This window comes from Lontra canadensis, unplaced genomic scaffold (genome assembly GCF_010015895.1).
Source record: "Lontra canadensis isolate GAN:19392208 unplaced genomic scaffold, GSC_riverotter_1.0 scaffold26, whole genome shotgun sequence".
In the NCBI taxonomy this organism is placed as follows: Eukaryota; Metazoa; Chordata; class Mammalia; order Carnivora; family Mustelidae; genus Lontra; species Lontra canadensis.
The window spans coordinates 11,548,381-11,620,469 of NW_022631020.1; positions in this window are offsets into that span (position 1 = coordinate 11,548,381).

Sequence of the window (72,089 nt, forward strand, 5' to 3'; positions counted from 1 at the left end):
ATTCCAAACCTTTTTGTAGAACAGAGATGACCTCATAATTCGAGTTGATGACTTCTGGACAAATATCTGTGGCTGGGGAAAAATAGAAATTTTTTAAACGCATCCTTTTATTTTGAGACTGGCAGAGATATGTGGAAACTCTTTTCCTTTAACAGCAAATTCAAAGGATATTAGATGTCACGGGCACACGGCAGCACATATAGCTGTAAATATGATGTACCCTGATTTACAGATGATTATATTCTTTTCTTTTAAAAGTGTTGGGACATTACTTCACTTTTTGAGTGGATTCCAAATAATTCCCACTGAAGTGTATTTTCAAAATTAAATAAACTACAGAGCTTGCCACAAAAGTTCAGATCTATAGGGGTGCCTGGGTGGCTCCATCAGTTAAGCATCTGACTTCAGCTCAGGTTTGATGTAGGGATCCTGGGATTGGCCCTGCATCAGGCTTCCTGCTCAGTGGGTTGTCTGCTTGTCCCTCTCTTTCTGGCCCTCGGCACCCCCGCCGCCTCCCCCATTCATTCTCTCTCTCTCTCTCAAATAAATATATATGGGCTTTTAGGCAACAATCATTTATAAAAATCCTTCCAGATATGAGTGTCAAAATTCTTCTGACTATACAGACACACTCCTTACATGGCAGATATGGAGACCCAATCACACCCTATAAGTGTAGTGCATAAACAGCCTTATCTGCAGAAAACCGCAGTACAAACCAGTTGGAAAATACCACTTAGCTGTCACTGGAATTAAACTTGTAGATTAGTAATTTGCACCTCCATCTGACCTGAGGGATATTTTTTATTGATTTCACTACTAAATAATCTTAGAGCACTTCTTTACTTTGGCATTATCCCATTAAGTCAACCCTGATTTACCTTGATAAGAGTGTCTTTGTCTTTTCCTTTCAAGTAATCAAAACTCTAATTTATATTTGTAAATATAATGGTCACATGTGTATGTTTTCTTACAGAAAAGGCGGGTGTAGTATCTGTAAAAATTTGCTCTTGATTATCTGTCATTCCACTGTTATCAAACCAACTTTCATTTTAGTTACAAATAACTAATTTAGGGTTTTTATCATGTTAATATGGTTTATCTCATTAAATTAATGAAGATGTTAAATAGCTTAAATTCATTGTTTTCTTCTAATTATGTATCTTAATGATAAGCAAGTACTGGATGCATAATTGGAGCAGAGTAGTATTATTTGTAAGAAGATAACCCACTTTACAACCAATTGAGGAATTTTTAATGCTTCTAATCACAATTGATACTAATTTTACTAATTACTAAAATACTCCTTCCAAAATTAGTTTTAGATTACCAAAATTTAAAATATTGTCATATTATGGGTATGTTTTATCTTGAAGATTTATGGATTTTTGGTTTAAATATTATATTTTTGTAATTTTTCAGAGACATGTATTTTCATATTGAATTTCATAATTTAGAAAAGAAGATATGATTCTTACATCAAAATACTCAACATGCTTTTAATGTTAGCAGACTTTCTTTTAAAATATTTTCACATTTTCTGAGTAGAAAATGATTGAAAATTTAGCTTTATTAATTGGGGCATCTGTGTGGTCAGTCACTTAAGCGACAGACTTGGTTTCGGCTCAGGAGTGACCTCAGGGTCCTGAGATAGAGCCCTGTGCCAGGCTCTGTGCTCAGTGGGGAGTCTGCTTGAGATTCTCTCTTTCTCCCCCTTTGCCCCACCCCCTCAATTAACAAACAAACAAATAAATAAATCTTAAAAAATATTTTAACTTTCTTTTAATTATATGAAATGTTTTAATATTCACCAACAAATTATTTTGAAGATCATGAGATTCTTTCAAATAGGTTCTCATATAGTCCACACTGGTTTTCTATCTCCATAGTTATTTTCTTAAAGTATCTTTAAATTCTTAAGGAATAATTGCAGGTTTCAAGGACAACTTTGAAGGCATATCTATTACAAATTTAATTCTGAGTAATGGAATTATGTCAAAGAAAAAATAGAATTATGTCAAAGCAATCAAAATTAGAGTACATTTGAGTTTAGTAAATATATGTGCAAAGGACACTAGACTCTACCTGTGCTTTTAAAAGCCATTTGGTTGCATTTTTGTTTGCTCTCTTGATCCTTGAAGTTGAGAAAATAATGGACAAATGGATGATTAATACACTGATCTCAAATGTTTAAAATGACTTATTTAGGGGAGGCTGGGTGGCTCAGTGGGTTAACGCCTCTGCCTTTGGCTCAGGTCATGATCCCAGAGTCCTGGGATCGAGTCCCACGTTGGGCTCTCTGCCTTCCCTCTCTCTCTCTGCCTGCCTCTCTGCCTACTTGTGATCTGTCTCTCTGTCAAATAAATAAATAAAATCTTAAAAAAAAATAACTTATTTAACTAATAAAATCAATTTTGCACAGAAAATGCTAAGGTTCCTTGAAAATTTACTCCCACAAAATTGAACTCCAGGATACCAGCAGACTAAGGGTTTTATTCAAATACCTTAACTCATAAATATATGTTTTTATTGTAAATATACCCATATTGTTGGAAGAAAATACATAAAATATTCTAAGGTTACTTTCTTATGTTCTTTTCATTTATGTACTTGTAAAATTTAATGGTGTTAGAAATATTATATGTGTATAATATTTACATTTAACATTATGTGTGTTGTTTACTACATAATAAATCCATTAAAATAATGACCTATTTTTTTCTTACTTATATAGAGCAGTACCTACCATATTATATTTTTGAATACATATTAAAATTAATTAATGAAGACACCTTTCATTGTGACTTAAATATAAAATAATATAAAATGTATTTATATATATATATAATGCTTTTAATGAATACATAAGTAATTGAGAGTTAATTCGAATTTTATTTTATTTTTTTATTCTTTTTAAAGATTTTATTTATTTATTTGACACAGAGAGAGAGAGAGGTCACAAGTAGGCAGAGAGGCAGGCAGAGAGAGAGGGGGAAGCAGGCTCCCCACTAAGCAAAGAGCCTGATATGGGGCTCGATCCCAGGACCCTGGGATCATGACCTGAGCCGTGGGCAGAGGCTTTAACCCACTGAACCACCCAGGCACCCCAAGAGAGTTAATTAGAATTTTAATTCCATGCAACCACACATAGATAGATGGTTTATTTAATAGTTCTGTAAATATGTTAAGTTAGTAAAATGTGTAAAGATATTTGATCAATTTAACAGAATTTTAAAAATAATCTATGCATTTATTTTTCATACATTATATGCCGATATCATTTGGACCCTGGGGATGAAATATAAAGAGATTCTATTTTCTATATCAGTTGGAGGCAGTTAAGACAGACATGTCCCTAATTTCAGTGACTTTCAGTCTTCTAGTATGTATTAGTGTACTTTACCAGAAACTTTGCATATGAGCCATGATTCAATGGATCATAGGGTAACAAAAGACTACTACCAATCTGCATTAATCTATATAAATTTCATTAATGAAACTGTACACATTTTGATCAACTATAGTATTGAATTGTGAGATTATTAGTATATTTAGTTGCTTTAGATACATTCCTTGGTCATAGGTAGAAGAACCAAGTTAGTTATAGTTACATAGCAAAGTTTATTTAGCATATTGTACTCAAAGATATGTAGAAAAAATGTTTCTCTAAATTAATAAGCTGTGTGATGGTCTTAAAAGACTATTGCATTTTTAACATATAAACAAATTGCATACAAAGTCAATATCAGAGTAGGATCACATAAAACTGTGAATCAATTAGGTAAATTGTACTTATTTGCTGTATATCAAAATTTTGCAAATGCACAAGGCAATTAATTGGAAAACACAGTAAGATGTATTTTATGTCTTGTTTACATGAAGTAAACTATATAAATCTTAAGTACACACTCAATAAATTATTATATCTATATAGACACAAAACCAGTCAAAATAGAATATTTCTACCACTTTAGTCAGGTTCTATCTCACTCAAGCCCTTCCCAAAGATGTAAGCGAAAGTAAAAACTCTATTAGTTTGTATCAGTTTAAGTATTTTTGAATTTCATATAAATTCCAGTTAGTTAACATACAGTGTAATATTATTGTTAGGTGTACAATTTAGTGATCCAACATTTCCAAATAACACCAAGTGCTCGTCACAAGTACCTTCTTTAATTCCTATCACCCATTCCCCCTACCCACGTCCTCTCTGAGATGATACGGATTTTACAAACTTGGCATTGATAACTATGGAATAATAGGAGGAAATACTATTTCTATAATTTTGGAGAGAAATATATTACACTTCACTAACTAAATCACAGATGAGACAAATTTCTTCTCCTCCTCTCCTATCCTCTTTTCTCCTCTTATGTATTTTATGTCTTTCTGGCTTTTCTCTTCCTTCCTCTCTCTTTCTTTCTTTCTTTCTTTCTTTCTTTCTTTCTTTCTTTCTTTCTTTCTTTCTTTCTTTCTTTCTTCTTTCTTTCTTTCTTTCTTCTTCCCTCCTATGTTTTCTTCTAAATCAGTTTTTAATCAAGTGAAACTCACTTTCTTGTTTGGATCAGATTTACATGCTGTCTTTCTCCTGCTAATTTAAACTTGTCCCAGCACTGATTATTTTCCAGGGCAGCTGTTTTTTGGTTTAAGATTACAATTCTAGATTCCACCATCTTCCTGTTCATTTGCCTACACTCTTTACTACAGGAATATTAGAGGATGTTTGCTATGTTTAATTCAATGTTTTAGGTGTTTTGATTGAGGAAGAGTTTTCATTTTATTGAGCAGAGGGAAATTTCCATATCTATAAGGAAAATACATTTTTAGTGTTATAATTTCAGGCATTTGAATTGTCATTGAGGGGGATATTTTTATGCAAAATCATGTTGAATGTGAAAATCTTCTATAAAGCTAAAGTCTAGCAGTGTAATTTTTTCATAGTTTGATAAGGAAAGAAAAATTATTTCTAACCTATTTTTTTGCTCTGGTTGGCATTTTATTGAATTCTTAATGCCCTGTGGAGGACAGCTTATGTTGGTGAGACATTATTCATATGTAAAATAGCATTTCTCACGTGTTGGAAAAGAAGAATTAGATATATTACCCCTTTAAATTCTCTAGCACTTGCTTTTACCATTGTATAGACTGAGAACTCTGGCTAGGTTAAGTAGCTTCCATGGAATTTAAACTCAAGCATTTTAAAAGAGCTGACAAGATTTCCATCACTTTGTGCCCTCTGTCCCTTAGTTTCTTCTTCATTGGAAATTTAAAATTTATTTTACCACTTCTGCATAATAGTGGCACCTGTACCTTATAAATTAAGAAATAGAGTCAAAAAGAAGTTAATTGCCTTGCTCAGGGACACACAGTAAATCAATGGTAGAATCAGTAATAAATGGATTCCTTGGTCACAAATAACCACTCTTTCCTACAAGAACATAAAGCTAATGTAAATTAAACTTTAGTCAGCCTAAATAATAAAAAAGCTCTCAAATCCAATGTGTTTTAAAACAGCTGAGCCAAGTAGAAGAGGCTATTGAAACAAAAATATATTCTCTCTTTTATATTTTATTCCAGGAATATCCACAGCATTATTTCTCTGGAAAGCACTCCATTTCATTGTAGAAAATAGGAGACAAGAAGTACATCCATTCTACTTGCTTACCAGGGCTAAAATTTAACTGATTTTAATAATTCTGTGTAGTTTAAAAAATGTATCTTAATTTAAAAAAATGCTTCTAACCAAATTTAGTCAAGTATTGTCTTAAATTCTACACTGTGATATTTAAAATAAATAATTTTAAAATAAATTAAAACAAATATTATGTAATTATTTTTAAGTATTTGTTTATCCTAGAATTATTTAAAATTATATTACTGTGTTTCCAATAGAAATGGATGCAGAAAGTACTACAACTCCAAACTGGGAGCAGAAATACTGGGTAGATATATCAAGTTTATCAACCAATTACTTAGTCTATATGAAGGAGACATGCCAAGAAAGACCCTTTCTCTTGTTCTACATATTTGGTTTTAAATCTCCATGTAACCAGCCTTTGTGGGTGGCGTGGGTTAAGCCTTATTGGAATGGTAATGACTCTATTTAGGTCACTGAAGTTAGAACTTAATTAGGGATTTGTCAATTGCTTATATTATAAAGGGTGTATATAGTAAGAATGCTTCTCTCAGAAGCCAAAGGAGAGGCCCAACTATTTATCAGGTGAATTGTTACCTACAATGATCTACAAAAGATTAGAGGGTATAGTCGTTTCCATGAAGAGAAAGCCGCACCAAATGCTCCACAGGAAAAACTTCTTATTTCGTGCTACCCTTAACTACTACAGTCTTATTCTGGAAAGATTTATCAATATCTGCACTATGCTAAAAGGTGGGTCTCAGGGGTATAGATTCCTTCTCAGCTTTTGAGATAGCTGCTAATGGGCAGGTGCATCCCAATAAAATTTCTGTAAATGCTTTCTATAACTAGATGGAAGAAAAGGCTGGGTTTCCAAGAGAACCTGGAGATTTCCATGAGCCATAAGAGACAAGGAAAATGTGGTTTTTCGTTTATCCCACTTGTTAATTGGTCCTTTTGTGAATAATTCATTTTCACCTTTATTATTTTTTCCGACCTGGGCCGGTTCACCCCTCCTTAGGCAACCTGGTGGTCCCCCGCTCCCGGGAGTTCACCATATTGATGCCGAACTTAGTGCGGACACCCTATCGGCATAGCGCACTACAGCCCAGAACTCCTGGGCTCAAGCGATCCTCCTGCCTCAGCCTCCCAAGTAGCTGGGACTACAGGCGCGCGCCACCGCGCCCGGCACACCTTTATTATTTTTAAAATACAACTGGCTTATGCAGATATATTATAACCATTTAAAGATACCTGAAAATTCAGCCTTTAAAATTGGTGCAAAGTTTCTAGTCCATTATTATTACATCTCTGAGTATGGGAGAAATATAACTTTCTCTTTGTTAATGATTCTCTCAGATATAATATCCTGGATAAGTTTGCATCCCTGAGTCTTTCTCCTTTAAACTTCTTCATGTCAAATTTGCCATAAATTGTTTTCTATACCACATTTTTAAAATTAATACCAGTGTTAATCCAGGTATTTTAAACATTGGAACTCTAATGTTTTAGTTATCTGAAGCATAATCTTATCTCTACTCTTTTTTACTTTTCAAAAGTAACAAAAATAACAAGAATGATTTTCCTGAAGTAGTATTTTTATTCTGTCAAACTATTCACTTCTCTGAACTCTCTCATGGTCTTTAATTGCTCTTACATGAAATCACAACTTTTAATCAAAGACAAAAAATGTCCCTTTGTCTCTTTATTTATTAAAATATTTGTATTTGTATTTGTTGCTGGCCACATTTCTTTCTCTCTCTCTTTTTAAATATTTAAATTCAATTAGCTACCACATAGTACATCATTAGTTTCAGATGTAGTGCTCAAAAATTCATCAATTGCATATATCACCCAGTGCTCACATAACATCACTGGCCATATTTCTAATTCCATCTCATAAATAGTTCATTATTTAAGCACATTTTGTTTTTCTTACTAGATATTCACAATGTTCAACTCTCTATTGAACATTTTCAAAATGTTATTTAAATTTTACTTTATACAAGAAACTTAAATCCTAACACAATCTTCCCGAAAGCATGCCTCTGGTCCAATAATGTCCTACTTGTCTTTTGTCAGTGAAACTAATTTATCTGAAATTGTAACTTTTCTCAATTCAGACACATAACATCTAGTTAATATTTTATTATAAGTAGCATTTTATTTTATTCTCAAGTTCTCAATGTGTTTCAAGAGACAATGTGTTCAATTAGGGAACTCAAAGCGCTCTTACCAGTGACAACCTAGAATGAGAAAACACAACGTCATTTATTCCTGGCAAGCCTATTTGCCTTTTTATTTTTACTTCTTAGTTTCAGTTGTCTGTAGTATAAATATGCTAACCAATTTTTCTATATATTGTTGGCCATGTATCATGGTCAAAGTGGCAATTCATGTTGCCTATGTGTCATTTATTCCTTCTTTGCCTTTAGTTTATTCCATCTTTCATTCATCTAAAATACAATCTGTGCTCAATCTTTGATTTCATAATGAAAATTTATTAAATGTTGCAAAGTAGAACTTTTTATTATTCCTGAATATTTGTGACGGCAGTGGGTAGAGATGAATTTAGAATTGTTGATAGAATTGGGAGATGAAATTATAGTGTTCTTTTACTACTCAGATCCTCAGAAATTGATGGAGGATAGAGAATGTGAAGAGGGGCAATTACCAGAGCAGGAATGCAAACCCATGTAAGACCTCAAGTTTTAATCACAGATATTGGTTTATTATCTCATTATATCTGAGTCTGTGGTTTTAGAATACACTGACAGTTTTTAATGGTACTGTATCCCCACCAAATAACTGAAATTTGCTAATATGTAGTGTGACACCATTTAGAGTATACTAAACAAGAAGATAACATATTCTTTCAGCTAACATATGCCACAGAGAAGTAAGTTAATACCTGGAATGTTTTTGAAAACAAGGAAATCACTGAGTAAATTGAAATTTCAGTTAACTACATAGATTAATACATATAAAATGGATCATACTAGCTATATTGCCTTACACAGTGGGAAGAGGATAGTCTATGCAATAAAAGATGTTGGGAACACTGGAGGCCCCGTGCAAAAAAAAAAAAAAAAAAAGAACCTGGACTCTTTACTTACAGTCTCCATATAAATCAACTGAAAGTCAATTAAAGAATTAAATGTAAGACTGGGAAACATAGAACTCCTTGAAGAAAACGTAGAGAAAAATCTTGACATTCGCCTTGACAATGATTTCTTGGATATGACACTTAAAACAAGACAAAAAAAGCAAGGGAGTTAAATAGGTATTTTTCCAAAAAGATACACAAATAGCCAGCAGATATATGAAAAGCTGCTCAACATCACAACCATAAGGAAATGCAACTCAAAACCATAATAAGATACCACCTCACACATGTTAGAATGACTGGTCTCAAAAAATAAAAGAAAAAAACAAGATAAGTGTCTTTCAGGATATGGAGAAAAGGGGACCCTTGTGTACTGTTGGGAATGTACATTAGCATAGCCATTGCGAAAAATATGGAAGTTCTTAAAAAAAAAAAAAAGACACTACCATATCATCTAGTATCCCCATTTTTGAGCATATATCCAAAGAAATTGAAATCAGGATCTTTCACTACTGTGTTTGTGCATTCCTGTGCTCACTGCAGCATTATTGACAATAATCAGGACATGGAAGCAACCTAAATATCCATTGATGGATGATGAATGAATTTATAAACAAAATATATATATAGTTCATATATATTATATATAATATATATTATATGTTTTATATAAATAAAATTTGTATGAAATATATAATAAATTTTATTTATATACATATATAATATATTATATATTATAAACTCTCTCTCTACACACACACACACACACACAAATACGCACACACACACATAACATACTTGATTTAGTCTTACAATAAAGGAAACATCACCATTTGCAACAACATTGATGAAGCTAGAGGATATTAAGTTAAGATAAATATGCCAGAACAGAAAGACAAATATTACATGTTACTTCTTAAATGAGTATTTTAAAATTGACAAATTCATAAAAGATCCTGGTTGTCAGGGACTGGGGGAACAGGGAAACAAAAAATACTAGTCAAAGGGTATGTGTGTATGTATGTATATATATGTATATATATATATACACTAAAGGTGTACTTGTGATGTTTTGATATATCTATACATTGTGAAATGATTACCATTACCGTTAATAATCAAACTAATTACATGTCCATCACCTCAGGTAGTTAACTGTGTGTGTGTGTGTGTGCGTGTGTGTGTGGTGACACTTGAAATTTATATATTCTTAGCAAATTTCTAAATACTAAAGCATACTAAAGCACAGTCACTTTTACAAACATAATTGTACCAAAAGCTGGGAAAATAGCCATCATAGAAAAAATAAATTTCAGCATCTGTGATATAAAACATATACCATTAGATTAGTCATTTTAACAAATCTGGCGGATATAAATGAATGTAGAAACTATAGTTGGCAATTACACAAAGTATTTACATTTTGAAAATTTCAATAATATTTATTTTTATGTTATATAAAATTTATTATGGTTGTCAAAAGATAAAAACTTCTAGTTATAAAATAATTAAGTTATGGGAATGCAATATAATCCGTGGTGATTATAGTTAATAATAGAATATTACACATTTGAAATTTGCTAAGAGTAATAGTAAAATTCTGTATCACAAAAATTTTTGGTATCTGTATGGAGATGGATGTTAATTAAAATTATTGTGGTAATCATTTCATAATATATACAAATATTAAATCATGCTCCATACATGAAACTAAGATAACATATTCCAATATATCTCAACAAAACAAATAACAAAAATTATTTTGTTTTGAAGTAGTAATACTTTGAGATTTCAATATCTAGTTGGCTCTAGCATAGATTTCTTTAAATGTACACAAGTATAGCATCCTAAAGAAAATAGAAAAATACTTGAAAAATACTCCTCTAACAAGATCTGAAATGACAGCTCAGTTTAAGACAATGTGTTTTTTTCCAGTTTATTTTTTTTAAACTTTCCATAATCAGTGATTATTATTATTTAATCAGGGATCTGCAAACTTTATCAATACAAATAGCAAATAATTTAGATTTGGGGGGACATAGATTTTCTATCACAACATTCAACTATAATGCCATTATGGGGAAGCAGCCATAGATAATACATAAACAAATAAAGTGGATATAGTCCAATAATATTTTATTTATAAAAACAGGTGGTGGACCAGATTTGACTCCTGGGCTATTGCTTATAAATGCCTGATTTAGATTATAAACTGTATATTATATTTTTATACAACCAATGGTTAAATTTCAGGAATTATTTATAATCCCTCTTTTAGAAACATGCAGTATTAAGAATGTTTCCATTAAAGCTTTTTACAATAATTTAGGAATGAACTACAAATGATTAAATAAATAAAATTATTTGTATGAGTGGACATTGTCCAAGAGAATAAAATTATATTGAAAACAATGAAGAAAAAAATGAACTGAGGAATGTTATTAAATTTAAAAAAAAGCATTCTTATTTTTAGAGAGAGAGAGTGAGCAGATGGGGAGCGGCAGAGGGAGAAGGAGAAATAGAATCTTGAGCAGACTCCATGCCCAGCACGGAGCCTGATGTGAGGCTCAATCTCATGTCCTTGAGATAATGACCTGAGCTGAAATCAAGAGTCAGACAGAACCAACTGAGCCACCCAGGTGCCCCCAAAACAAAGTATTTTTCCATCATAAACTAATTAATTTACAAACAATAATTGTAAAGTATATATTATGAAACAGGAGGATTTTTTTAATAGGAAACAAAATAAACATAGTCATATGGGACTTCCAATTTCCATTCTGACAGATAAAGAGCTTGGAAACCTTCACTCTTGTCCTTACAACACGAAAAAAAAAGCACAAGAAAAAAAATTTCACATAAGTGGAAAATTAACAACTTTTCTTAAATCCATCAAGTAATTAAGGTCACAGGGCAAACTGGTGCCCTGAAAACTGGAGAGACAGACAGAGACAGGGAATCAGTTTCCCTGGAGCAGAAGCTAGAGCTATTATGACAGGAACACTTGAAGCTGTAATTGTTGAATTATCAAAAGTTCAGTGTAGACTAGTTTGAAAGTTAAAAACTCAGCTTTGTGAATTTTACTCCTGGGTGCCATACCAGGTTTTCAGGGTGAACACTGGAGATCTAAGCCAAATGGGAGCAAGTTACTTTGTGGATATCAATATACTTATTCTAACATTTATATGAAAGATGAGACAAGAATAGCCATCATAATTCTAAATAGTCACCAAAATAGTCATCTAAAAATAGTCATCAAAATTCTAAAAAAAAAAAAATTTGAGGACTGACACAACCTCAAGTTACAGTAATGTAGGCAGAGTTGTATGAGGAGAAAAACAGACATATGAGTGGAACAGAAGAAATAGTCAGAAATAGACATATAGAAATATAATAAATTGAGCTTTGAGAAAGGAGCAAAGGCAATCCAATGGAGAAAAAAACAGTCTTTTCATCAAACAGTCCTAGAACAATTGGGCAAAGGCAAAAAAATAAATCTGATGCAAACTGTACCTGTTTCATAAAATTTCCCATCAATTTTTAAAGCACGAAACTATAAAAACAGTAGAATATACCACTGGAGAAAATCTAGATGAGTTTGGATATGATGGTGACTCTTTAGATAAAACATCAAAGATATGATCTATGAAAGAAAAAAATTAGTAAGTTGAATTTCACTAAAATGAATTTTTTAAAAAATCTTCCAACAGATATAGTTCAGAGAATAAAACAAAAATTGCAGTCTGGTAGAAAAAACTTGACAAACTCATATCTGATAAAGGACGGTTCTCAAAATACATAAAAAAAACTCTTACAACTTGACAGTAAGAAGAGAAACAAACCAATTTAAAGGTGGGCAGAATATCTGAATGTCACAAGAAAGATAAATAGATTGCATATAAGCACATGAAAAGATGTTCAATATCTTACGCTATTAAGGAATCACAAATTAAAATGAGGCACCTGTATACATCTAACAAAATGGGTGAAGTTCAAAACACTAACACCAAATACTGATGAGGGTATGGAGAACAGGGACTCTGATAGATTGCTGGTGGGAACAAATGGTACAGCCACTTTGGAAGACTGTTTAACCATTTCTTACAGAGCTGAATGTAACTCACACAATATGATCCAGGAATCATGTTCCTGGGTATTTACACAAATGAGTGTAAAACTTAGGTGTATACCAGTCTCAGCAAGACTGTTTTTAGCATCTTCGTTTATAATTGCTAACTGGAAAACAGTAAGGAAAAAGTAAATATCTTAATAATTTATTGGCCAAAGAGTAAATTTCAGTGAAATCAAATGATGTGAAACTGAATGAAAATAAATATAAAAATATCAAAGTTTATGTGTTACAGCTAAAGCACTGTTGAGAGGGAAATTTATGTCATTAAATGCTTACATTAGAAAAAAATAATAAATCAACAATCTAAATTCCCACTGAGGAAACGAGGGGGCAAAAGAAAAAAAAAATAGATGCAAAACATGTAGAAGGAAGAAAATAATAAAGACAAAAGCAGAAATAAATGAAGTTGTTAAGAGAAAAAAAAAAAAACAGAAAGAAGGAAACAGGAAGTTGGTTCTCTGGGGTGCATGGGTAGCTCAGTTGATTAGGTGTCTGACTCTTGGTTTTGGCTCAGGTCATGATCCTGGGCTTATGAGATTGAGCTCTTTGTCCAGCTCCAGGCTCATTGAGGAGTCAAGATTCTCACCCTCTGCCCCGCCCCCACTTGTGCGCATGCACACGCTCACCCAATCACCCACACACGCAGTCTCTCTAGCTTGCTCTCTCAAATAAATAAATAAATAAATAAATAAAAAGAAAGCTGGTTCTCTGAAAAAGTAAAAAAAGTTGACAAACATCTAAGAAAGGTAACAAAGAAAAAGAAGAAAAAATGCTCATATGAGAAATAAAATAGGGGCTATCATTATGAACCATAAAGACATGAACAGAGTAATAAGCTAATGTTACAAACATCTCTATACACAAAATAGACTTGACAATTAAGTTAAAAAGCATTAATTTGAGGATAGGTAAATACTGTAAGTCTTTCAGTATGAAATATCTATTTGGAAAAACCCTGTAACTATTAGGGAAAGTAAATTTGTGATTAAAAATATCCCCCAAAATATTATCTTCAGAAACAAAGAACTCTACTGAATGTTTGAAGTAACACCAAATGCAAGTGATGGAAGGAAAATGAAGCCATTTTTAATAAAACTGATGGCAGGGCGCCTGGGTGGCTCAGTAGGTTAACCTCTGCCTTCGGCTCAGGTCATGATCCCAGACTCCTGGGATCGAGTCCCGCATCGGACTCTCTGCTCAGCAGGGAAGCTGCTTCCTCCTTTCTCTCTGCCTGCCTCTCTGCCTACTTGTGATCTCTCTCTCTCTGTCAAGGAATAAATAAAATCTTTAAAAAAAAAAAATGATGGCATATACTGGGGCATATATGTTAAAATACAAAAAAAAATTAAAGGTATTTAAAAACCAAAATAATAAAAAGCCTGCAAAAAAAAAAAAATCCTTGTGCACGCATGTACAATCTTGGGGGGTATACATTCTTAACTGAAAAATATATATAATTGACTTTAAAATGCAGACTTATACTAAACAAAAAAAAATGATAATAGCTAAAATGAATACAATTAACAAAAATATAATTAAAGAAAAGCATTTGCAATACAAAGACAAAGTGTGTTACAAGAACAGGACAGAATCCCTAACAGAAATATAAGCAGGAATATGAAAATACAAGTCACAATGCAACAAATTCAAATGACCAGCATTCATAAGAGAAGTTGCTGGGATGCACTGCTAGAAGAAGAAAGGAAGGTGGAAGTAAGCATGAGATATCACATTACACATAGCAGACTGACAAGATTAAAATGAGTGATAACATCTATTCTCAGCCGGAATGAAGGCAAAAAGTAGCTCTCCTACATTGCTGGTAAAATGCAAATTGTTAAAAAAAAAAAAAATCTTAGAAAGCCATCTGGCAATCTCTACAAAAATTAAAAATACACTTCCACTTTGTTCCAACAATTCCGTTTCTATGAATCCATTCCTTAGTGTAAAAAAACACACTGGTGCATAAGAAGTTCAAAGGTGTTTATTGCCCCATACTTTGCAATGGCAAATAAATAAATAAACCACTGGTTAATGTTCCTACAAAACCATTGAAAAGAATTGGACTGATATCAATTTATTAAAAAAATAAACCTAGCTTTGAGTGATAAATTTAGAAAAATGTGCACAAGCACTGTATAAGTTTTAATAAGGCTAATTTTGACAAACAGTTCCATATATATGATTAGACAAAAGAAAAATGAAGAGAAAGAACAAAAGCCACCTTAGTTAACATGTGTTAAGAGGATATTTGGTGCATTGATGTGCATGGATGCGGGAGTAAAGAAAGACCTAAGTAATAAATAAATAGCAAAAATTAATAAATATGTATGCCTACTAAAAAAATTAAAGAAAACAACAAATTACATGTAGCTTATAAAAGGCACTGGTTTATAGCTGAAAGAAACTATTTATTTTAGTAGACAACGTGTCTGCTAACAACAGTCTGGCAGTAAACACATCATAGAGCAGCTTTCTTTTAGTGCCAGAGTTTGGGTTCCCTTGGTGACTATAGCCTTTAAATAGAAAGTAACTCAAGCAGAAGCTCAAGTCTTTGGAAAAAGATTTAGTGAATTTTCACAAAAGTTTCTAAAGCTGAATCTTTCAGTCTATATCTGCTCATTTTATTGTTGTTTCTATGATCTCTTCCCTAATCACTATGTTATTATATCCACAAGAATTGCAGCTTAAGTGAAATGATATAAAGTTCACTAAAATAAATAACTACAAAGAGAGATTTAGTGAAATTACATGTTTTCTTTAGTTGTATATTTAAATAGTATTTGTATCTAATATTTATTTTTCTATTTGAAATAATTTAAGGCATAACAATTATAAAGAAAATGCCTTAATTTTGTTCAGCTACATAGCTTTGACTTCCTGATTTAAGAAACTAAAAGGCATTGCAATTGTAAAAATGGTACTTCAGAGAAAATAATCTACCTTCAATGGGAACATTAAAACTTTGGTGTGTATGTGTTTATAAGGCACAAATGACCCAAGTAATAATCTATTCAGGAATTCTTAGCTGCCCTTTACAAATAATGCATCTAATGTAATTTGCAGGTGTATCAAAATCTCATTTTCTGAAGCACACTTTTGCAGCTCCCGTAGTAGAGCCTAGGAAAGGCAATAAGTAATATGGGCTTTGAGAAAGATGTATTGTTACAAATGAGATTCCTATTAAAAATATATAGCAAAATTATGTATAATTATACATATGTTATATATATTATATATAACAAAATATATAGCACAAACATAATAAGAAGAAACTATGTGATATATGAAATTTAAATGATATTTTTAGATAAACCAAATTGGGATTCATCTGCCAACACCTAAAAATTTGGAAAACAAAGAGAGTAACACAGTATTACACAACTTTTGACATAAGGGATTTTATTCAGTAATCTGTTAGTCATAAGAACAAACTGATACTAATAATGTGATAAAAATGTACATGCAAAATGTTGGATAAAAAGCTTAGCTATAATAGAAGAAAATATAATATGCCAATCCACTCACCATTATGAATATCCAATTAAATGTGGGTGAAGTTTTCACTATTCAAGGAAAGCTTGATTACTATTCTTTTTTCCCTGATTCATCTAAGACATTCTCACTGATATCAGTTCTATATCCATTCCTGAAACTATACTTTGGAGAAGTATAATCTTGATCTGGAGTCAAGGGATGAGGCTGAGTGTTGTATTCTAAATGAAAAATCACCAAGTAGTAAAAGTTCACCATCTTCTGACATTGTATAAATGAGGTAGTCTGAAGTTTGTAATATTTTATGCATTATTTACAATAATAAGAGATATCAGCAATGTCTGTATATTTTATGAGCCCTCTATAGCAAGACCTCAGAGTAGTACTCTATAGCAATAAGTTAGATGATAAAAAAATGTTCTTAGGCAAGAAGCAGATTGGGAATGTCTATTTTCTTTTTTCTTTCTTTCTTTTTATTATGTTATTATTTTTCTTTACAAAATAGTGAATGACCTAAAGGAAAAAAATGAGGAAATAGTATTTTGTGTTTGAAAGAAATATTACAGGTGGAAATAAAAGAAACCTATATAGTTAGCAAAAGTAAATATAATCATATAGCACTTCTACTTTTGTTTCTCTATAAAATTCAAAGAAATGCATCCTTCATCATACAAGCACTTCAATGTGAGAAATGATTGTGATAATAAAAAAAAGAAGGATGATGGAAAAAATGTTCATAATGTTGTACGGAAACTAAAAAGACAAGTCAACAATCAAATCATTATTAGAAATAGTAGAGTAGGAATGTTTGGTTGGCTTAATCAGTACAGCATGAACTCTTGATTTGGGGTTTTAAGTTGGACCCCCACCTTAAGTGTAGAGATTACCTAAAATTAAATCTGGAAAAAAAAAGTAAAAAACAGAGTAAAAGTGGTCTCCTGTTGCCCTTTCAAAAGTGAGAAATAGAAATATACAAATGAAGATAATTACATTATTGGAATAAAGATATTGATAGAAAAATGAAACTCTAAGTAGACCAAACAGCAGAGAGAAATAGTGGATAGCAACAACAAAGTAAAAGGGTAAAGAATGTGATGAAGAAATTATAAAATATTGTAATTAGAATGGGAAATTTAAAATATGCCTAGTAAGAATTCTAGAAACAGAAGAAGATGAAGGAGAGGCATCATTTGAAATTATTTTAGAGTATTTTAAAGATTTTTTAAAATGTACCTAAATGGAAAACAAATTTTTAAATTAAAAAATACATAAATGCATGGATTTAAAAAAGTCAGAAAGAGTAAAGGAGTAGGATGAGAAAGAAAGAAAAAGAACTAGACTATAATAGTGATATCACAGATTCTGACATAAAAAACAAAATTAAAAACCTACAACAGAGAAAATACATATTACTCTGAAGATACATTCCATATAATGGGACTAACAGGTAACTTCTTATCATAAAATAGAATAATATACTTAAAATTCTAAAGAAAATGATTTATGTAGGATTTTATACCTAGTTTGAATGTAATCTGTAAAACATAACAAGACAAATGATAGATGATGGATAGATTAATAGAGTTTCTACCCAAAAGAATCACAATTAATATAAAACTAAAGGATATTCTTGAACAGAAAAACAATAATAACAATGTATCATCTGAACTCAACAGGCAGAATTGGAAAGATAGAAGCAATAATTCTGAATAACAACAGCAAAGATAAAAATTTTGTCAAAGATAAGGAAGAATTTAATGAAACTATATATATATATATATATATATATATACACACACATATATACGGTTTAGTCATCTATTTTATTGCTGTAGAAATCAATTGGATATAACAAACTGAATATAATACGAAAGCCTGAGGGGAGGCATTCTTCTAAGCAATTTAAGAAATCTAAAAAGTATTGCATCATTCAAAAGGGAATTGATATATATAATTAAACATATTTAATAAAATTATAGTAATTATCAATTAAAATAGACTAGAACCCAAAAAAGAAAAGGAAAGGTGGATGACACATAGAAAAACTGTTTTTTAAAATTTATTTAATCAATTGAGAGAGAGACTGAGAGAGAGAGAACATGAAGAGGGGCAGGGATAGAGGGAGAGCAAGAGGGAGAGAGCAGACTCTTTGATGAGCTTAGAGTCTGACATGGGGCTCTATCTCACAACCCTTAGATCATGACCTGAGTTGAAACCAAGACTTGGACACTTAACTGATTGTGTCACCCAGGTGCCCCCCCAAAACTTTTGAGTCTAATACAATAGAGGGGAGAAAAATTAGCATAATAAACTTGATAAATAAAACTCCTTGTGAATTAAACAAAAGCACACAAAATGTACAATTACACGTAAGTATTACATAACTTAAAGACATTTAAAAACTGGAGAAAAGGAAAAGGGAAGAAGACTGAAGATATGTATCTGTAACCATATCTGTAATGTTTTCTATATAACTCCCTTTTACCCTTTCAAAATGTACAATTCAGTAGTTTTTCATATATTCACACAGTTGTAAAGTAATTATCATTATCTAATTTTAGAATATTTTTATCACTTCAAGAAGAAACCTCATCCTTGTCACCAGTCACTCTGCAGTGTCCTTTGCCTGCTAGGCTCTGGGTAACTGTCCCCATAGTTTTCCCTATTCTGTATATTTCATGTAAGTGGAATCACATAAAATGCACCCTTTTGTGTCTAACTTTTTTCACTTATCATAATTTATTCAGGATCCAACCATGTAAAAATGATTGATGTAATTAACATTTCTAAATTTTTGATGGTGAGTTACTGTTTCTCATCTTGAAATAACAATTTTGAAGGAATCATAAAAATTATGCTTTAAAAATCTTAAGTTAAAACAAACAGTATTGTGTAGATATTATTTGTAATGTAGGTTAAATGTTAAAAGTAAATTAAAATTATATTCTTAAAAACAAACAGTAAATTTAAAATTTAATAGCATCTGAAATGTTAAACCCCAGGAAATGATAAATAACAGAAAAGGCTAAAGTTCTTTTACTCATACCTATTTCTTACCTTCTATAGGGAGAGCTGCCTGAAGTTACTGTCACTAGAATAACCTTTGATGTTAACAGTTAGAAAAATTATGTGTTAAAAAGAGTTTTAGCTTTCTTAGGTGAAAAGACAAATGTTCAATGTATATTAAATTGCATTAATTAATGAAATACTTCTGGAGAAGAAATAAAGAGCAAAATGAAGAAAAAATTTTGAAAAATTAGCATAATAGAAAACATCAAATCCTTAATTGGAAAAGGTAAGGGATTTCAGTAATTCTGATAAGCTTTTTTCATAATAAAAGAAAATGCTTGGGCACCTGGGTGGCTCAGTGGGTTAAGCCTCTGCCTTCAGCTCAGGTCATGAAATCAGGGTACTGGGATTGAGTCCCGCATTGGGCTCTCTGCTCATCGGAGAGCCTGCTTCCCCACCCCCTGCCTGCCTCTCTGCCTACTTGTGATTTCTCTCTCTGTGTGTCAAATAAATAAATAAAATCTTAAAAAAAAAAAAAAAAGAAAATGCTTTCTGGATAAAAACAAGATAATACAAAAATTAAAAAGTCCACCAAAAGAAAATAAAAATTCCAACATAATTTTTGTATGTGCAAATTGAAAATCAATATCCATGTGCTCAAAACTTGACTCATATTTGTCTTCCAAAATATGTTCTATCTGATTTACTAAGAAGTTAAAGTTTTGCCCCATTACCAAAAAATCATTGGACTCATTCTTGGTGCCATCTCACTATATACTCCCCAGTCGATACACCACCAAGTCTTCCTTAAGATTATCTCAAATTTATCTTGTTTCCACATGCACGTTGCCCAAATTTAGGCTCCCATCATCTGTTACCTGAAGTACTACAGAGTGCCAATCAGTCTTTTTGCCTTTGAGCTTGTTCTAACTTTAATCATTTCATTAAAGTAAGTCTGGTGAATTTAATCATATTTTAAAAATTCTCTTACTACATTAACTCATAATTCTCATTCCTTATTAATTTTTTGTTGTTCCAAACTGTTAAAACAATTTATAGCAACATTTATTTGCCTATATTTTCAGCTGTCAGTCTCAACAGTTGTCCCACAACACATGCACATATGCATACAGTTTTGTTTCCTCTTTTTCTTCTCACATCAAGCTTAACTTTTTTGCTCATCTCTGGTACTTCACACATTTTTCTTTTTCTCCTTCCCTCCCTTCCCTTTTTTTTTTCCCTTTCTTTCTTTCTCTCTTCTTTCTTTCCTTCCTTCCCTCCTTCCTTCCTTCCTTCCCTCCCTTCCCTCCTTCCTCCCTTCCTTCCCTCCCTTCCCTCCCTCCCTCCCTCCCTCCCTCCCTTCCTTCCTTCCTTCCTTCTTTCTTTCCTTCTTTCCACCCGTCCTTCCTTCCCTTCCTTCTGAATGTCTGTATTTCTCTTTCGTTCTTTCACTCTAGATTTCTCTGGCTAAATACCTTATATCTTCCACCACTCAAGTTACAGACTTTCTAGAGTAAGCACTGATGTACTTTTCTTCTTTCCTATGAAATAACTTTTAAACTCTCAGATCACAGTGCAAGTCCTCCATTAAAGCTCACCTTGGACAAAAATTATGTAGTTGCAAAGTTCAGAGACTCTTCCACCTATGTTGTGTTATCAGTATGTCACTGTGGGGACTTATATAGTGTTTGGTATATAGGCCTTTGGTAGATATTTGTCAGTTGTATCTCCACTTCTATAATTCTTACAATTTCTATTTATACACAATTATTATTTTAAATATTTTCAGTTATATTCAAAACTAAGATTTTTCTCATGAGCCCAATAATTTTCAAGGGAGCAGTATCTTTTACTTGATGTGGGACTATACACTAGAATTGAACTCCTAACTATTCCTACAATCAAAGATATCTCAATTTCTATGGATATCCACACTTTCCTTTCTCTTTCCTATAACAACATACGTGTTTCTATGCTTATTCTTTTCTCCTAGGCTTGGTATCACTTCTTGTTTCTTCCCCTCAGTATGTTCTTTATTTATTTTCTCCTTTTTCATTAATATCCTAGGTCAATCTCTCTTTCACAACCGTAATTTCATTTGAATGACATAATCTTGTATGCCATTTATACAACATCTTATTTTGACTTTAGTCTCCCTATAGCATCTGTTGTTTCTGATCTTTCCTTTTCTTCAGAAAGGACTGCTTGTAGACAGAAGCCCCCATTCTGGCCTTTTATTTACTACTCAACCTTCCATATGTGCCCCTCCACTAAAATTTCAATGAGTTTTTGGCAGTAAAATCTCGCAAACATTTTTTAGTCTTTGTATCTGATCTGTAGGAAAGTGTTACACAGATCTCTCTCTTCTGAAACACTTTCTACCAAATTTCCATGTGAATATATTCATTGCATTCATCTGGAAGCTCTAATTATCTTTATTCCATATTTAGTCTCTCCTCTTCTGCCCTCTTAGAAATCTTACTGTTTTTCCTAGAATTCCTTTTCTTCTTCAAAACATTCTCTTTCAATCTTTTAATTCCACTGGCTTTATTTACAATTTTATCCTGATAACTTGTCAAGTTGATATCTCTAATACAATAGATGCAAGAGGATTTTAAAGGCACATGTTAATTAGTTTCTGGTCAACTATCACCCCTGGGATAAACTGCAGTTTACATCAGGATGGCTTATATCAAAGTGGTGTATATAAAATAGTTCCACTATTGATGTACAAATCTTGGATCTGGATTTCACCCTTCCTTAGCACATCTCATTGGACTGTTAGTGGATTTACTTCCACCTAGTTGCTCAATCTTTTGTGTGTGAGACCCTATTTCTCATTATTTACATTCTACCAGTTATGGAATCTCCTCAGTTTTAATTTTAAATGCCCATTTATCTGCCCATTTCTCTCATCTCTATAAATTCATGTACCAGATCAGGAGCTAACAGCTTTCATTTGGATTATTGAAAGAGTCATCCTGACATCCCTACCAGTGAACTAACTCGATAACATCTTCCAAATGTTTTAATTGCATTGATAACATTAATGTATTTTTCTTACTACTATAATGGATATTTGAGGTCAATCTATTAATATTATATTGAAACATAAGCATCCAAACTCATAGTTAGTAAACTCAAAATATGAGTCCCAACGTAATCTATTTTTCTCATTTATATTCCTTTCACATCAGGAATTTGACAATGGTTAATTGCTGCTTGTTAAATATAACACACTTTTAAAATATTAAACATGCATTAAAATACTTCTTTAAAAATATAAAATCATTTACCGAATATACTGTTTTAACGCAGAGCAAAAAAATGTAAAACCTATACCACATTTGATTTTATAAACATGAACTTTGTGTTCTATTTATGTAACAGTCTAACCTGCATCAAACACTTGATTCCATTCATATAAAATATAATTACTTGTAGGCAGGATTCTGGAACATTGTTTAATATTTGCATCACTTGGGGTAAGTATTATATTTCTGCTTATGATCAGAGAGATTTTGTCTCAGGTGTCCTGTATACATAAAAGTACAAATCCTGATGGAAACTCATCCTAACAGCTATACCTTGATTTAAATGTAGACATATACCACTTTAAACATTGTTCTCAGTTGTTGTATTGCTGTATTTGCTATCTATAGCTCAAAATGTGCATCTCTAATGTGGAATTTTTATATCAGGAAACGTTTTTAATTCTTAGATATTGTGAATTATAGAGCATTCCTTAAACTTGAAATATAATATGAAATATAGCTACATTAAGGTAACATAGTCTTAAAGGATCATAATTTTTTAAATTATGTCAATGAATTTGAATACGGAAGCAAAGACTCAGAGAAATGGCTAATAAGTGGTGAGTTATTAGTATGAAAACAAAGTTTAGGGGTGCCTGGGTGGCTCAGTCATTAAGTATCTGTCTTTGGCTTAGATCATGATCCCAGGGTCCTGGGTTCTAGCCCCGCATCTTGCTTGCTGCTCAGCAGGCTTCTGCTTCTGTCTCTCTCACTCCTCGTGCTTGTGTTCCCTCTCTCACTGTGTCTCTCTCTGTCAAATAAATAAATAAAATATTAATAAAAACAAAAACAAGCAAAAAGTTTACAAACATGATACAATAGGGGGTAAATATGTTATATAAATTAACATGTAATATAAAACATGCTTTCATTTCCAAGTAGTCGAATTTAGGAGTTTATATTCCTCATGAAATATTTTTGCATAAAAATGATAATATAAGTTGACAAATATAAACACTTCTGTTTTTGTAAGTGTGCCCATTCTTGTATTATAAAAAAATCCCTTCAGAGTTCACCCTGCTTTGACAACCTTCAAAAAATCCATATCCTGAGAGCTGTTCCAGCAATGAAGAAGCCTTTCAGCATGGGGTTGTTATCTCAGCTCACACTGCTGATAGCTCTGCTTGCAATGAAAAGCTACTGCTGGGAAAAACGATGTAGTGGTCTTGAGGCTTAAATCCCACAGGCAAATAGAAGCCTATTTTGTGAGAAGGCATTGGGAAAAAAGATTCCAGGCAAGTGGTAGGAAATGTCTTACTGTCATACAAGTACATTTTACAGAGCGAACTTAAAAAGAAAAGCTTCCAAACAAAAACTATAGTATGTTATTCATTAGTTGCATCTCTGGATCGAAAATCTTAACTAACCACACACAATTATACTTTTAGTAGGCTGACAATATTTTTGTTTGAATATTCTGACAACATTTTTATGGCTACTTCTGAGCTGTCCCCACAAACTATGCAGGATTCCTTGCTGCTGATTAATGGCACACATTCTTATTAAGAGTTCTGAAGGAAGAAATAAAAAAGAATGTCATATGATTCATCACCACATTATCAGCCTGCTGTCTATCACTTATGCTCAAGGACACTATTTTTGTCTCCCAACATTTGAAACTTCTAAAAGAGAGCTGAAATTCTGTTTCCAAGTGTGTAAAGGCATCTAAAAAAAGACTTGTCATGTATTACCATCTATTCATTCTCTATGACCATTTAATAAACCCATCAATATTTATTAAGCACATATTTTGAGTCTAGTCTTGACCTAGAAACCATTAGAGACTCATAAAAAGCACAATACTTTGTTCCTGATTTAAAGAACTTAAATCTAGTAATAAGGACAATGTGAGTCACCAAGCAATAGAAGATAATATATAAAGTCTAAGCATTAGAATGTTTGAAACAGACACACTAAGATGTAGGGAAACATCAAGGGAGACTGGGTTAATACCTTGAAGTGGTCAGTGATGAAGGGAAATGTGAGCATGTACTTGAAGAATGGATGAATATAAATAAAAGTGTATCATACATGTACATATTTTAAGTTGACAGAACATGAGAGGCAAGGAGTTTAACACAAATGCAGGTAAAAATTAACTACTTATTGGATGAATGCTATGTGCAGGTTCTAAGATACAATACAAAGAGGCATAGGCCCTATGCATTGATAACCTAGTGGAAAACATGTCTTAATGTAATAAATACCTTAAAGTTCTCTGATTATAATAAGTAAAATGCATTGTAAAACACCAAATGAGAATTAACACAGAGTGAGAAAGAAAAGGAAAGCTTCCAAAAGTTTAAGACCCAAGATACAAGTTTTATATGATGAATAAATATTCCCTCAAAAAAAAAAAAATAAATTCTTGGTGTCAGTCAATTCCAGGCAATAAACATAACTACAAAAGTAGAGTGATATGCCAGGGTGTGAGAAATGAAAACATTAACAAGGCAAGACTAGAACTTTGACTATTATGGGTGTCAGAGTAATGAAGTACTCAGTAAAGGCTAAGAGCTAGTGACCAGGTGATAAAATTATTTACTGGTACTCTAAAGGATTTTAATTCTATTTAAATACACTTGAGAGCTCCTCAAGGATTTTTTAATGAGAGGAGTGATATTTTCACATTGGAGAGAAATAACTTTTTTCTTTTGAATCTCTATTCTGAGAATTATTTTCTCATACTCTAATAAAACATATTGCTTAATAGATATAGGTATCTAATTGGCATTGTAAAACTATTCTTTTATTATATCTGTCAATGCTGATTACAAAGTGAGTAGGGAGAAGGAATCTTAACTTTTTTTTTTTTTTTGGAAAAATAACAACCAATTAGAAAAAAAATAAAATACACAAAGGAAACACTAAACAAATTTTAAGATAATTTTAAAGATGAGACATTGTCTGGTAGATTGTGAAATAAAGATGTTTAACAAAATGACATAAAAAGAAGATGGAGCTAAACATTTACGATGGTTATTTTTTCACAAATTTCACTAGAGTTACCAAATTCAAAAGTTAACTGTTAAAATAAGCCTATTATCAACTATATTCATATGATTCTTTTTTACCCTTTGCATAAACTTTCTTCAATGAAAACCCATTTGGAGAACATATGTAAATCAGTACTGTATTTTTTTAACAATAAATTATTCTAAACAACAATTAGCACTTATTTTGGTAGAGGTGTTGGAGTTTCCCAGTTGTTGACAAAAATTTACAGTGCTTAAATACTATTTTTTGTTGTTGTTGTTGTTTGTTTGAGAGAAAGGTTAAGTTTACCATCAGTTTAGTTTTCTTATTTCTCAAAAAATATTTTGATCTGTTTTCAACAATTCTGACTTCAGTACTTCAGCCCATAATTTTCCTGCAGTTCTGAAGCTATGTAAATAGGAAGCTGAGGAAAAAGTTGATGCAAACAATGTAAAAATCACTGGTTACTAGGCACCCACTTACTTATAGTAATTTCTAGAAACTGAACTGGAGCTGGTGCAAAAGATAGGGCACATATCCATATTGCTTCAGGGAAATAAAAAGATTTGGCAAAACAATACACTGATGCAAATGATATGTAAATTAGCTCTGGGTTTTCACCTACTTTGTACTTACTGTTGAGATAAGAAATTGAATCTGGGCATGCAGAAGTAGAGATTTCATGTCTAGATAAGTGCAGAAGGAAAAACAAAATGTAGGGTTTTGTTTATCTATGTTCTCCCTGCAAGATCCAGACTGCCAACAATGAGCCTCATGGGTTAGTTAGCTGGGTAAATGACAAATGTGCTTTCCTGTGATAATAATTTTAAAATTAAACATACCAATATATAGTGTGATATCCATTGTCATTCCTTGCTTCTCATCAGAAAAGGTAATGGAATATTTATTACCTTAACTTATTGAGAATTATTGTTATTTTAAAAACTATTAATATATATTTTTTAGAATTTTTTTTATTTAGATGAGTGAAGTTGAATTAAAAACTACATATTTCTGTATATAGATGCATGTTTAGAAATAATGAATGGTTAATTTAAAATTATTTCAGGATAATGTTTTAGGGAACTTACTTCAATTATGGAAAATCAATCAGAATAAAAAGATACACAGAAAACTACCTGTTTTATCACAGAGTAAGATAAAATTTTAACAATAGAGATTTACCATCTATAAATCCCATATATTGAAGATGATATATAAAGCTATTTTTTTTCTACTTTCTATTTATTTGATTCATTCACATAGAAACATTTTTCATTTGAAAGTAAACATCTCCCTCTTCAGGAATTTTTATTAAATTCAGGAATTTGAAGTTTTCACTGAAAAAGCTAAACAATTTCCTTTTACCATGTGGATATATGTGAAAATTTATTAATATGTTTTAAATATCGCTCATAATGGCTTTGAAATTCTATACAATGCAGATCTAATTGATTTTGCATTTTGTGTGCACTACTTATAATTCTGCTTTAATTTTAGAATATATGTAAAATGAGCAATCATGATATTTGCTAATAAGTAGAATATATATTGATGATTAATATAATTTATTTTATTTTTATATCTGTGTGTGTTTTAAAGTTTGTTCACATTCATGGTCTTCATTGTGTTCCCAAGTTTTCCTAGTTATATTTATTTAGATAAAGCTTATCCATTTCTACCGTACTCTTTTCTTTTTAAGATTTTATTTATTAATTTGACAGACAGAGACCACAAGTAGGCAGAGACACAGGCAGAGAAAGGAGAGGAGGCAGGCTCCGCACCGAGCGGAGAGCCCAATGTGAGGCTCAATCCCAGGACCCTGAAACCATGACCCAAGAGGAAGGCAGAGGTTCCAACCCACTGAGCCACCCAGGTGCCCCATTTCTATAGAACTCTTTACTAAGATTCAAGTCATAATGAAAAACAAATATAATATTTTGAGTAACAGCTGTACAAATTAATTAAAATACTAAGAACTTTCATTCTCCAACCCAAAACTTCAAGACATCTCAAAAACAATTTAAAAAGTAGCCATGAGACCTAAGGTTTTCATAATTTGAAAAACCTAAGGTAGGCTTTTTTTTTTCCTTCAGAAAAAGCTACATGTGTTACATTAACATGAATAAATATAAACCTTTTTAAAAAAATCAACATTACCATACTTAGAACTGTACAAAATTATTTTTGATATATATGCAATTTAGATCATTTAAATTTATTTAATAAAATCCTAAATAAAGTTTAAAAATTTAAAAACTCATTTTAGAAAAAACTATTGGTGCTCCCATATCAATAATGCCATATGATGATTTGAATCAAAATCATAGGTTTTGTAAAAATTTACATTTATTTTTGTTCTTATTTATTTTTAAATTATTTATTTATTTGAGAAAGAGAGAGAAAGCTAGAGAGAAAGTATGAGCGGGGGGATTGGGGGAGGGGTAGGAGGAAAAACAGAGGAAGAGGGAGAAGCAGACTTCCCACTGAATAGGGTACCTGACTAGGGATGGAGCCAGTTGGATCCCAAGACCACGGGATCATGAACTGAGCCAAAGGCAGATACTTAACCTACTACTTTTAATTTATAATACACTGGCATATGAACTTGAAAATAAAGGTTATCCAAGGTGATATAAATGTTCTCAATGTTGTAGAAACTTAAAACACTTCTATTCATAGAACAGAAGTGAAATAAGACATGTTTATTTTTTTTTTTTAGAAAATTTGATTCAGAAGCTTATTAATAAATTATTTGTGGTGATTCTTAGTATTCCTTAATACTACCTGCTATTTTCTTCAGGAAAGAAATATTTCTCTTTCTTTTTTCTTTCTTTCTCTCTCTCTCTCTCTCTTTTTTTTTGCAGAAGACAAATTATTTTATTTTACTTTATTTTTATTTTTTTAGTGTTCCAGGATTTATTGTTTGCGCACCACACCCAGTGCTCCATGCAATATGTGCCCTCCATAATACCTACCACCAGGCTCACACATCCCCCCACCTTCCTCCCCTCCAAAACTCTCTGTTTCTCAGAGTCCATAGTCTCACATGCTTCATCTCACCCTCTGCTTTACCCCAATTCACTTTTCCTTTCCTTTTCCTAATGTCCTCCATGTTATTCCTTATGCTCCACAAGTAAGTGAAACCATATAATTGACTTTCTCTGCTTGACTTATTTAAGAAAGGAAAATTTCTTTCCTTTCCTGATCATAATAATTTTCTTCAGGAAATTAAAAAAAAAAAAAAAAAACTCAACCAATAAACTACAAGTTAAGTCTTCATAGATTAAAATCAAGAGTAAGTTCGTGACCACAAGAGGTGCAGTAACAGAATTGGTTGTGTTCTTGAGTTCTTACTCTGAAGCTATTAGGCTCACTTAAGTTTAGAACAATTTTAGGAGGAGACACAGACATTGAGTGTCCTTTTATCCTGTTTTCTCAATGTTTATGCCACTCTTCTGTAAAGACAGCAATGAGAAACCTCTAGCAGTAAGTGAAACAAGAGTGTAACTATGTTCTAGACAAAGTGTTTATCTGTCTTTCATCCAAGATTCTCATTGTAATTCCTGTAGAGGTGTCACTCACCTATCATAAAATCACTTATGAAAAAATGACTTGAAAGGGCTGAGAAGAGTCTCCTCCTATAGTTATAACACAGATAAATAGGAATAGTCTTTGCCACAGATGGAAAATTTGTGGGAAAGTAGAGACCAATCTTAAAATGAAAATAAGTTTTATCATCAAACTGATCCAGAACCAAAATCATCAAATAGTCAATGTACACTAAAGTAGAATATGTGATTTTTTAAAAAATGTGAGTATTTTCTGCCAAAATGCATTCATGTTTTGGAAATGTTTCAAGACAGAATTCTGTAACACTCTGGTTGTAGAAATCCGTAGACTTGACTGTGATTCATTTGCTGGGAACTTCTCCCTTCCCCAACACAGAGGCTTGTATAATATTCCCACTTCCCAGTTTTCCTCTGCATTTTTTTCTGAGTTTGAAGTGAAGAAATACTTCAGAAATACCCTTCTTTTCTTGAACAGCAAACTGATGGTGCCCAATAGAAGCTGCAAAGGAGAACATCCCAAGAAAGGGTGCATTTGGTGTAGCCTGCTGTGGCCTGCTCCCCCGTGTCACAGACTACTGTTGAAGAACCAGCCGTTTTTCATGAGCCTCATTTTAATTTTCAAATGAAATTACATAAAAATCTCTGATATGTCAGGAAAAGAAAGTACAAATGTCTACACACTCATTTCCAAGTTAAGAAATAGAACTTTACCAGCTTTGAATCTCTTTATGTATTCCCTTTCCTATTAGTTCTCTTCCTCAGAAAAACGTACACCCTGAACTGATTTTTAAAATTATTTTGTTTATTATCATTATAGCTTCATAATTCTACCCTTCAGCATGCATACAAATGTGTCACCACAGTCACTCTATATTTAATGGCAGTTTTTAAACATTAATCTTGATGAATACATGATTCTGCTGTTCATTATCATTCTCTCTTTTATTTAGTTAATATATAATTTCATTATAAATTCCTGTACCATTAATATATATTCCAATTTATTTTATTTTATTTTTCTATTAAAAATAGTGTTGTTTAACAAATTCCTTTAGAAATATCCTAGTACATGTGAAAGATTAAACTCAAGATGATTTGTTTTCCTAAGAAATTGTGTCAATTTTTATCCTATCCACTAGTCATAAGATATCTGATGATTCCATGCTAGTGCTGGTACTTTAAATTATCAAATGTTCTAATTTTGATGCCCTGAATTACATTTGAAGTAATTTTTCTTCATAATTATATATAAGTAGTTCTTTGTTAAAACAGTTTTTCTTCATAAATTTATTAAAAATATTACAACATTCTTTAGAATCTTTAGGGTTTTCCATTTTCATATGTGTCATTCATGCCTTCTTTCTCAGTTAACAATCCTGTGAGAGCATCAACTTTATTACTTTCCAAAAAACAAATTGCATTTTTAAAGTGTTCATACTAAATTATTTTCTTTATTAATTTTATTCTCTACCTTCTCTATCTTCCTTACATTTATGGGTTTAATTGCTTTTCCTCCCAAATTCCTGAGATGGACACTTGCTGGTTTTAGTTACTTAACATTTGTGATAAATACAGTTAAAGCCATAAAGATGAAAGCGCTATGACTTTAATCTCATCCCACACATTTTAGATGTTTTATTTTAATTTGTATAGTTCAAAATGTTTCTATTTTTATTATTCATTTCTGATTTGACTACAATCTGCAAAATTTCAATTCTTTGAATTTTGATGTTGCTCTATTGGCAATAATTAGATACATATTTGAAAATGCTTTGTGGACACTTAAAAATAATATGTATTCTATAATACTTTGATGAAAGAAACTAAACATAATACAAGGAAATGGAAAGATTCCATGCTCATGGATTGGAAAACAAATATTTGTTAAATGTTTATACAATGTAAAGCAAGCTACAAATTTATTGCAATCCCTATAAAAATACCAATAACATCTTTCACAGAACCAGAACAACCCTAAAATTTGTATGGAAACACAAAAGACCCTGAATAGCCAAAGCAATCTTGAAAAAGAAAAACAAAGCTACAGGTATCACAATCTATACTTCAAGTTATTTTACAAAGCTGTAGCAATAAAAACATTATGGGTGCTGGCATAAAACAGACACATAAATCAATGTGACAGAAAGAGAGCCCTTAAACCCACAATTATATGTCAGTTAATCTTTAACAAAGGAGGTAAGAATATGCAATGGGAAAAAGAAAAACTCTTCAATAAATAGTGTTGGAAAAACTGGACAGCTACATGTAAAAGAATGAAACGGTACAATTTTCTTATTCCATACATAAAAATAAACTTAAACTGGATTAAAGACCTAAACATGAGAGTTGAAAACACAAAAATTCTCAAAGAGAGCTCAGGCAGTAATGTATCTGATACTGGCTGTGGTAATACCTTTCTAGATAAATCTCCTGAAGCAAGGGAAATAAAAGCAAAAATAAACTATTGGTACTACATCAAATAAAGAAAAAACAAATAAAACAAACAAACAAAAAAACCACAAAACTTCTGCCCACGAAAGGAAACAACCAATAAAACTAAAAGACAGTTCATTTGTATGGGAAATAATCACTTTATTTTATTTTATGGTTTGTCATATTTATACTTATGTGGTGAATCCTGATAATACCATGAACTGTTTTGTACTTTTAATTGATCTTGTTTCCTCTAAGTTAGAGAAGCCAATTCACATTTTTTTCTTTTGAAATTAAAACACACACACACACACACACACACACACACACGGACTAGTATAGAAACAGACTCTTTCCTCAATGAGATAAAAAAAAGTAGTGGAAAAAAATAAAGCTACAGGAAAAAATGTCTCTGGACGTGAAGTGGGACTGCTGTAGTACACCTTCTGCTTGCGGGTGACAAAGGTGAAATCTACACTTGGATCCAGGTAGGAAACAAGATTGAATGAAAACAGTTTTCATAATATTTCATCATTATAACTTGCATCAATCCAACAGTAAGAGGACCATCTTCATGGGTATGTGCCATGTTAGAAATGGGATTTTGAGAAAGTTAAGCAACTTAATTTATTTTTGACATTTTTTGCCCTTCCAGATATAGAAATCATTTTTCTTTTGATAGCCATGATTGAGAGAGCAGAATATGAATCATCAGTACTGTAAATTATAGAATTTGGGGATAAATTAACAACCTTGCTCATATACTGCAATATTTTTAATTAACTTAGGCACATTTAAACAAATTTCCAAGAAATATCTGAGAAAAACTGCAACAAGCTTTGACTGAAAACATTAGAGAGAAAAATTTTTGCTCTATTTTGTCTTGGTTTGTTTGTTTTGAAGATTTTATCTATTTATTTACTCATTTAGAGAGTGGGGGAGAGGGAGGAGAGGGCAGAGAGAGAGAGAATCTTAAGCAGGCTTTACACTCAGAGCCCTATGTGGGGCTACATCTCATGATCCCGAGATCATTACATGAGCCAAAATCAAGATTCAGATGCTTAACCAACTGAGCCACCTTGCACATCTGTCTTGCTTTGTTTTTAATCATTTTATAATCCAGTGATGAATTCTTTTGCTATCAATGTCAAGAAATGGATTTTAATTAGAGCAATTTGATAACAGGAAGAAGCACCTTATTTACAGATGTACAACACCAATGTGATGGAGATATGTTTTCTTGGAACCAAAGAGCCTGATTAAAATAATATTGTTCCCAAAGCAAATTATTTGCAAACTTTGTAATTTTTTTATTTTTGCAAATCACAGTAGATATGTGTACACTGATTGACAAAGGATTTTGAATGGAGATGGTATTCATTGTTAAAATAAGGTTTAACTCCCTTTGTTCAGGTGAGATCAGTTTGTTCTACGATTGCATAGAAATCATTGCCTTTGGTCACAATCTTTCAGGTTATATTATTTAGCAGATGTCTGTATCTCTTGTTGGAGCATGATTTCAGAGACTTAGTTTTATCCATCTTACATCTCTATCATTTAACATAATTTATATCAGATTTTTGGAGATAAAAAAATTAAGTGAATTAATTTATCCCATCTTTATATTACTCTTAAAATTGATGCATAAACAAAGTGTAATTATTAAGGTGAATTTAGTCCATATACTAGTAAACAGAAGTCAAATAGTACATCCCATCTAATTTGCAATGCAGTGTTCCTGAGGGAATTTCCTCCAGAAAAGACTGCTGTAGTACCTTTAATGATGAATCCCCAAAATTGAATCCATAATCTAAATTACACAAAATGTTAAAGTCAATGACTTTGGGAGTGGATTTTCCAGACCAAAAAAACATGCTAAATTCAGTGCTGTGGTGGTTCAGCTTTGACCAGTGGATTCTACTTGCTGGTCATGCTTCCAAGATGCATGTTCATCTTGGTGGCTACAGATCCACATGGTAGGGTCCACCTTCACCCAAGGCTAAAATATTTTCCACTTTGAATGCAGTGCACAAGTCCAATGATGTCTTACCTCCAAACTCCTCTGTTTCACAGTGGGGGACCCAGTGAAACCACTCTCATCTCACCTTCTTGACTCCCCTATAAATACTGTCCTACTTTCTACTGTCTGGAAACCCATCTAATTATTTCTGGCCGTAGGAAGCTCATAAAATAAAACAGACACTTTTGATTTAAATATATATTTAAACAGTCAATAAATAAATAAAGAGAATACAGTATAGGCTAATCATGTCCTATCTATTCAAAAATAAAAATTTATTTTAATAAGTGCACATAACCTATTATAATAGTGTTATGTTTCATGTAAGAAACCATACTTCCCATAAAATTATAAAGAAGTATTTGATGTAGAATATAGATATGAAACAGAGAGGACTTTTCTACAAATTCTAATCAATTGGCCTCATAACTTAGCTTCTTTGAAAATTCCAGTTCTATTGTATATATTTTTTTGGAAACATCACCCAACTCACAATCTCTGTAGTTTTACTCACTTGTTTATGCCATCGTGAAGCAAATTTTTGCTGCCACTTTGCTTATCTAAGTTATCCTACTTTTCCAGAATACCTCAAAAAGTATTTTTGACATGTTCTATGTATAATACTATTATCAACTGACATGGCATCAAAAATAAAACTTTAGATATGATCTCAATTTCAATGGGTTATAATTTAGTTTTCAAGAGAATCTGGACTATAACTATTATCTAATCTTCAGCAATTTCTTAAGTCATCTCCAAGTTTTGCTCACATTTCATACCAGCACATGCTACTTTTATTGTTTCTTATTTTACATAATTTTCCCATTCTCCACAGAGTTTCCCATGAGACAAAAAGTTATTATCTAAAGTATTTTGTGCCTCTCAATTGAGAATCCCATCAAAGAACTTGCCATTCATATTTACTACACTAGCTGGGCAGGACATAATTTGTGTTAACTCTCTAGAAATTGTCTTAGTTAGGCAAAAATGATTATACAAATATTCAGAGAAAGAAAATACGATTTACTGAGTCATTAACTTAGATTTGTAATATGTTTTTAGGGAAGGATCATATTTCTGTATGAATTATTCTTTTATTTCTTATTTCCTTTGATTTAGATTTTAATGGTTTGAACTAAAAGACAAAGAAATAGGAATTTTTCAGTAACAGTTTAAAATGATGTATCAGGCAAAGCAAAAGCAAATATAGAAAAAACTAATGCATTATACAAAATTAACCTCTCAGCTTTAGATTATATGAACTTTCTAGGCCTCAGGTACTTCCCTTCAAGAAATAAAGGAAGTAAAAAATAAGCAAATAAATAAAGGAGGTAATACAACATTTCTAAAGTCAAATACATGTCTAATATTTACAGATCCAACACTTAAAGTTTTACATATTTTTAATATTCCCTTCTGATAACTCCACTCTATGAACATAACAATTTCTTGGGAGAAAGTTTTGATAGACTAATTCAAAATTTAAAAAAATAATGATTAGCAAGAAATATCAAAGAATATTTATGGGGGTTTTGTAAGTAGTATTGTTATTATAAGTATATTATTATTATTGCAATTAAGATTTTTTTATTTTAACAATGGAAATAAATAGCTACAGAAACATAAGTATGCTCTTTTAAATCAGGAAGATTATGGATTTTAGAGAATGATTATAATTTTGAAAATAGATTGATCCACAGTATTAATGATTTCTTAAAACATTTTTCCATTCACTAAAGCCAAGATGGATACATTAAAGTAATGTTGAAAAGCAATGCTATTTAAGAGTTAAAAAAATAAATTAGAAAATGTTTCTTTGTACTATCTTAAAATTCATTCCTGTACAAAGAACCTGTCTACTTCCTGTGGTGGTAGTTATTTTCTATACTTATTGTACAATGAGTCTGCTCTTATAACAAAATGTTTACTTATAAAATAACAGTTAAATCTAAAGTATTATATACAAAGAATTTTGCTATATGAGCAGGTAAGATTTTAGAACTGACATATAACCAAACACACTTTTAAGACACTCTTTACCAGAGTTTGAAATACTCTCATACTTTAATATACTGACCAACCACTTCTAGATTTTGATGATGAGTGACTTCAAATTTGTTACAATATGGGAGAAGCCAATATACTTAAAAATTAACAGGGCAAGAAAAAACAAATGTTGGAGGGGATGTGGAGAAAGGAGAACACTCTTACACTGTTGGCGGGAATGCAAGTTGGTGCAGCCCCTTTGGAAAACAGTATGGAGGTTCTTCCAAAAAAAAAATTAAAAAGAGAGCTACCCTATGACCCGGCAATTGCACTACCATGTATTTACCCCAAATATATAGATGTAGTGAAAAAAAGAGCCATATGGTTCCCAATGTTCATAGCAGCAATGTCCACAATAGCCAAATTGTGGAAAAAGCTAACATGCCATTCAACAGACGAATGGATAAAGATGTGGTCCATATATACAATGGGATATTACTCAGCCATCAGAAAGGATGAATACCCAACTTTTCCATCAACATGGATGGGACTGGAGGAGATTATGCTGAGTGAAGTAAGTCCAACAGCGAAAGTCAATTATCATATGGTTTCACTTATGGAAAAAGAGGTATAGCATGGAGGACAATGGGAGAAGGAAGGGAAAATGAAGGGGGTGGAAATCAGAGGGGTAGATGAACCATGAGAGACTTGGACTCCCAGAAATAAACTGAAGGTTTTAGAGGCGAGGTGGGTAGGGGAATGGGTATTGAGGAGAGCCTGTATTGAGGAGGGTCTGTATTGCGTAGAGCACTGGATATTATACATAAACAATGAATCTTGGAACACTACATCAAAAACTAATGATATACTGTATGGTGACTAACATAACATAATAAAAATATTATCAGTTAATGACACTGTATAGAGATAGGAACTTTCATTTACCATTTGTATCCTCTAATTCTTCAGTGTCAAGAAGAAAGGAGGTAGAGTCTTACAACAGTTTCTTTTTTAGCTCTCTTTTTTGATATATGGAAAAAGCCACAATCTTATGAGCAGTAGCAGATTCCATAATTGGTCCATTTTAATTTTCCACACCAACAGCAAGAAAGAACAAGGGTGTACAAAGAAGATCATGGTATAACATTTGTTCTAGATTAAGTTGTACTGTTTTACATTGAAGCTTTACATTAAAGTTTTTATAATTAAACATTTAATGTCCCATACACTTAATAACATTAATCAATCTTAAGAAAAAAATCTTAGAGAGTAAATAGTTATGACATAATCTGTTAATATCTGTTAACAGACACATGTATCAACATGTGTATGAATATATCCAGACATTGAAATAAAAATAAAATCGGTACTATTACTATTTTAATACCATTAATCTCATATAAAATATTATTTCTATAGAAGTGCCATAGAATTGATCCCATTAATGTAGTTACACCATTCATGTTTGAGGATTCATGGAAAAGGTAAGCTCCTTTTGGGTAATTATCAACAGAGATTTGCTGTTCATATGAAATGCTTCGTTCAGAATAACCAGAACTTGATTAATTTAAATGCTAACCAAAAAAGTCTGGCTTGTAGCTAAAGTGAAGTATTTTTCTCTGTTTCTAAAATTAGAATTTAGTTTTATCTTACTCAATTTTATTTTGTTTTATTTTATTTGGTACTTCAAAGAACAGTGAAATGTGTGTCGGGGTATGTGATTTCATGTGAGCACATAAGTAGAAAGAAGTGGATTGGCTAATGGGGTCAATTACTGGGACTTGAAAAGATATAAAAAGAATGATGATCCATTATCTACTTGAAGAACTGAGTTGTATTTGGATATTTTTCCTAGTCACAGATAGAAAAACAGGTTGTTTTGTTCTTCAAGAATAAAAAATGTAACACAGGCAATTGTGAAACTACTGGATAAGGCTATAGCCCAATCATTGATAGAATATGTTAAATGGATGAGTCATTTAAATTTTCTCAGCTTGATTCCTTCATCAGTACAATAAAATTATTTGTTTCAGGTTTCTGGAAGTAACACCATGGACTAATCCTTTTGGTATGGCTCATATTACATACAATCGGGTCATATAATTGGTATATCTATAAGATTCAGTCTTTAAAAAAAAATTGTAAAGGCCACAAATTTTCATGTGAGAACAAAAGAGGACCAAAAAAAAAAAAAATAGTGCCAGCTATATGTATCAATAACAAATTCATAAAGGAAGTGGTGTTTAGTTTTGCAGATTATATAGAAATTAAAGAGAGAGAGAGAGAGAAGACATCACAATTCCAGACTTCAAGCTGTATTACAAAGTTGAAGTGATGAAGACAGTATGGTACTGGCACAAAAGCAGATATATGGATCAATGGAACAGAATAGATAACCTAGAAATGGACCCACAACTATATGGTCAATTAATCTTTGACAAAACAGGAAAGAATATCCAATGGAAAAATGACAGTCTCTTCAACAAATAGCTTTGGGAAAACTGGACAGCCACATGCAGAAGAATGAAACTGGACCCCTTGCGTACACCATACACAAGAATAAATTCAAAATGGATGAAAGGCCTAAATGTGAGACAAGAATCCATCAAAATCCTAGAGAAGAACACAGGCAGCAATCTCTCTGACCTCAGCCAAAGCAACGACTGACTAACTAGCTAAGGTAAACAAAAGCAGAAATGAACTATTGGGGCTTTGCCAAGAAAAAAACCTTCTGTGCAGTAAAGTAAACAATCAACAAAACTAAAAGGCAGCCTATAGAATAGGAGAAGATATTTGCAAATGACATATCTTATAAAGGTTGGTATCCCAAATTCATAAAGAACTTAAACTCAACATCCAAAAAATAAATAATCCATTTAACAAATGGGCAGAAGGCATGAAGAGATACTTTTCCAAAGAGGACATCCAGATGGCCAATAGACACATGAAAAGATACTCAATATCACTCATCATCAGGGAAATACAAATCAAACCCATGATGAGATACTACCTCACTCCTACCAGAATGACTATAATTAACAACACAGGAAACAGGAGATGTTGGCCAGGCTGTGGAGAAAGGGGAACAATTTTTTGGTATGAATGCAAACTGGTGCAACCACTGTAGAAAACAGTATGTAGGTTCCTCAAGAAGTTGAAAAGAGAACTACCATATGATTCAGCAATTGTGTTACTAGGTATTTAAAAAAAGGATACAAAAATACTGATTTGAAAGGACACATGCACCATGATGATTATAGTATCATTATCAACCATAGAGAAACTATGGAAAGAGCCCATCCATCCACTGAAGAATGGATAAAGAAAAAATGCTAAAGAATGGATAAAGAAGAAATTTTATATATGCGCAATGGAATATTACTCAGCCATCAAAAAGAATGAAATCTTGCCATTTGCAATGATGTGGATGGAGCTAGAATATACTATTCTCAGCAAAATAAGTAAGAGATAGATAAGTACCATATGATTTCACTCATATGTACAATTTAAGCAACAAAAGAACATAGGGGAAAGGGGAAAAAAAAAGAGAGGGAAGCAAACCATAAGAGACTCCTAAATATAAAGAACAGACTGAGAGTTGATGAAGGGGCGGTGGACAGTGGATGGGCTAAATGGGTGATGGACATTAAGGAGGACACTTGTATTGAGCACTAGGTGTTATATGTAAGTGACGAATAACTAAAGTCTCCTCCTGATACTAATATTGCACTGCATGTAAACTAGAATTTAAATAAAAATTTGAAAAAAAAATCATATGAATACAAAGTCTACACAACTCACTTTGCAAGGTAACCATGACTACTCTAGTCCTTTTCCTGAACATATAGGATGTATTAGTCTTCCCTGGCTTCCATAATAAAATACCACAGACTGCATCACTTAAACAACAAAAATTTATTTCTTCACAATTTTGGAAGTTGGAAGTCTGAGATAAGGGTGCCAGCTTGGTCAGTTCCTGGTAAGAGCTCTCTTCCTGATTTATAGATATTCCCATCCGCTTGTGTCCTAACATTGCAGAGGGAGAAGTCTGTTGGATTTTTTGAGTTGTATCTAATTTAAAACTTATTACTAGTGTCTCAGCAGAAACAGATGAGTCATTGGTGAATATGTGAATATTTGAATATGTCTGAATAACTTGAGGAACACCTAATAAAAAGACCACTTACAAAAATGTGGACATTTTATAGTGTGTTATTTTTGTGCACGCCTTATGTTATGGTTTGGTGAACCAGATGACAGCTGGTTCATGATAGGGATATCTGGGAGCATAGTCACTTTGTGCCTCATGGTCACAATTTCAATTTCTCACAAAGCTTAGTAACAACACAGGTAAAACTTCTAAATTTTAGAATTTTTGGTGGCAGAGGAGAGCATAACTTTTTTCTTAAAACCACAAGTCTCCCTGTGATTTTCATAGAGGTTTTGCAGAATCCCTGCATGCATCTGTATCTGTCTATAAGCATTTTCAATACCATTAGATGTGCCTTCCAGAATGCATACACTGAAACTTAATTCCAAAAATGATGGTATTTGGATGTGGGACCTTCAGAAGGTGCTTAAGTCATGAGGGTGGAACCCAAATGCATGGGATTAGTATCCTTGTAAGGGAGATCCCAGAGAGCTCCTTCATCCTTTTTGCCATGTGAGGAGACAGCAAGAAGACAGCCAATGCCATCTGTGAAACCAGGAAGATACAAGATCTTCCAGCAACTTAGTCTTGGATTTCCCTGCATCAAGAACTGTGAGAAACAAATTTCTGTTGTTTATAAGTCACGGGTCTATGGTATTTTTGTTATAGCGTCCCTAACAGACTAAGACGGGATCTCAGTGTGTACATATGCAATTACAACATTTCACAGATGGGATGACATACAAGCTCAAAGGTATAAGAAGACTGCAAAGCCTTGTAAGGAAAAACAGAAAGTATACCGGGCAGTGGTTTTCTTGAGATCTTGACAAAAAGGTGAAAGAAGGCTGAAAGAAGGCAAATGAGTTAGAAAACTTGGGGATAGAATTATTTATTTGATCTCACTGACTGACCTAGATTATTTTTCTTAAAATGCTAATTCCTTTTTGATATTGACCAATAAGCTTTTAGAAATTGACATGTCATTTTAAGATGCTAACCAGAAATAGCACCAGTCAGATTTCATTTCCAAAGTGATTACATTTCACTCAGCAATTGGGAACAGGTCTCTATATTCTAACTCTCTAATTACTTTGTGACACTGTTATATTCAAATATTTGAAAATTTAAGGCAACAAAATAACAAATTGAGTTAATTAACAACACATTAACTCTGGTGTTTTGACTGTTTTTGTCACTAAAGTAACACTTTCAGCATGTTACACAAAGGATTAGATGAAATGATTCAATTAACATTAATGTTGACTTCATAAGAGGCATTTCCTAGCTGGGTTGCATATGTAATAAAACACACAAAAGGAAAAAATAAGACTCAGATTTAAATGCATTTAAGGGGGCACCTGGGTGGCTCAGTGGGTTAAAGCCTCTGCCTTCGGCTAAGGTCATGATCCCAGGGTCCTGGGATTGAGCCCCACATCGGGCTCTCTGCTCAGCGGGAAGCCTGCTTCCCCCTCTCCCTCTGCCTGCCTCTCTGCCTACTTGTGATCTCTCTCTGTCAAATAAATAAATAAAATCTTAAATAAATAAGTAAATAAATGCATTTAAAATATATATCAACCAATTTTATAATAAAATTAAAAATAATATTATCAGAGAATTAGCTGATTAAATAATTAAATCACTCTGTTAACTAAATCTCATTAGTTATTACTAACAACAGGGACCATAGTTGTAATGATTTGTCATATGAGGGCTCTGATAACTTGGCATCGTCACCATCACCAGATTAGAAATGTTAGACATCATTTTAATCCAAGCCAAGCAGAGATAGAAAGGACATGCTATTATTGCTTTTGCTGATGATCTTCCTCTTCTACATGTTTCACTGTCTCAACTATCTTTTATATACCCTTACATGCTTATAAGTAAATACAATTTAATATTTTTCTAAAAATTTTGAGGAACATTCACATTGCTTTTACAGTAAGTGAGATGTATGATAGATTCTAATATTTGCCTACTTTAAACTGAAGGCAATTACTAGAAACTAATTTTATATGTTATTAAACCAATAAAATATAGCTTGCTTTTCAGAAGTAATCTTTTAAGTCTCTCCATCACTCTACTAAAACACTGAACTGATCAAATATACAGTGTTCTGTTTTGAATCCATCAGTTGTCACAATGTATCTTATCTTTAATACAGAGAACTCTGAAAAGTTAGGAATTTAATTTTTATCCATGAATTAGCTCCATGATACAATACCTGACATTGACTCTTTACTGCTACAGTGATGTATTTAAAATTACTCAAAGGAAAAACAAAATGTAGTCTGTAAAAATATTTCAAAGATAACACACTGAGAGAAACAGTGCAATAAATTTGATTGTAAGAAGAGACATATAAGTACATAAACTAAAAAATTAAATAGAGAAGTGTTTCAAAAATGCCCTCATAGATATTTTTGCAGGATTACTTTGAAATTACTACTGTAATAAAGTTTGGAGTTATCACATTGGATCATACACCCCTTAATACACTATTTTATAAGGTGACTCCTGAAATCATCCTTACTTTTGGAAAAATAAAACCTGAATCAAAGTATACTTTTTAACTATAAAAACTGTATTTAAGATGCTATTGTCAATTCAGAGAATTTACATATTATAATACCATATGGAGAATCTTGCATCAAAAAATAAGCTCTATTATGTTTTTAAAAGCACAATTAACCTAATTTTTAGGATCATTTTGAGTTTCTCTTTTATTTATATTTTCCCTTGTGACATCGGTCATTAAAAAGTCTCACTGTCTTGGGGCACCTGGATGGCTCAGTGGGTTAAAGCCTCTGCCTTCGGCTGGGGTCATGATCTCAGGGTCCTGGGATCGAGCCTCGCATCATCGGGCTCTCTGCTCAGCGGGGAGCCTGCTTCCCCTTCTCTCTCTGTCTGCCTCTCTGCCTCCTTGTGATCTCTCCCTTTCTCTCTGTCACATAAATAAATAAAATCTTAAAAAAAAAAAGTCTCACTGTCTTGAATAAAATTCATATATGAAAATATTTTTTTTAATTTTAAATATTTATTAAATTATTTTAGAGAAAGAGGGCGTGATCACGAATGGGAGGGGCAGAGGGAAAAGAGAGACTCTCAAGCAAACTTCAATCCTGAGCACAGAACCTGAGTCAGGGCTCCATTTCATGACCCTGAGATCATGACCTGAGTTGAAACCAAGAGCTAGACACTTAACCGACTCTGCCACCCAGGCATCTCATATATGAAAATATCGTAAATTAGTATATTATAGCAATGTATGCTTATTGCATGCTCTGTTACTTCATTAAGTAATTATATTTGAGAAAACTGAAGGAAAAAGAAAATTGCTTTTCTGTTCTAATCTACAATTCTCTCATTTCCTTACCTCACTTATTAACATCCTTACCTTGACAGATTGTATTTTGGAGTTGAAAAGAAATTAGAAAATTTAATGCTTATTAAAAATACCAAAAAAAGACATACTCTTTTTTAGCTCTTTAATCTTATCCATGTATGTCCTTTCATAAAAGTAAGCACAATGTCTTTAGACTGGAAAGCTATGGGCCTAATTCAGGGCAATAGGAAGGCAGATGGGTGCTTGATGGGAGGATAGAATGACATCCAGAGACTACATTGTTTAAGAATGCACTATGAGTGCATTCAGTTGTTCAATAAATATTTATTAACCTCCTGCTATTCCCTCTGATATGAACCAAAGTTCCTGAGACAGAAAAGAAAGAAAAGTCTCTGCCTTTCTGAATCTTGCTTTCCAAATCACTTTGAGGAAAGGCTGTACCACTCTAGTTTGTGTGGACATCAGAAAAGGAAAGGCAAGAGTGAGGTTGGGAGACTTACCAGTCACTGTTGGAGTAGTTCTGGTAAGAGATGATAAATGATATAACCATGGGGGTGGTTTTGCAGTATGTAGTCATGAAAATTGGTTAGATATGGACTCCATTTGAGGACCTGCTGAAATATGCAAGCTCATAAATATATGTGTAAGTACTGAAGGTATAACTTGTAAGAGATGATGTATTTATTAAATTATTGGAAAGTAACATTATTAAAATGTTAAAATTTTATGCAGTCATTTGAATTTTTCTGAAGAGCTGTATATATTTTCAATGGTTTGAAATGTATTGGCATTAATTTTTTCTTACCATTTTTAAAAAAAAAAACTGTATTGTAGATTTTTTTCTGGCATTTAATTCACTACTCAACCTGAATATCTTCCTTTGTAAAATACCTAGAAACAATAGAAAAATATAACTTATTTTGCAACATAAAATTAAGTTCCTTGAAAGTAATCAATTTCTCCAAGAACAAACAAAAAGCTTTCTTAAATCCAGATAATCCTGAGTTGAAGCAATACCTCATTTATGTAGACAGAGAAAGGATATTCCTGGGATTATTTACAAAAACAAAAACCTACACCCAAAACCCCCATCAATTCTAAAGCCTAACTGGGCATAAAAGACTTCACCTTGGTCTGGCTCTAGGAAGAAACTGAGACATACAGATAATCCATATGGTTCAAGAGTTATACCCTCAAATACAAGTATATTTTTAAAAAGAGACAAAAAAGAAAAACAGTTTAAAATAAATACTTGAATGACAGTATCTTGCCAGAGAGGATAAGCCTTCAGGATTTGTTATCAGGGAAGTATGTATATAAAAATATTAAGGTTATAAAAATACTCTCCAACCTTTAGTAGGGAAATAAATCAATAATAAATAATGGTAAGTAAGAGATTTTTGAAAAATGAAAAATAGAAACCAGAGGTTTACTACCAAACACAAAATGAAATGTTAGAAATAAACCTAAGTATAGAAGATTTACAGAATCAACTCCTGAACTAAATTGCTTTAGTGTAAATTCCCCTTATTCTGTACACCTCATGTTTACTTAAAATTCAATAAAATTCTCTTTCTCAATATATGAAGTAGTAGTTGAAGGAGTACACACCTCAAGTGGTTTGTTTAAAGCAGTGCCAAACTCTAAAAGAGATATAAATAAATGCATTATAATATTTTATTTATTTTTAAAAGATTTTGTTTATTCATTTGAGAGAGCATGAGTGGAGAGGAGAGGCAGAAGGAGAGGGAGAAGCAAAGTCCCCACTGAGCAGGGAGCTGGACATGGGGCTTGATCCCACTACCCTGAGATCAGGACCTGATCTGAAGGCAGACACTTAACCATTTGAGCCACCCAGGCACCTGTATTAGATTTTTAGTGTCAGTCTATCAGTATGGGTCTAACCTGCAAATTGTAACTGCAGAGCAATTTAAACATGGAAAGTGTGTCTGGGTGGCTCAGTTGTTTCTTCTGCCTTGGACAAGGGTTATGATCCCTGCATCCTGAGATGGAGCTCCACATCAGGTTCCCTGCTGGGTGGCAGAGAGCCTGCTTCTTCCACTCCCATTTCCCCTGCTTCTGTTCCCTCTCTCACTATGTCTCTCTCTGTGAAAGAAAGAAAGGAAAAAGAAAGAAAGAAACAAACAAACAAAAAAACAAAGAAAGAAAGAAAAAAAGAGAGAGAAAGAAAAGAAAAGAAAGAAAGAAAACAGGAAATTAGGGAAACAAGGAGTTAGCTAATGAGAGTAAGGAGAACTCTAAAAAATGCAGAAATCGGAAGTATAAGTGGTAGCCACTACTATTACAGGGCTGAGATAAGCACTGAAGAGAGATGTCTCTGACTCCAGTCTCCCCAAACTAAATACAGATATTTGTTGGAGAAATCCAGATATTTGTTGAATCACTGAATGCTGAGAAAACATAGTGTTGGTAGAACCTGCTAGTAACCTGCCCTCTAGAACCTACCAGAAAACCATCCCGTGGGGAAGAATGGAGAGTTGACTCCATCAGAAAGCCACTTAAGGGCTGCCATTCGATTTATTTAGTTCTTTGATTTTGTTCATCAGTCTTTTAGGTTTTTTTTATACAGATCTTGCACATATTTTGTTAGATTTATATCTAAGTACTTTATTTTGAGGGGGGCTAAAGTAAACGGCTGTGTTTCAATTTCAAATTCCACTTGTTCTTTGTTGCTATATGAACCACCAAACATTTGACGTATAGATATTTATGTATTCCATAACCTTTTTATAATTGCTTATTTATTTTAGGTCTTTTTGTGGATTTTTTCAGATTTTCTGCAGAGATAACCATGTCTTCTATGTAAAAACACAGTTTTTACCTTCCTTCCCAATCTGTATTCCTTTTATTTTCTTTGTGTGATTCCACAGCTAGGACTCCCAGCACGATGCTGAAAAGCAGAGATGAGACAGGACATCCTTGGTTTGTTCCTAAACTTAATCAGAAAGCTTTCAGTTTCTCAACATTAGGTTTGATTTTAGGTGTAGGTTTTTGTAAGTAGTCTTCTTCAAGTTGAGGAAAGTTCCTTCTATTCCTAGTATATTGGATTGTGTCCAATTTTTTTCCTGCATTTTTTTAATATCCATGGGATTTGTAATAATGTCCACTTTTTAACTTCTGATACTAGTAACTTGTAACTTCTCTTTTTTTTCTTAGTTATCTTGATTAGAGGCTTATTCATTTTACATGTATTTTCATAGAACTAGTTTTTGGTTTCACTGGTTTTTGATCCACAAAACTGTGAGATATTAAATAGGTGTTGCTTTAAACTGTTATTTTTGTTGTAATTTATTTCATTGATTTTCTGTTAAATTTCTATTGATTTCCTGTTTCAATTTCATTAATTTCTACTCTGAGTTTTACTATTTCCTCCCTTATGCTTAATTTGAATTTAATTTCCTCTTCCAAGTTTCTGATAATGAAACCTTAGATTATTGGTTTTAGATAATTCCTCTTTCCTAACATATGACCTTAATGCTATAAATTTCCCTCTAAACAATGTTTGTTGTATTCCCCCAAATTTTGATAAGTTATGTTTTAATTATCTCTCAGAGCTGTTCACACTGAGCTTCCAGTAATTCTTCAATTATAGTTAAGGTTTCCTTACTTCAGCACTGGTTCCTGTAAAGGTTTCAACTCATGGACTTCAGTTCTGTTAAGTTATAATTCTCTCTGCTTGTGTATCTGTTGATCCAATGTAAGGGGAGTGTTTTTTCTTGTGACTTCAATTTTCTTATAGATTTAAGAAGAGTAGTTAATTTTTTAGTTCAGATTTTTAGTTGTTTGGACAGAGTGGCAACTTCCAAGCTTCTAACATGCTGAACCACAAACCCCCACCTGCATTTTTTAATTTATCTAGCCAATGTTTACATGGAGATGTTAAGTTATAGAAAGACTTATAAGGAATTCTAGGGAAAAAGCTGAAATGGAGTTATTTGTTTAAAATGATCAGTTTAACAATACCCCCTAAAATCTACACAGATAAGATTATCTAGGACAAAATATAGATGAAGAATGTAAGAGTTCCCAACAGTTGGTCTTGTAATATTCCAAGAATTTTTTTTAAAGATTGTATTTATTTATTTGAGAGAGAAGAGAGAGAGAGAGTGTGAGCGCACAAGCAGGGAGAGGGGCAAAAGGAGAGGGAGAAGCAGACTCCCTCCTGAGTAAAGATCCTGATGTTGAGTTCCATTCCAGGACTCTCAGATCTTGACCTGAGCCAAAGGCAGACACTTAACTGACTGAGCCACCCAGGTGCCCTTCTAATGTTCCAAATTTAAGTGGTCAGTTGAAAGAGAGCCATCAAAATATGAGATGCTTTAAAAAATATTTTTAGTAGAAGAAATCCAAGAGAGAAGAAGAAGGTTCCAAAAGGCTTCAAATGCTACTGGGTGACAAGGTAAGATAACAGAGAAATACTCATTGGATCTGGTCATATAAAATAATTGATTTTAGCAAATGGAGATTTAAGGGAGTGATAGGGACAAAGAATGGGGAAGCTTGATGGGTATTGGAAATTACAGTCAGTAAAGACTCAGTAAAGACTGACAGTTACTTCAAAAATTATTTTCTAAAATGAAGGAAAGTAATGGGAGAAGTGAAGTTAAGGTGTACATTTTGTTTATTTTTAAGATGGAAGAATTCCAAGCTTTTGCACAGCAAAGGAAATGGTTAACAAAACTAAGAGGCAATCCACAGAATGGGAGAAGATATTTGCAAATTTTGAATAAAAGGTTGATATCCAAGATCTATAAAGAACTTATCAACCTCAGCACCCATAAAATAAATAATCCAGTCAAGAAATGAGCAGAAGACATTAACGGATGCTTCTGCAAAGAAGACATACAAATGGCTAACAGACACATGAAAAATTGTTCAACAACACTAGCCATCAGGAAAATAAAAATCAATACCACAACAGGGTACTACTTTATACCAGTTAGAATGGCCAAAATTAACAAGACAGGAAACAAACAAGTGTTGGCAAGGTTGTGGAGGAAGGCGAAACATTTTACACTGTTGGTGTGAATGCAAGCTGGTGCAGTCACTCTGGAAAACAGTAAGGGGGTTCCTCAAGGTGTTAAAAATAGAGCTACCCTATGACTCAGTGATTGCACTACTAGATATTTACCCCAAAGATACAGATGTAGTAAAAAGAAGAGGCACATGCACCCCAATATTCATAGCAGCAACGTCCACACTTAACTGAGATGTCCTTTAACAGATGAATGGATAAAGAATGCACCAACATGGATGGAACTGGAGGGGATTATGCTAAGTGAAACAAGACAAACAGAGAAAGACAATTATCATATGGTTTCACTCATACATGGAACATAAAGAATAGAGTGGGGGATCACAGGGGAAGGGAGGGAAAACTGAATGGGAAGAAATCAGAGAGGGAGACAAACCATGAGAGACTCTGGAATCTGAAAAATGAACTGAGGGTTACAGAAGGGAGGGGTTGGGGGATGGGGTATCTAGGTGATGCATGTGTTGGGTGAGAACTGGGTGTTTCTGCATCTAATGTACCACTGAACACTCAACAAAAACTTACTATGTACTATATGCTGGCTAACCGAACATAATAATAAAAAATGTGAGAATTTCAATATATAAATCAAAATTATCAAAAAATAGGAAAATTATGATGTATATGAACTAAGCATAAATGGAGATGCAAGGATTTTGAGATGGCTAGGGAACTCATGATACAAAAAATAGATAGCATAAAAATAATATCTCCCATTTTAACAGAGGTAAAAAAGCAAATATCAGTCTGGTTCAGATAGGCTTATAGATTTTTCTGGTGAAATGATGAAGGTTTTTCCTTTGATGAACTGTAAGTGATTCAACATATGAATAGTTTTCCTGATACAGAGGAGGTAACAAATAGAAGCAAAAATCCAAGGTTCCATTAACTAAGAACTTTTTGTGAATTATAAGCAGAAACATTTGTTCAAATTGTAATAGCTTACCATTTTTTAGAAAAAAAAAATAACAATACAGGCTGACACTTGGAAGTAATTTATCAATACTTTGCACTGTCATAGCAGGAATACAAAAAAACCAATAATACATAAAATCCTAACCAAAAATGAAAATGAATACTCATGAATAGTTTTGCATAAAAATTAATATTATTTATCATAGTATTTTGCAGCAATGTAACTTATTTATAATGTATTTTGCAATAATGTAATTTTTATTACAATAGATAGTATCTTATTTTGAAAACCTAAATCTGGGGCGCATGGGTGGCTTAGTGGGTTAAGCCTTTGCCTTCAGCTCAGGTCATGATCTCAGGGTCCTGGGATCAAGCTCTGCATCAGGTTCTCTGCTCAGCAGGGAGCCTGCTTCCCCCTCTCTCTCTGCCTGCCTCTCTGCCTACTTGTGATCTCTGTCTGTCAAATAAATAAACAAAAGCTTTAAAAAAAAGAAAACAAAAACCTAAAATCCATTTCACCAAAGATGGTTGAGAAGAAAAAATATGAAAATTTTCATGCACATAAATGAAATAGTAAATTCTAAGATTAAGCAAGGCTCAGAATATATTCCAGTCTTATGTTATTTTAAAATATATTTCTTGAACAGTGTGTACTCTCTTTCAATAATAGATTATGCAGAAAAACACAAAGCAAACATTTTAAAGTAGTAGTATAAAAATAAGGCTGGAAATTTAAGCAGTTAAAATGAAGATGGCTTAAATTCATAGGAAGACTCATACTGTAAAAGTGTAAATGCAGCCCAGTGATTAATGACACAGGTTTTGCAATCAAATAGATCTCAATTTAAATAAAGCAAATAGCTTCTGCTAGGTATGTCACCTTGGGCTAAGTTTTTAAACTGTCTTAGCATTGGTGTCCTAATTTGTGAGATGGGAATCACATCACCTGTCCCATATGTAATGGTAAAATTTAAATGACAGAGTATATGTGAATGCTTATCACACATCCTCTCACTGATTAAGTGCCTAGAAAAAGCAGCTAGCAGAGGTAGAAAATAGAAATGACAGTACTATTAAAGTGTTATAAATCTATTTCTAACAGGTTTTTAAGAGGGTACTGGCCATATGAATACTACAGCATGAGAGCTATGCAGTACAGAGCTCAGAAATCATAGCAACTCTCCAAATATGTCCTCTAAAAATCTCTATAAAAGCCCATGTCTATTACAGACAGCTGAAAAAAACCTTATCAGAAGGAAAAAATTGCTGATATCACTTCTCTATTTTTATTCTAGGATCTTTTATCACTTTTCTTACTACATATATTGGCCCTATACACCTAAGCACAAACATATTAAATCCTAGATTGTATAAAAATAGTAGAAAACCTATTATTTACCGTTTTGACCTTACTCCTCTTAAGGCAATATAAATGAATACAAATTTTTAAAGTTTTGTATATTTTAAATAAACTCACTCAATTAGGTAAAAGCAAAAATGCATAAGAGTATCTATTTTGTTTCCAGATATCCATCTAAAATGACCTTGACTGTGGGTTCCTGTGGGGTTCAGTTGGTTAAGCATCTAACTCGATTTCAGCCCAGGTCATGATCTTGGGGTGGTGATACTAAGCCCCACCTCTGGCTCCTTGCTGGGCATGGAGCCTGCTTAGGTTCTTTCTCTCCCTTTGTCCCTCCTCTCCTTTCTCTCTCTCTTTCTCTCTCTCTCTCTCTCAATAATAATAATAATAGTTATAATTATTAATATCACCTTGACTGGAAGAATTTAGGCAGGATTTTAGCTTTCATTCTTTATGTTTTAAAATTTATTTTAGAGAAAGAGCGAGCAGATGGGGAAGGGGCAGAGGAGGAGGAAGAAGAGGAACATGGAGCCCCACACAGGGTTTGACCTCATGACCCTGAGATCACAGCTTGAGCTAAAGCCAAGAGTCAGATGGTTAACAGACTGCACCACCAGGTGCCCTCGGTATTCATTCTTTAAAAAGTATTTGATAATATACTCTTTGCAAATTGTGCAATTACTGGAGATGGAGGAAGCAATAGACACTGTGTCTCCTCATTCCTGGACAGGTATGGTCTTAAAAACCAACAATCCAGTTAACATCATGAAATGGAGATCTGTAGGTTTATCTCATGTTTGACAAATTCAGAATTCATCAGCATCAGTCATTACACGGGGCCTATTGTCAGCACCAGCTGGAATATAGATTAACTGAGTAACGCCCATGAGGTCATTCAGAATTTAGCCTGCCTAGATAGGTGTCCAGCAGTTACACAGACTGTAGTAGGGATATCAGTGGTATTTGCAGAAGATAACATGTATCTGGTTTTTAACCTTAACTCTGGTCAGTAACCCATCCAGGAGCATTCCCACCTCTAGAGTACTCAAAACAAACTGCAAAACTAATCTGACACCGATGGAAAATTATTGCAGAAAACCTTCCTTCTTGCATAGTCTTCTGAAGAAGGTGGTTCCTGACTAAAAAGCTCCAGCAAACCTATATTAATTTAGGGGATAATTGCTACCTTTATAATTTTGAAAATTGAACACTGAAAATTTGAATTAACTAAAGACATTTTAAAAGACCTTATTTTTTGGCTGTTGTTAATAATACTGCTATAAACATTGGAGTGCATGTATCCCTTCAAATCAATATTTTTTATATCCTTTGGGCAAATATCTAGCCTTTTAACTATAGAGAATACATTGAGGGTTGCTGGAGGGGAGCTGGGCAGGAGGATGGTTTAAATGACGATGGGGATTAAGGAGGGCACTTGTGGTGAGCACTGGGTGTTGTATAAAAGTGATGAATCACTAAATCCTACACCTAAAACTAATATTACACTGGATGTTAACTAACTGGAATTTAAACAAAAACTTGCAAAAAACAAAAGATCTTGTTTTTTTAGATCAGTTATAAGTTTGTTTCAACATCTATTGGAAAGTGCAGAGACTTTCCATATAACCCCTGTCTGCATATATGTAGCGTTTTCTCCACTATTGACATCTCCCACTCCCACCAGTGATGCATTTATTACAACTGATAAGCATACATTGGCACATGACAGTCATCTAGTGTCTACAGTTTATTATAGAGTTTACTTTAGGTGTTGAACATCCTATTGGTTTTGTCAAAGGAATAATGACCCATTATTTTGGTATCATACAGACTGCATTCATTGTTTTAAGAATCCTCTATGCTCCATTTATTCAACCTCGCCTCCTTCCTTACTCTTACCAACTACATATTTGATGTTCAGATGTTGTCTGCTCTAAATACTGTTGGTGTTGCCTAGTGGTAGTATAAATGGGTGACTACTATTATTTTAAAAACTTACTCTGAATTATCAAAATACAAGGAACAATATGGCTACTTACCTTATTTTCCAATTCATATCATTTATTCTTTTTCTAAATTTTTTCTCAAATGTATTTGCTATTGTAAAAAACATTTATTTATTTACTTATTTATTTATATGACAGAGAGAGAGAAGAAGAGCTAGGGCACGAGCAGAAGGGAGCAGCAGGGAGAAGGAGAAGGAGAAGTTTCATCTCAGGACCTAGGATCTTGACCTGAGCTGAAGGCAGCTGTTTAAATGACTGAGCCACCCAGGGGGCCTCTCAATTCTGCTTGCTTCAGTCAAGAGTTGAATGCCTGGCCAAAAGAATGGAAACCAGTTTTAGCTTGTAGGGGGATTTCATGTCACGTGGAATTCTATTGTGTGTATGATTGTAAATTAATACCAATGTTTTTGGAAAACTTGAAAGCTACATGTAAAAGAATGAAATTGGACCATTTCCAAACACCATGCACACAAAGAAAACTCAGAATGAATTAAAGTACTGAATGTGAGCTCTGAAACCATAAAAATCCTAGAAGAGAGCACAGGCAGTAATTCTGACATCAGCCATAGTAACATTTTTCTGTATATGTCTCCTAAAGGCAAGTGAAACAAATGCAAAAATAAACTATTGGAGCAACGTCAAAATAAGAAGCTTTTGCACAGTAAGAAAACCATCAACAAAACAAAATGGTAAGGTACTGACTGGGGAAAATATTTGTATATTATATATTTGATAAAGGGTTACTTGCTAAAATCTGTGAATAACTTACATAACTCAAAAACAAAAATAAATCTGAGTAAAAATAAGCAGAAGGCCTGAATACACATTTTTTTCAAAGATATATAGATGGCCAATAGACACATGAAAAGATGTTCAATGTCACTAATTATTAGGAAGATGAAAATCAAAATCACAATGAGATATCACCTTACACCTGTCAGAATAGCAAAAATATTAGAAAAGTAGAAATAACAACTGTTGGCAAAGATATCAAATAAAGGAACCCTCATACACTGTTGGTAGAAATGCAAATTAGTGCAGCCACTGTGGAAAAAAATTTAAAATAGAAATACCGTATAATCATATAATTCCACTTCTGAGTATTTACCCAAGGGAATAAAAACACTAATTCAGAAAGATATATGCACCTTGAAGTTTATTGCAGTATTATTTGTAATAGCCAAGATATGGGAACATCCTAAGTGTTCATCAATAGACAAATGGACAAAGAACATATACATAAGTATATATATATATACATGTAATGAAATATTACACAAACATAAAAAGGATGAGATTGAGCCATTTGTGACAACATGGATAGACCTACAGTGTATTATGCTAAGTGAAATAACGTAGACTGAGAAAGACTAATACCATATGATTACATTCATATGTGGAATCTAAAAACAAAACAAAAAACCCAAAACTACAAATGATAAAATAAGGAAGCAAAAAACAGAATTAGATCTATAGTTACAGAGAACAACTTGATGGTGGTCAGAGTGGGTGGGGGATTGGGCAAGATGAATGAAGGGGGGGTGGAAGATACAGGTTTCCATTTATGGAATGTATAGTTATGGAAATAAAAGACACACTCAAAGGAATACAGTCAATATTATTGTAATAGCATTGTATGGTGAAAGATGGTAGCTAAACCTGTGGTGAGTATAACATAATATATAAACTTGTTGAATTACTATGTCATACATATGAAATATAATGCCATATTATGTGTCAGCTACACTCAAATAAATATTAATTAATTAATACTAATAACTTCTTCCAAATTCAGAGACTATTTGGACAATGACAAAAAATAAATCTTTCAAGAGCCCATTTGCTTTTCTGAATATTGGAAAATTACCTAATGTTATAAGACAACACTAACATTGTTGGATGTAGAACATAGGCAGATCAGTTTGTGTTTAATAAAATATATTTAATACCAATCATTGATAAGCAATTCTCTCAGGCAGGACCCCCCTTTCATATTTCTAATAATCATTCTGAAACTTCTGCTGATGACTGAAAATACAGATTTCATCTAAAATTATTAACAAAACCATATGACTTTATATACTAAGTTTGGTAATGGTCATGAATATCCAATTAAGTCCCATTCGTGATAACATTCTTGACAAAATATACCAGAAATATACATTTTTAAACCAGTGATGTTTACTGTAAATTCTAAATAAATCATTCAAATGATTTTGGATTGGTGATAGGTTGAAAAGACAAATTTGGAATTATTTTTCATGGGAATTAAGTGAATATTTAGGATGACTCAAATGGTCTCCAAATTGATTTTTCATTTATCATTTTTTTCCAAGTTAGAAAGGTACATCTGCATTCAGTAGATATAGTATTTATTTATTTTCTGAAGGAGAAAATAATACAAAAGTCATTTCGCAGTAGGATGCTGTAGCACCACACAGGTGGTGTTTATATGGGTGTTTGTATTAATCCGCCCTTATATTTTCTCTGTATTTAACATTTTTATAATAATACTTTGAAATTAAGATAGATTATTGAGTACACTTTTTTCTTGGTGTTCAGTAGTTTATAATTTGTTTTAACTTTGCGTCTCAGTAATGTTTATAAAATCTTCACATTGACAACACAAACAGGAAATTGATACCATTTTATCAGGTTATGGAGATTAGAACAGGGTATTTATGGGTCAGAGGCTTTTAAAAATTCTGCTTACCACACCCCGCTAGAGCAAGTACAATTTGTTTTTCTTTTCAAACTCATTTTTGTTTTCACCCACTCTTGTTTTATGGTCTTGTTTGTTTGTTAATTTTTTTTTTTTAATTGTCCCTTCCTAATTGTAAAAAACACCACAGTCATAACATCATGGTTCTTACATTAATACTGATAATAAAAGGTGGTATGATATCTATTCTTATTTTTTAAAGTTGGGTATCTTAAACCTTATTTTAAATAACTTAGGTATAAATGTAAGATCTTTATAAACTAGAATTCTTGTTTTTAACTTTTCATATTAAACTGAGAGCAATAGATGAGTATTTGTTTAAAATTGTTCTTTATACCAAAAATTGGGGCTGTGACTTCATACGTTAGGGAAAGCTTGAGTTGATTTTCTTCTTTAAAGAATTGTCAATAAATTTTGATGGGTTATATCTCCATTCTCATTTCCTTTTTTTTTTTTTAATCTTTATTTTCTGCATCACACCTCACTCTTTTCTTAAGTTTTAGCCTGAAATATGTAAATCTAGATGGGATGTACAAAAACAGAAAGAAGAAATCCGAAGGAATAAAGTAGGAAAATGGCTAAAAATTTTTCAGTTTTTTTTATCATATGGTTTCAGTTACTTGTGGAACATAAGGTAGAGCATGGAGGATACTAGAAGAAAGAAGGGCAAAATGAAGCAGGACAAATCAGATGGTGAGACGAATCATGAGAGACCGTGGACTCCCAGAAACAAACTGAGGGTTTTGAGGACTGACGGGGTGGGAATGGATATTAAGTGGTAATGGGTATTAAGGAGGGCACGTATTGCAGGGAGCACTGGGTGTTATATGTAAACAATGAATCTTAGAACACTACATCAAAAACTAGTGACATACTCTATGGTGACTAACATAACATAATAAAAATAATAATCTAAAAAATTTTCAGTTTTTGTTTTTTCTTGGCTTGTCAAAAAGACCTCTACACTTTTTATAGAATACTGATAAAGGTAGTAAACGCAAATGAAATAATAACTAGTATTACTGAAAATCTATTATTTGTAAGACTCTGTGCTGGGAATACTAGACATTTCAGGCTGGTGGATTTCATATTTTCCACATTCTGCAAATAAGGAAACAGTTATAAAGAAAGTTAAGTAATTTGGACAGTTAAATACTCAGAACTGTAAATGTACATCTCCCAATCCAACTATAATTTTACATTCTTCTTTATAGTTTCACTTTCCTCTTTCATGAAATTGCTAGAGAAACAGCATGGTGCAGTAAAAAAGAGCACTAGAAATGGAGTTAAGTAGTCTAAGTGCTAATCTCAGCACTCCCAATTACTACTAGTGCAGTTTTAGGAAAATTGTTTAAGTATGACTATCATCGTTTTTCTCATTTCAACAGGCACAGTACATGCACAGATGTTGTGTAATCACATAAGGTAGTGGAAGTGAAAGTTCTTTTTCCAAAATGAAAATTGAAACATAATTCTATAATGTGGTAATGATGGTATGAGATATACACAATTAAAACAAGGCACAAGCTGACATCTTTCAGTCACCCCTCCCCACTCACCACAAGCAGGTAATAAAATCTCCCCTCTTTGTTATCTTAAGGAGGAAAAATATGATTCTCTCTATGAACATTTTATTTATTATTTAAATAGAAAGTATAAGGGAAGTTGAAAAATGATAATGAGAGCATAAAGTAAATGAAAGAATATTCAATTTAGATTAACAAATCTGAGTTCTTCCTCCACCAGTGAATGTTTATTTGATCCTCTGTAAATCATCTACTTGCTTTGGGGTGCCTGGGTAGAACAGTTGGTTAAAATTTCAGCTCAGATCTGATCTCAGGGTCATGGGATTGAATCTAGGCAGGGTCTGCACTCAGTGTGGAGTCAGCTTGAGATTCTTTCCTTCTCCATCTGTCCCTCCTATTTTCCCCCTCTCTCTCTCCAAAATAAACAAATAAATCTTTAAAAAAAATTATCTATTTGCTCTGAACTTGATTTCCTTCACATATAAAACCAATTATAATATTTTTTCTTCTACCTAAAAAAATGTTTGTGAATTTTAAATACTATAATAAGAAATGTAATACCAGTTGGTATACTATAAGACAGTATAATAGTAGTGATATATTATTTAAAAACTATACAATAACACAATATGAGATCAATGATACATTAGTAAAAAACTATATAATAGTACAGTATGAGAATGATACATTATTACATATTATAATGATATATTAACTAATATATTATTAGGAGCCAATTTATAAAATGCAACCTGGATAATATGTAGGAAATGCAGAGATATAGGGGTAATCAATATTGGATTATTATTTTACACAAAGATATGTATAAATATGGTTTAAGAAGATGAATGAGAAGAACTCTAGCAAAAGACAAAACATGGGAAACTGGAAGGAATGGTAATATATCTGTGTAATTTATATGATTCACATTTTGATATGGAAGAAGAATGGTAAGCAAGCTCACATCTTCTATTGGAGGTAAGAAGAAAAAGAGAGAGAGATGCATCATGAAATTACAATATAATTCTCCATGTGCAATTTAGGGAAATAGAGAATATTAAAAACTGAATGGATAAGATTCTAACCCAGACCAGTAAGATTAGCTTTCCAGGCTAGCAACTTGTAGATAAAGACTTGGAAGATTAAAGGGTGTGAATCAAGTGAAGAAAGGTGAGGGAAAAAAATAATAATCTCAGTAGATGGAACAGCATGTTTGATAGCCTAAGAGCAAATCAACCATTGCATGATTGAAGATTCAAGGGAACTTTGTTATCAGATTTGGCTCTAAGGTTAAAGATGATGAGAATAAAAAGATAAGCAGTGGGAAGTTATTATAGGATCCTGATAACTTCTATTTAAGTATTTGGACTGTATCATATAAAGAGATAGCTGAACACCAAGTCCACATAGGCAAATAAAACAATCGAATTTTTCTTACAATGTGTGCATAATTAGAGTGACATCAAGACTGTAGACTGAAAAACAAGTTGGGAGGCTGATGAAGTAACTCAGGGGACAAATAATGGTAACCTAGAAGTGGGGATAGATTGAATAATTCAAGAGTTATTTAGCATAATGAATAGACAATATGTGCTTTTTGATTGAATCAGATAATGAGGCTATATGAGATAATCAGGATTCCCAGGCTATATAACATACATAATATATAAGGGATAGTAAACCAATATAAGTTTATTTTCAGTAACTCTTACTCCTGGTTTTCAGTAAGATTCCACATCAAGAGCAAAGTCTACTAATATCAGATCATAGTGCTTCTTTAATAGTGCTTAGAGGATACGCCTTTCTATTATAACTTATATGTTATCAAGTATTCTCTTAAAGGGAAAAACATCATACCAAATGAGATTCATCTGAAGTATCCTTTCTGCTCTAATATGAGTATAAATAGAATGGATGAGAATAATGGAAGAGAGACAGAGTTAGCATGCAAGCATATTAGAATTGCTTTCCATCTACCAGAAAAACTATTGTAGGAGATGTTAGATGTAGGTGCAGAACATTTTTCATCACTTCGTTGCTGGGGTTGTGTAAGGAGATGCTTCAGAAGGTTCCCTTTGATAACATAGGGAAACTGTTACTGAAGTAAAAAGAAACTGCATGAAGCAAGAGTGCAGAGGTAGGTCCTGAACTTACGCCCTTGAGTTTTCTTTTGACTACTGCTGTGGTATGGGATGGGCTCGAAAAGATCGTGTAAGCTCATCAAGGCACATGGAAATAACTCTTCAGAGAGCCAGTGGAATTTCTATGGATCAGTTATGATAGGAAACAAAATCACCCTGTCACAAAACCCATATGTTAAAGAGAAAAGCCAGGGGATAGATTGCTAGGAGACTCGTCATATGCTGTGCCTGGAATAGCTGGTTGAGGCAGCATCAGCAGAGAAGGACCAGGTCCTTAGTTAGTCAATGCAAGACAGCGCAATTTTACCAGCTGCCTGTCAGAAGTTAAGAACACAGGATGGCAAGGGATTATCTTAGGACACTCATCCCTAGAAGAGTCTAGGGGTGCCCTAGAGGGCAGCTTGGTGAGCTTCCTGCACTTGTGAACCCCCAAATTAATGCAAGCCCCTACCTCAATACCGAATATATACAAGCTGCATTTAGTAAAGGTGGAACGGGAGGTAAAAATAAGAACTACTGAGAGTGTGTACCGAGAAGATTGAGCTTTTCAGAACTCACTACTGAAACTTAATAATTGGCAAATATTTCCATACATTACCTTCTGATGTTTAAGTCGCTTTGGTGAAAGTAATTATCCATGGAAAATAAAGATGCTGCATTCTTTCTGCACATTTCCTAAATAGAATGGAAATTTATGAATAAACCACAACTGACTACAAGATTATAGGCTAGAACAAAAGCAAGTGGATCATCTCACTAGTCATTAAAAATAATTTATATGTGTATCTCTGATGGAACCTGATGTACAAGTTTGAAGACCCAGAGAGAGTTTAGCTAGCATCAGCATTTAAACATTCATCAGTAACATAGGAATGGTTTAAACTACATGGAGAACGATATAAAGTTGGGAGAGAGGCAGAACTAAACCAAAACTAACACATGCATAATTGAAAGACAGACCTTGAAGAGAAGTACACAAACAAGATTTAGTAAAGCACTTCCTAAATATATCCTGATATATCCAGAGATATAGCAAAGCATTAGGATAAGTTCCCACTCAAACTTTCTGGTATGTTAAATACATACACAGTTACGGAGTTAATTTATGCATGATTTGTTGAGTAGGCAACCAGAGCCCATAGTGCATACGGTATGGTGGATTTAGTAACCTAAACATGGAATCCAGAAATGATTTGAGCTGGAGTGTTGTAAATAAATAATTAAATGAGGACAGGAAGAATATTTAAAGAAATAATGGGAGCTACTGTCCTAGTAAGGGAAGCACAATTTTTCAGAGGTGCAGCTATTTCTAAGTATAAGCATAAAGAGTGCAAGGAAATCCACATGAAGTTACAGCCTCCTCAAAATTCAAAAATCTAAGGTTATGAAGAAGGTTATTTGGAAAGAAATGTGACTAAGCCTTAGCATGAGACATTTCATTAGCAAATAAGATTTCCAGAAGTCATGAGGAAAGCTTCCATTGTGCTTAGAGAAAAATTATCTGGGAGCCAAATGATCAGTGAAGCAGGAGGGAAGGACAGACATTTTTCAGGTATTCATGGATCCAGAAAGTTTACACGTTACACTCTTTCAGCCTATGGGGAACTGACATGCTTACCAAAGAGGGGAGGATGTAAGATGGAAGAATTATTGCATTTTTTCCACAAATGTGGTGGTACGTGGTTACCTGGTGGGAAACAAGCTTAAAACTAGTAGTCAGGACTGGAGAAATGAGGCGGAGGCATGAGTGAATGTGAGAAAGGGACTGAGTATACTCAGAAAAATGCATTGTTTCCTCGTCTCCTTTAAGATAGAAAAAAGCATTTGTATGCTAGGAAAAGAATGAAAATTACAGAATCTGCATAGAAAGTATAAAATTATAGTTCAAAACTGAAGCAAAGTAAAATCTAGCCAATTTTGAGCAAAAGATGTAATTCGTTTGACTTAATTTTAAGAAAAACCTCAAGAGTACAGATATAAAGAATGAGCCACTAAAAATGGAAATGAATTCTAGTGGCAAGATTATTGTTCCTGTAATTAACAATATTCATTCATTTGTAGAGAATATATGCCAATTAAAGTTCTTTAGATGATTTCTTAATTTTATTTTTATTTTGTATTAACATGTAATGTATTATTGTTTCAGGGGTATAGTTCTGTGATTAATCAGTCTTACACATTTCACAGCACTCACCATAGCACATACCCTCCCCCATCCCTCCCTCCCCCCTGCCACTCCAGCAAGCCTCAGTTTGTTTCCTGAGATCAAGAGTCTCTTGTAGTTTATCTCCCTCTCTGGTTTCATCTTGTTTTGTTTTTCCTTCCCTTCCCCTATGATCCTCTCTGTCTTGTTTTTCAAATTACTTATATTCCTCTTATGGGGAAGAGAAGTAAGAAAAGGGCAGGATTGTGATAATAAACAATTTTGTAGTAGGCTTTAAATAGATTTCTCTAAATTAAACTGAACAACAAATAGACTTTGAAACTATCATTTAAACAAACTAATGTAAGAACAGAAAACAACATAAAAATTAATACTAAACACATGAAAAGAGGAAATTAAGAATGGAGAAGAAATTCTGTAATGCAACTATATCTCTGTTTTCTTATAGCTAAGGGACAATAGATAATGTAAAAAATAATATGAATAGTAGAGATAATAATGAGTGACTATAAGAAGATCTACAAATAGAAATATGCAAATAAAGTTACATTTCATTTGATGGGTTGAGGATTGATAGGGAGATAAAACCTAACTTACAATGTCAACTCACTAGTTCTTTTGAATTTTAAAATGTACAAGTGTTACTTAAAAAACAATGTCTAAAAAATAAAATTAGAGCTTGATAAAGTATGACTATATATCGTTGAAGGTGAAAAAGAAGAAGCAACACATAGGGAATAGCAAAAGACGATTCATGGAAAATGTGGTATTTCCACTGTGCTTGAGACACTTGAGAAGTCCTGCAGTGGTTATTAAAGAACAGAAGGGGGGCTCCTGGGTGGTTCAGTGGGGTAAGCCTCTGCCTTCAGCTGAGGTTATGATCTCAGGGTCTTGGGATCGAGGTCCACATTGGGCTCTCTGCTCAGCGGGGAGCCTACTTCCCTCCTCTCTCTCTCTGCCTGCCTCTCTGCCTGCTTGTGATCTCTGTCTGTCAAATAAATAAATAAAATCTTAAAAAAAAAATAAAGAACAGAAGGAACACATGTATGTTGATATTTGTGAGACAATGAATATTGACAAGAAGGCTTAAGTTTCAATGGAACTTGACCCAAAAGTGGCAAATTTGCCACAGTTCATAGCAAGAAAAAAGAACACATGTAAAATAGGACCTGGAATCAAAGCATGGGAGTGTGTCTGTAAGCCTACAGCTTGGACAATGCCATTTCCACATCATAAGACATACCTCTTGGTTTCATAAACTTTTAAGAATCTTCTTTCCAGGTGAGCTCAGCCAAGTTCTAAGGTAAATTTTAATTATTTTATTTAAACATAAGTGAAATAAAAAACTGACTAAATAAATAAATGAGAAGTAGCTTTTTTATTATTTATATAATTCTCACTACTTACCAGTTACTGCTTTAACTATTCTAGAATGGGAAATCAATAAAAAGGGTACTCATTGAACACCCTTAATCTTTTTACTCATTTATTCTATTTTCCTGATTAATTTAGTTTGTTCCTTAACACTAAAAAATTATACCTTACTTTTTGACCCACTTAACTGTATGCTGTGAGGTTTAAATAAAATTGTTTGTTGTTATATATAAATAAAAACTTAGCACAAATAAATGGTCCCCACATCCATTATGTTATCATTACTTATCCTAATGACAGTGCAGAAGTTTCAGAAAAAAAATTTTTTGTATATATAATTACCTTGCAAATGGAGGCATGTAATATTAAAATTGGAAAGTAAAAGTGATTTAAGGCAAACACTGACTCTACTCTTATCCAGAAATAAAAATATACTGAAAATTTGTATTTGTTAACAATATTCATTTTTATGTAGTAATGTAATGAAAAAAGGTTACTAAGAAAATTCCATTATAACTTACTACTTCTTCGTGAATGTTTTAATTGTTAATTTTTAATAATAAAATATCTCTACTTCTATTAAAGATAAGAAAACTAATTAAAAATAATACACTTTTTGTTTTTAGATCAGTGAGCATCTTTTATTTTATTTTATTTTTATTAAATTATTTAAATAAAAAACAAAAACAGTTCATCCATTTCTCATTCCCGTCCCCTGGAACTCTGCCTCTGACAACCACAAACCTGTTCTCTGTTTCTATGAGCTTGGTTGATTGTTTAATTATTTTTTACCTATTTATTTATTCATTTATTTATCATTCCACTTAATATAAAAAAGAACATATGGTATTTTTCTCTCTCTCTCACTTATCACTTAACATGATGCCCTCTGCCCTCTATGTACACCCATGCTGTCACAAATAGCAAGTTTTCATTGCTTTTTATGGTTGAATAATATTCTAGTGTGTGTGTGTGTGTGTGTGTGTGTGTGTGTGTGTAACAATTTCTTTAACCATTCATCCATGGATAGACATTTATGAATACAGAAATCAGTATTTTGTCAAAACTGGCTTTTGGATGTGTGACATTCCTAAACTTTGGAAAAATGAAATAACATTACTAAACAGTTTGGCAAATGGATAAATAACCTTTGGGCATGTATTCATTTAATTTCTATATTTTATTTTATTATGGTATGAATATTTCCACACCTTATTATATTAAAATATTTTGAAAGCAATATGAACTATTTATAAAAGCACCATGTTTCAATTTTTTTGTAAATGAATGCAAATAAAAATATATTTTATTCCACTAATAGATTTAATAGAACATGTTTTTAATAAGAAGTAATGGTAATATTTTTGATATAACAAGTTTATGCTTTAGATACTCAGAGAAATGTTCTTTTGAACAGACTATTTGCTAGTTTGAACAGCATGTATGAGAACATTGCAGGACACACATTCTTAATAATTACTGAGCAATATGTTCAATATAAGCAAGTATTATTGATTGCTTTGTGACAACATTGTTCCCTCCTTGGACATTAAATTATGCTTATAATGTTATTTTAAATATATTTCCATTATAAGTAATATATGCATAACTGTTAAACATTTAAATAGTTAATAATGCTGTTTATTTTTCTTCATTTTAAATCAATTTGCACTTATGATCTTTGTCTGGCCTTTGAATGGTCTTATAGGTGTTTCAGAGCTAGAATATTATATCAAAACTTAATTTATAATACTTAGCTTTACAACAAAATCAGGAATGTTCTAGTTTTTTCTTTTTTTAATCTACTCAAGTACCTTAAGAAACATTTGTATCCTTCTTATAGGTGAGTGAATGCATTTTGTGAACCGAACCACCTAAGTTGTCAGATTTTACTTGGTTCTATTAGCCCATACTAGGTATTTGAAAGACTTTGAAAGATTTGCACTAACCTAATCTTTTTTTTCTTGTCATCCAAGAAATTGAGAAAAATACTGGCCTTGGTATTAGCATCAGTCCTCCTATCTGAGTACAGCACCCAGTGACCTGCTTGTTTACTAGACTTCTCAGAATATCAGTAGTACTCATTTATTAATTAGATTCAGTAAGAGCTATTTATTGTACTAAAACTTATGACATAAAATAGCTATTTGTCTCCTAGCTCTTTCAAGAATTTCAGTGGCTATCAGAAAGAAGTTCTCTGAATGTTTTAAATGAAACTGGTGCCTTTTTGTCAGATACCATCCTGATGCCTTGTGATTATTTAAATTAGACAGAAAAGAGACAGAAATTAGCAGAAAGAGAGCAGGAAATTCTAAAAATGCTGATGGAACACCACTCCCCCTGCCCATGTAAAAAGGACATATTGAAAAATTTTGTGTGTCCCTTAGGTCCAATGGGATGACAGGTTTATTTTGTTTTGTTTTGTTTTAAGATTTATTTATTTCAGAGAGAGAGAGAGAGAAAGCATGACAGGGAGGGGCAATAGGAGAGGAAGAGAGAATCTCAACCAGACTCCACCCCTAGCACAGAGCCTGATCTGGATCTCCTGACCCTGAGATCAGGACCTGAGCTGAAATCAATCTCTCTCTTATGAAATCAAGAGTCCAACACTCAACCTACTGTGCCACCCAGGCGCCACTGGATGACAGTTTTTACTGTATTTTTCACCTTTCACTTTTTTCTGAGTTATGATTTTATGTTCTTATGATACAGAAATTACTCCTAACCATTGCCAAAGTGGAATTAATCTGAATGCATAGAATGCCTTCATTCTTTACCCAGACTTTTTACTCACCCTAAAATTAGATTTGGCATTTATTTATAGCTCTATCACTTGTCTCCATAACTAATAAATTTGTTACTACTTGTAGGTTAAATTATTGCCTCTAGGGGCACCTGGGTGGCTCAGTCATTAAGCATCTGCCTTTGCTTCAGGGCACAATCCTAGCATCCTGAAGTCGAGCCCTGCATCAAGATCCCTGGGGAGGTGAAACATGAGAGACTATGGACTCTGAAAAACAATCCGAGGGTTTTGAAGGGGCGGGGGGTGGGAGGTTGGGGAAACCAGGTGGTGGGTATTAGAGAGGGCACGGATTGCATGGAGCACTGGGTGTGGTGCAAAAACAATGAATACTGTTACACTGAAAAGAAATTAAAAAAAAAAAAAAAGATCCCTGCTGAACAGGGAGCCTGCTTCTCCCTCTCCAGCTCCCCTCTGCTTGTGTTCCCTCTCTCACTCTCTCTCTCTATCGTAAATAAATAAAATCTTAAAAAATAAAATATTACCTCCAAAGTGAAAAGGTGTTATAAATATATATTTAGAGTCACTAAAAATTAAGTAAAATTGTTATTTCTTCCCATACATATGTAATATGTGTCTTCAATAAAATGTTTTAGTCAAAACAGTACAAACGAAATATATATATATATGTAATCGTTAGTACAAATTTGTGTCAGTGGCTCATATAAATAATAATGATGATAATAGTATCTAACATGTATTAATACACTGATTGATAATAGTTTAAACATTCAATAAGAATTCAGTTTATTGCATACATTCTCAAGGGGCAGTATCTACCCAAGAGGCAGAAATTGGTTCTGAAGTGGAAAGAGAGAAAAATATCTTCAATATTATAGTAATTTCTGACCCTCTAAAGGGCCACAGTGTATAAGCCAATATAGAGAACGTTCATGGTATAAAAATTTAATGGTGAGGAGTTAGGATAAAAAGTATCCAAAAAGTTTCCTTGATGGGGCAATAAAGATAAAAGAAAAGTTCAAAAACAAAACAAAACAAAACAAACCTAACTCATTTAATCTTCAGAGAACCTATGATAGAATGATACTATCTTAATGATACTATTTTAATTAATAGAGCCAAATCCAGAAACTTTTGCCCAAAGTTATAGATCTGGTCGTTGGTAAAACAGGAACATAAATGCAGCTCCGGATTGTAGTCCACTCTCTAGGACTCCTAACCAGTATGTATACTGTCTCTTTATACAAAGACAGAACTCAATGTGTGAATTGTATTTTATTAAAGAAATTTTTTAAAAAGTAGACAAAATATATAAATTTATGTAGTGTAAAATTCACTATTATTAATAATTAGTTTAAAAAGTAACAGCCTTATAAAATTTTAATCTAACTTAGAGATTTGGATACATAACTAGTAGCAACATAACATACATTGCCTTTACTATATTATAATTGCATGCTAATTAACTTTAATTTTTCACTGACTGATGATGTTTGAAATTAACCGTAGCTCCAGCTTATAGAATAATGATAACTTTGAGTGCACACTTCTTATTTCTTTGAAAATATAACCTCCATATCTTGTACTTATCCTTCACTCATTTGATAAATTTTAACAAGAAAACTCACTTGGACTTGGGTATTATTTACATGTTAAATGCTAAAAATAAAAAAAAAAGTCTGTTTTCTCATTCACAGTTTATGTTTATCCATACTGTCATTGCAGTAAATACTATCACTCTTTCATTCACATTTTCTGACAGCAGTCAAGGCTCATTAGTCTTTCTGCTGCAAGGTAAAAATTAAATTTTTATTCAGTAAAAAATGCATCAAGTAAGCATCAAGTTGATATAATAATCTCTTCCACCTTCATGAATACGCTATCTACAGCAACTAAAGAAAAAATGGCTTAAAAAAACTAAGACAACACATTTCTGATTAATTAGAATAATGTGAAAATAATATGCATTAAATGTGAACAAATGAATATAAAAACATTTTCATTTTAGGACATCTTTTTAAATATATTCTGTGGTCATATAAAAGTATCTAAAAATAAATACAGAAAAGCCAACAAATACTAGCCAACAAATGATAGTTTCATTCAAAACTTAGTATTCAGGATCTACTATCCAAAAGAAAATTTTAGCCCATTTCTCTGTGACTCTGCTCCCAGGTCAGTATAAACAGTAGTATGGTTGGAAATGTTTTTCCTAAACAAAGATGTATGTAGTTATTATTTGGAGAAAAAGATATTTAAGAGTTAATTTTTCATTGATATCAAACCACAGGTATATATTTCTTCAAGTACAGTGTCAAAGAAATACCAACAAATCCTTAAGGAATCATGAATTTTGAAGTTAAAAGGCCAGTCACACATAAGAAATATTGGAGCAGGTGACAGTTTATATGTCATGTTTAATTTCAAGTAAATTTATTGTTTCTAATCAATTTATTTGTATTGATACATGTGCATTAATTAGAAATTAAAATTTAATAGTGTCATACTCATTTATTTTCAGCATCTAATACTACCATCTGCCAAACTAAGTACTGAAACTCAATTTTAAAATATGCAATAAAGGCAATTCTGGGCAAATGTATATTTTAAGATTTTTCATAATGAAATTTAAGGTAGTGTCTTATAATCAACAAGTATTGACTATACCTTTTTTTTTTTTTTTTCTTAATTTGTCTATAGGGGCCCTCTAGGGATATACTGGTGCAGTCTACAAAATGAATTGCCAGGCCAAGCAGCCACTGCAATTAATTAACCACAGAAATCTGTCACTTCTGGTTTGGCTATGGGATACAACTGAGGGCAATTTCCCTGCTTTACGAATGACTCAGAACTGGAATGAGTAATGGAGAAGAAATCTTTTTGGCCTTAGTGCCATCACAGAATTGTTTTTGCCTGTTGTTCATTTTGCATTTTTTTTTTTTTGTATCAGAGACTAGATACCAAGTATTCATAAAGTTGTAATACATAGATTTTTGAAGCCTATAACAAAACATGTTGTTTTTGTATGTGAAAAAGGAATAGTGTGTAAGACTCTATACGTGTGATATTAATAACAGAAAACTAATTTGATGAAAATAACTAAAGATGCCTCCATTCATTCCATGTGGCCAATATCATTTTGGAGTGGGATAATGCAGAATTAACAGTTACATGGTTTATATGTAATTGAAGCATTCACATTGTCAAGACAGTTGACAGGAAGTGAGATTTGAGAGAACTACTGACACACGAGCCAAAAATGTATAAGCATAAATAAACACAAAAACCCTTCCACTTAGACTGGTTCTGTATCACATCTCTAAATGATAATGAAAACCACATTATTCATGTTCACATAAATGAAGATGATTCATGAGTTTTATATTGATTAATTGAAAATAAGAAGTATTTAGCTATATATTGTAGTGAAAAGAATTAAACATATAATTGGATGATAAAATATATCATCCTGAAACCAACAAAAGAATATATCTGTCTTCTGTATTTATTATTTAATAAAGTTCTCATATTCTAAAATTATTTTCTTTTTATATTACATTTTGTCCATCCAATTTGTATGAATAAAAATTATTAGCATATCTGATCTGAACAGTAATGTGTCATTGTGTATAAGGAAAATGAGCAATATCAGTATAGACTGACAGTGAAGTATATTGTTCTAATAAATATTCACTTCAATGATCCATGGTAATAAAAAATACATATATATATATAGTTTGAACATTCTTTAGAATGCAAATAGAGTAAGTGAGCTAAAGTTATGTAGAAATGTAATGTCCTGTCTATAATACCCACTGAGTCATCTGATATCTTTTATAGTAATATATAGTATTATAGAATCAAGTTAGAAATTATTACAAATGCAAGAAAGAGATGATTTATGTTAGGGATAAACTTTCTCTTTTTAGTCTGCATGCTGAGAAAAGTCATATACATTACCCAAGAAATAAGATGAAAATAAAAAAAAAATGTATATAAGTCAGAACACACTGTAAAGTAACTTTTATCCTCAGCTATACTGTAAAATAATAATAATAAAAAAATCCAGCATATAAGTGTTATCTAAAGTACTTCAGGTGGAATGCCTGGGTGGCTCAGTCAGTTAAGTGTCTGACTCATTTTGGCTCATGTCATGACTTCTTGGTTGTGAGATCAAATTCCATGCTGGCCTCCATGCTGGGTGTGAAGCCTGCTTGGGATTCTTTCTCCCCTCTCTCTGTCTCTTTGCCTGAAGCCCCCCTCCCTTAAAAATAGTACTCCAGGAAAGAAATTTTTATTATAAAAATAGTACATTTGATCTCATATACAATTTCCTTAAGACAGGTATTTTAAAATCCAGTTAGGCTACACATGTTCAATAAAGTATTTTGGGAGGGGAAAGCAGGACTAAACATGCAGGATTCTAAAACTCTTTAAAATAGTGTCAGAAAATGGAGTTTTAGATGAAATAGGGAATGAAATGTACACATTGTAATGAGACAATACAAATAATACTTTGCCATGATAGACTTAGCTGCCAAATAACAGAAGTACCAAGATTTTTCATTTCTATGTTATTATTATTGAGAGCACTGGGAGAAAAAAGCAAGCACAGTTTGAACCAGAGAAAAGCCAAACTGTAATTACTACATGTATGATTAAAACAAAGTGCCAACTTCAAAATTCAGTTCTTCTGTAAAGTGGAAAATACTATCTCACACAAGTTGATTATGTTGGCTTTTGTTGTTTTTTGAAAGGAGCTATTTTGGCCCTGTTATATATGTACTTCCAAGCTTTTAATTGCCAGGGTAACATTTTGGGCTAGCAACATAAATTCCATATATATATATATATATATATATATTTAAATCTATAACTATTAAATAATCATTAATAATAGGTAAATTATAAAATCATTATATTTTATATATATTATTTATATATTTTAAATGTATTAATAATAAAATATAAATTAAAATAAATATTGAATAATATTAAATAAATATTAAATATATGATTTATAATATATTATGAATTATATATGTATGTATTTAATTGAAAGTCTCAAAGTAGAACCATGCTTAAATGTGTGTCCATACGAATTGCAAGGGAAAATCCATGCACTGGTAAATGTAGGATTTCAGTATTATAAAATGTGTGCCCCTATCCTCACTTTGCCATCCTTAACAGCAGGCGTTTAACCTGGGTTCCATAGATAAATAACACACATGTGATCACTAAGTTGAAGATTGTGATGAAGAAAAAGTCATTTTGGGACACCTGGGTGGGTGCTTTCCACTCGGGTCATGATCCTGGGGTCCTGGAATTGAGTCCCGCATCAAGTTCCTTGCTTGGCGGGGAACCTGCTTCTCTCTCCGCCTCTGCCTGTTTGTGTGCTCTCTCTCTCTTTCTTTCTCTCTCTCTGACAAATAAATAAATAGAATCTTAAAAAAAAAGAAAGAAAGAAAGAAAGAAAGAAAAGTCATTTTGAGAGACATGTAAGTTTCAGAGACCATAGTGCGAGAAATTCTAAAAACAACCTATGTTCCAAGAGCCTGCAGTGGTGAGTGAAAAGCCCTTACCAAACCACTTTGGTGTCAGGTTCTCAACACCAGCTATTATATACTGTAATTTGGGTAGTGCTTTTGCCTGCGATGTTTGTAAACCTGATTTCATACCATCAAATGTCCCAGAAAATCCTTTGAGCTAACAGCCTTTAATGAATTATTCTGCTTGAATTAGAGAACATCTTAGAACATTAACTGATATAGATGGAAAATCTGTTCAGTTAAGCTAATAGTAATACATTAAGGCTGTTTTAACCCCTGGGTTTACGGTTATAAAGGTGAACAATGAACTAATTTATTTGGAATAATCTAAAGACATTCTGAAATAGATAATATCATTTCACCCTGCATCAGGTAAGAGAAGAGTGGATACCTCAAGAAAATCTCATTTTATAAAGAATAAAAAAAGAGAGTTAAGGGATATTTGGAAAGCAAATAATCGATCAACTGCAAATGAATTATTGTAGGAACGAAGCAGAAATGAAAGTTTTAATGTTTCTTGAGTCATTCCTGATCCCTTAAAGCCATATGCATTGTCATAAAGACACTAAAAAGTGCTAATACTCTTTCCACTTTCCCTTTTATAATGAGGCTTAAAATTAACAGAAATTGTTGGTAAACATCATTGAAAATAATGATGATGAAATGATGATGGCAATCGTGATGATAGGAAAAGGAAGGAGTAAATAATTTATGTGAAAAACTTCTATTTAATTCCTATTTTATATAAAGTATGTGAAAAGTTGTTTGAGGTTCCCATGATGGAAGTAATAGATAATTTTTAACAACTTTATTGAGATATAATTTTTTATATCATGCAATTATCCAGTTATGGTGTATAATCCAAGGAGTTTTATATATTCACAGAATTATGCTTCCATCACTGAAATGAATTCTAGACTATTTTCATTCCCTTCAAATGGAAAACATGTACCAATTAATTGCCATTCCCTCAACCCCCAGGTCTAGGCAACCATAAACACAGTTTCTGTCTCTGTTTATTCCATGTAAATAGAATCATATAACATGTACTTAACATAAGCTTTATAAGATTCATCCATGTAACTATTAGGTAAAAAACTACTTCTTATTTTTGCACATTTAATATTATAATATATATATAATTAACAATAAGCAAAATAAAATATTATATTAAAATAAAATATTTCATTTATTATATACAATAAAATATTTAAAAATATTAGGGCTGTGTTATTCTAGTGATATTCTACTTAGGACATTTAATTGAATACTACTATTCAAAATCTTTTCTAATAATCTTTTCTCAGGTGGCTAACAATTTACAGCTTTGATAAACCTAATACT